We start from the raw sequence: 72,089 nt of genomic DNA, 5'->3' as shown, positions 1-72,089 counted from the left end.
AAGTGCCTACCTGTAGTTTTTGCACCCTACCTCTGCCGGCACCTAGGGAAACCTAGTAAACCTATACATTTTTGAAAAGTAGACACCAAGGGGAATTCAGGATGGGGTGACTCGACTGCCTACCACCAGGTTTTGTTACCCAGAATCTCTTGCAAAGCTAAGATTTTGACAAAATAAACACATTTTCCTCACATTTCTGTGGTGGAAAGTTCTGGAATCTGCCTGGATCAACAAATTTCCACGCACCCAGCGTTCCCCCAGGTCTCCCGATAAAAACAGTACCTCACTTGTGTGGGTCGGCCTTGTGCCTATGACAGGAAACGGCACAAAATGCAACGTGGTCGCACCTCAATTTCCCAGTGAAATTTTACGTTCTTTGGACAAAGAGACTACCTTTTGTTTTTGAGCCGTAGCTCTGCCAGCACCTAGGGAAACCTAGCAAACCTATACATTTTTGAAAACTAGACACCCAGGGCAATTCAGGATGGGGTGACTCGTCTGCCTACGCCCAGGTTTTGTTACCCAGAATTCCTTGCAAACATAAAAATTTGACAAAAAAAACACATTTTCCTCACATTTCTGTGGTTGAAAGTTCTGGAATCTGCGTGGATCAACAAATTTCCACACACCCAGCGTGCCCCCAGGTCTCCCAAAAAAAATGGTACCTCACTTGCGTGGGTAGGCATAGTGGCTGTGACATGAAACAGCGCAAAACGCAGCATGGTAGCACCTCAATTTCCCAGTGAAATTTAGCACGATTTGGACAAAAAGACTACCTTTTGGTTTTGCGCCGTAGCTCTGCCAGCACCTAGGGAAACCTAGCAAACCTATACATTTTTGAAAACTAGACACCCAGGGCAATTCAGGATGGGGTGACTCGTCTGCCTACCCCCAGGTTTTAATACCCAGAATCCCTTGCAAACATAAAAACTTGACCAAAAAAACACATTTTCCTCACATTTCTGTGGTGGAAAGTTCTGGAATCTGCGTGGATCAAAAAATTTCCACCCACCCAGCGTGCCCCCAGGTCTCCCGAAAAAAATGGTACCTCACTTGCGTTGGTAGGCATAGTGGCTGCGACATGAAACAGCGCAAAACGCAGCATGGTCGCACCTCAATTTCCCAGTGAAATTTAGCACGATTCGGACAAAAAGACTACCTTTTGTTTTTGCGCCGTAGCTCTGCCAGCACCTAGGGAAACCTAGCAAACCTATACATTTTTGAAAACTAGACACCCAGGGCAATTCAGGATGGGGTGACTCGTCTGCCTACCCCCAGGTTTTGTTACCCAGAATCCCTTGCAAACATAAAAATTTGACCAACAAAACACATTTTCCTCACATTTCTGTGGTGGAAAGTTCTGGAATCTGCGTGGATCAAAAAATTTCCACCCACCCAGCGTGCCCCCAGGTCTCCCGAAAAAAATGGTACCTCACTTGCGTGGGTAGGCATAGTGGCTGCGACATGAAACAGCGAAAAACGCAGCACGGTCGCACCTCAATTTCCCAGTGAAATTTAGCACGATTCGGACAAAAAGACTACCTTTTGTTTTTGCGCCGTAGCTCTGCCAGCACCCAGGGAAACCTAGCAAACCTATACATTTTTGAAAACTAGACACCCAGGGAAATTCAGGATGGGGTGACTCGTCTGCCTACCCCCAGGTTTTGTTACCCAGAATCCCTTGCAAACATAAAAATTTGACCACAAAAACACATTTTCCTCACATTTCTGTGGTGGAAAGTTCTGGAATCTGCGTGGATCAAAACATTTCCACCAACCCAGCGTGCCCCCAGGTCTCCCAAAAAAAATGGTACCTCACTTGCGTGGGTAGGCATAGTGGCTGCGACATGAAACAGCGAAAAACGCAGCATGGTCGCACCTCAATTTCCCAGTGAAATTTAGAACGATTCGGACAAAAAGACTACCTTTTGTTTTTGCGCCGTAGCTCTGCCAGCACCTAGGGAAACCTAGCAAACCTATACATTTTTGAAAACTAGACACCCAGGGCAATTCAGGATGGGGTGACTCGTCTGCCTACCCCCAGGTTTTGTCACCCAGAATCCCTTGCAAACATAAAAATGTGTCCAAAAAACACATTTTCCTCACATTTCTGTGGTGGAAAGTTCTGGAATCTGCGTGGATCAACAAATTTCCACTCACCCAGCGTTCCCCCAGGTCTCCCAAAAAAAATGGTACCTCACTTGCGTGGGTAGGCATAGTGGCTGCGACATGAAACAGCGCAAAACGCAGCATGGTCGCACCTCAATTTCCCAGTGAAATTTAGCACGATTTGGACAAAAAGACTACCTTTTGTTTTTGCACCGTAGCTCTGCCAGCACCTAGGGAAACCTAGCAAACCTATACATTTTTGAAAACTAGACACCCAGGGCAATTCAGGATGGGGTGACTCGTCAGCCTACCCCCAGGTTTTGTTACCCAGAATCCCTTGCAAACATAAAAATTTGACCAAAAAAACACATTTTCCTCACATTTCTGTGGTGGAAAGTTCTGGAATCTGCGTGGATCAAAAAATTTCCACCCACCCAGCGTGCCCCCAGGTCTCCCAAAAAAAATGGTACCTCACTTGCGTGGGTAGGCATAGTGGCTGCGACATGAAACAGCAAAAAACGCAGCATGGTCGCACCTCAATTTCCCAGTGAAATTTAGCACGATTCGGACAAAAAGATTACCTTTTGTTTTTGCGCCGTAGCTCTGCCAGCACCTAGGGAAACCTAGCAAACCTATACATTTTTTAAAACTAGACACCCAGGGCAATTCAGGATGGGGTGACTCGTCTGCCTACCCCCAGGTTTTGTTACCCAGAATCCCTTGCAAACATAAAAATTTGACCAAAAAAACACATTTTCCTCACATTTCTGTGGTGGAAAGTTCTGGAATCTGCATGGATCAAAAAATTTCCACCCACCCAGCGTGCCCCCAGGTCTCCCAAAAAAAATGGTACCTCACTTGCGTGGGTAGGCATAGTGGCTGCGACATGAAACAGCGAAAAACGCAGCATGGTCGCACCTCAATTTCCCAGTGAAATTTAGCACGATTCGGACAAAAAGACTACCTTTTGTTTTTGCGCCGTAGCTCTGCCAGCACCTAGGGAAACCTAGCAAACCTATACATTTTTGAAAAATAGACACCCAGGGCAATTCAGGATGGGGTGACTCGTCTGCCTACCCCCAGGTTTTGTTACCCAGAATCCCTTGCAAACATAAATATTTGACCAAAAAAACACATTTTCCTCACATTTCTGTGGTGGAAAGTTCTGGAATCTGCGTGGATCAACAAATTTCCACTCACCCAGCGTGCCCCCAGGTCTCCCGAAAAAAATGGTACCTCACTTGCGTGGATAGACATAGTGGCTGCAACAGGAAACGGTTCAAATCGTACGGTGGTGAATTTACATTACCTCATTGCAAAACTACCTTGATTTTGGGGGGGGGCATCTGAGTTTGTGGCCCGGGGCTCGGTGGTATTCTTTGCAAAGTAGCAAACCCAAACAGTTCTGAAAACTAGACACCCGGGGGAGTCCAGGGAGGTATGGCATGCGTGGGTCCCCTAATGTTTTCCTACCCAGAACTCTTTGCAAACCTTAAAAATAAGTAAAAATAGCACTTTTCCAAACATTTTGCCGTGGGATCGCCGTGCCGGCAAAAAAGTCCTACCACCCTGCGTTCCCCTTGTTCTCCCGAGTAAAAGGATACCTCACTTGTGTGGGTGCCCCAAAGCAGAACACGCCAAAAATGAATTTTGAAAAAAGTAGTTTTTAGTCATATTTAAGTTTTACAAATTAAGCACCCCAGCCTGAGTCACATGCCTTTGGCCCACCCACACAAGTGAGGTATCATTTTACTCGGGAGAACAAGGGAAACGCTGGGTGGTAGGACATTTGTTCCGGCAGCGAGATCCCACCCAAAAAAGTATGGAAAAGTGGGTTTTTGGACCAAAATTTCAGGTTTGCAGGGGTTTCTGGGTAGGAAAACATTGGGGGACCCACGCATGCCATACCTCCCTGGACTTCCCCGGGTGTCTAGTTTTCAGAACTGTTTGGGTTTGGTAGTTTCCAAAGATGCCCGCCAAGCCCCGGGCCAAAAGCTCAGGTGACCCCCTCAAAAAATAAGATTATTTGGCTAAAGGTAATGTTTTGGTCGCCACAGTATGAATTGGGCCTTTTCCTAAAGCAGCCACTATGCCTACCCATGCAAGTGAGGTACCATTTTTATCGGGAGACCTTGGGAAACGCTGGGTGGGTGGTAATTTGTGTGAGCCTAGTGATGCCACGCTTTCCCACACTAAAACGTGTGAAAAAACTGATTTTTCCAAGCACAAAATGAGGTTTGCAAGGGATTCTGGGTAAAGGAACGTTGGAGGATCCACGCAAGCCATACCTCCTTGGAAGCCCCCGGGTGTCTCCTTTTCAGAAATGTGTGGGTTTGGTAGGTTTCCCTAGATGGCTGTCTCGCACGGGGCCAAAAACCCAGGTAACCCCTCTAGCAAAAGCTGGTGAACTTAACATTTTCACCATTGTTCCTCAAAGACACACACATACAGGTTGGATTTGGCACGAGGGCGAGTGATGGTTCAGTACATAAAATTTTATTAACAAGATATTTCAAAAAAATGAAATGGTCTGTCAATAAATAAATGCATAAAAACCGAACCAGTGACTCGCAACTCGTGAGCTGTAAAGCCACGACAAGGCACCAACCATTTTACAGGCCATTCACGCACCTTTCATACCTGATACAAACCAGACCATTGACACCATCCGAATGGAAAAGCAACACATAACAACAATCACAATAAGGGGCAAGGTACACCCTACTGCAGAAAGAGAAAAAAAACAATTATTACTGCACACCCATCTAATCCGCAAGCACACACACATACTGGTTGGATTTGGCACGAGGGTGAGTGATGATTCAGTACATACAATTGGATACGCAAGTAATTTCATCAAAAATGAAATACACTGCATATAATTGAAAGTATGATAAACTGAACCACTGACTCACAGCTCGTGAGCTGTAAAGCCACGTCAAGGCACCAACCTCTTTACAGGCCATTCATACACCTTTCGTACGCGTGACACATACAAAACATTCACACCGCCAGCCGCGGACCCATCACATTTCAACACTCACACCAGCAAACAGCGCCATTCAAGGGCCCATCACTTTCACACGCCCACATTTCTGACACTGCAACTACACAAAATGATGGACTGTGTGGAGTGTCACTCAACTAGCAGTGTGTGTATTGACCAACAGAAAGTAACTACTCACACACCGCCTGCCGAGCGCCAGTCCACCCACACCACCATCCAAGCACCACTCCACACACGCCGCCAGCCAAGCTCCACTCCACATACACCGCCAGCCAAGCACCACTCCACTCACACCGCCAGCCAAGCACCTAACCATACACTCCGCCAGCCAAGCAAAAATCCACGCACCCTCCCAGCACAACTCCAATCCATGCACTATGCCAGCCAAGCACCAGACCACGCACACCACCAGCCAAGCGCCATCCACTCACACCACCAGCCAAGCACCTAACCATGCACTCCGCCAGCCAAGCAAAAATCCACTCACCCCCCCAGCACAACTCCAATCCATGCACTATGCCAGCCAAGCACCAGACCACGCACACCACCAGCCAAGCGCCATCCACTCACACCACCAGCCAAGCACCTAACCATGCACTCCGCCAGCCAAGCAAAAATCCACTCACCCCCCCAGCACAACTCCAATCCATGCACTATGCCAGCCAAGCACCAGACCACGCACACCACCAGCCAAGCGCCATCCACTCACACCACCAGCCAAGCACCTAACCATGCACTCCGCCAGCCAAGCAAAAATCCACTCACCCCCCCAGCACAACTCCAATCCATGCACTATGCCAGCCAAGCACCAGACCACGCACACCACGAGCCAAGCGCCATCCACTCACACCGCCAGCCAAGCACCTAACCATGCACTCCGCCAGCCAAGCAAAAATCCACTCACCCCCCCAGCACAACTCCAATCCATGCACTATGCCAGCCAAGCACCAGACCACGCACACCACCAGCCAAGCGCCATCCACTCACACCACTAGCCAAGCACCTAACCATGCACTCCGCCAGCCAAGCAAAAATCCACTCACCCCCCAGCACAACTCCAATCCATGCACTATGCCAGCCAAGCACCAGACCACGCACACCACCAGCCAAGCGCCATCCACTCACACCACCAGCCAAGCACCTAACCATGCACTCCGCCAGCCAAGCAAAAATCCACTCACCCCCCCAGCACAACTCCAATCCATGCACTATGCCAGCCAAGCACCAGACCACGCACACCACCAGCCAAGCGCCAGTCCACGCACACCAACAATCCAAGCACAATCCTGCACACACCACCATCGAAATTAGAATTTTTTTAAGAAATACCACAAATCAAATGTAGAAACCTACAAATCTGCTAACACAAATTCAAAAACTAAATGCTTTGCACTAATGCAAACCTAAAAGCAAACTAAAAAATATTACAGAAAACAGACCAGACAGTACACTTACAAGCTCAATGAAACTCCCAAAACTTCTTTTGTGTGTGGTACGATTTAAAACAAGCTGGCACACACAATCCAGGATTTGAAGGACAGTCAGGACAGTGCATACGAGACTCCCTCCGCACTTCTCTTCGCCAACAGACTCTACATCTTTTAGTGGGATTGTCTTTTGCAGTTGTGGGAGGAATGTATTCTGGAAAGTGGCGATCTTTCAGTCTAGCCACTTCCTCCACCACTCCAAATCTTGGCACACTTGCCTGTTCCACTAGTACAAGGCTGCCTATTATAGTCTCCTGAAACTTAACAAAAGGCATCTTTGACTCAGGACAAGATTTCTGGAAAACAACAAAAGCATTAAAGGATGCCAAGTGGAAAAGATGGATAGCCAACTTCTTGTACCAAACGTAAGCCTTTCGAAGAGCAGCATAAGGTTCCAACCTCTGATCTACTCTGTCAACACCACCCATGTGCCTATTATAGTCTAAAATGCACACAGGTTTACGCACTTCAGCAGTCTCACCCCGAACTGGCAGAGCTTCAGTGCTTTCGTCATGGATAGTAGTCAGCATGTAAACATCTCTCCTGTCTGAAAACTTCACAGCTAGAAGCTTCCCACATCGCAATGCAGTAGACTGTCCCCGCACAAGCCTTTTGCAAACAAGTTCTATTGGGAAACCTTTCCGGTTACTGCGCATCGTGCCACATGCAACAGTGCCCACTTTGGCCAACTCCTTGAACAAACGCACACTAGTGTACAAGTTATCTACATATAAATGGTGGCCTTTGTTAAATAATCGTCTACCTAGTTCCCACACAATTTTCTCAGTCACTCCAAAAGTGGACGGACAAGCAGAAGTGTTAATGCTGGAATCCTTACCGGTGTACACCCTGAAATTATAAACATATCCAGTCTCACTGTCACACAGCATAGACAGTTTGATGCCATAGCGTGCCCTCTTACTAGGAATGTATTGCCTAAAAACCAAGCGGCCCTTGAACAATACCAAAGACTCGTCCACAGCTATTTCTCTTCCAGGTGCAAACATCTCAGGAAAACGATCAACAAAGTGATCAAGGACAGGCCGAATCTTAAAAAGACGGTCACAATCAGGGTGATCGCGTGGCAACGCTAAATCATTATCAACAAAATGCATCATGCGAAGAAGAAGCATATATCGATCACGAGTCATAACTGCTGGAAATATAGATGTTGCCATCAAGGGACTAGTGGACCAATAAGAAGACATTGATGGCTTCCTTAGCAAGCCCATCAAAAAAGTTAATCCCAAAAACTTCTTCATCTCTTCAACATATGTGGGAGACCAATGGGTAGCTCTGGAATGGGGCTTAAGGCTGGCACTGTGGTCCCTCAAATACTGCTCTGCATACAAATTAGTTTGCTCCACAATCTCCTGCAAAAACTCATCGTCAAAAAACAACTGAAAAAATTGAATTGGCAAAAAATTGTCAGTATTCACTCTACACCCTGGAACACCAGTGAAGTCTGGCAATTCCGGCTGCACCATGCCAGGGGCAACCCAGACGTCATCACTAACATGAGGAGAAGAAGCCACCCTAGCCTGCAGGCCAGATGCCTCTTGCTGCACTACAAGAATGAACAAAGAAATTGCCAATACTGTGCAATTATTTATATTTATTAAACCAGGTGTTGAGCAGAAAAGTTTACTCAACCCAAAGACCACCAATTCAGTCTTGAATCTTTATGAAAATAGATTTATTTTTTTATTATTTATTTTGACTTGTTTCTTTTTTTCTCATACACGAAAATTATAACCAATCAAATTGAACAAGAAATTAATTCCAAAAAGAGTGTTTGCAGAACGCTCAACATGTGAACAACAAACTTTTTTAGGTACTTTTCTAAATGGTAACAAAAGCCAAAGACAACAGGGTGAGAACCCAAAACACAGTTCACCAATACAACATCAATGGCACATTTCGACAACAATTAGACAATAGACAATAGACAACATATAAAGGTAATAGGGCTAACTAAAGCCACTCTTTAGATTCTAGCTCTGCAAGGTACGGCCTATTGCAGACTTTCTGCTCAAATTTTAAGACAAGGCCTATACATCTAAATGAAAACGTGCCAAATTAGACATATCTTTTTGTATATACGACCACACACTGTGTTTATATTTACGATATTTTGAAATAAAGGTTGGTCGCAAAAACAGAATGTATCAAAATCAATGAGGAGAGAGGGTCAATTAATGAAGAAAGGGGGTCGACGCGTTTCGAATCTCTACTTAAGTTGAGAGATTCTCTTCAGGACCGACAGACATGATCTGAAAAACATAAATAAACATACACTCAGTCAAAACCACACATGAGGGACCTTCAACTCGCATACCGATCAGCGCAATTTGTATCATACCTGTATGTGCTTGATGCAACTATTCAAGTCCTAAAATCAGAAAGGTAGAAAGAAAAGAGCCATTCTTGGTAATTGCAATACTTATTAAAGGAGGGATTCAGGCAATGAGGGCACAACGTTTGTGAAGTCTAAGCAACTTACATTGTTGATGTTTTGCGACGGTCCAAAAATATGTTTGACGGACCAATGGGGAGTTTCACCCGTTTTGGCTGCTTGCTTGACTGGCAACTCCTAAAAGTAACAAACGAGTTCGTGAATGACAAGGCGTGTGGAACGCCAGACCAATGCTTAACGTTTCAACACTAAAGACGGTCCAATATGCTTGTGATTTAAAAACGGATGGTTTGTCAACAAGTGTGCCTGGGAATGCTCGTGCGGGTGGGAGAGTTTTCCATGTTTATAAAACAACTTAGACAACGAGCGGAGCCCGTGCGGTGAGTCATGTCGGCGAACGGTGAAGGTTCAACTAAATTGGCGAAGGGCTCAGCCCGTGCAAAGGGAACCCCTGTAACGACGCGACTGCATTTACCTTGTAATTGTTGCGCTGTCCGGTTTTGGTTGTTCCTCACTCACACGGAAGACGCCATCTAGTTTGGCTTGTTCAGTTCCGTGTTGATCCGGAAGTTGTTATGAAGCCCGCAAAGTCTTGATGGGAAATGTAGTCCCTGTTGCATTTTTTCCATTTGGTGCGACAGTGTATCGCGGCTGTATATTTAATAATTGAAATTGGCCACAGATTGATGTGCGCTGCAGGCGCCTGAAGATTGGATAATAATTTAACTATCATTGTGCACGCAATGGCGTATCATGAAAGTTGTGGTTCTGGGACGAACTCGACGAGAGATTTATTTGGAAAAAATTGCATATTCTCTGTTCTTTTCCAAAGGGATGCGGCATGTGCCCCTCCTTACAGATGGTACAATTCAGACATCTCGTTCAGGCCTGTAATAGTAGTGTTGAATTTAAGTATAAGCATTGCTTCTCTCTGTCTTAGTTTGGCCTCTAAATCACCACCTCGTGGATCTGGTTCTACTTTGGATATAATTGTCCATTTGAAATCCCCATCCCCATGGGATTCATCAATCCAGTGTTGGACTAATGGAGCTGTTAGTACTTTCATTTTTATGCGAGATTTATGTTGTGACATTCTTTGTCTCGCCTCTTGATTCGTTTTTCCAATATATACCTTGTTGCAAGTGCAGATGATGGCATATACTATATTCCGCGTTTTACAATTAGTAAACTGGTCGTGTTTCCATGACACGCCATCATGTTGGAACAGGTCGCCTTCGATGGTTGAATTGCAGCATAAACATGTGCCACATTTGTGATGGCCTGTGATTGGAGGTAGGCTGACATAGTCACGTAGAGTCATTGTCTTGGGTTTAGGTACAGCTGCTCTCACGATCTGATTAGCTATACTTGTATCTTTTTTGAAAGCGAAGAGTGGCAATTCTTTTAACTGTTTGTCAATTTCTTTGACTAAATGCCAATTTTGATGGATTGTCTTTTTCAAAAAATTAGATGCAGGACAAAAAGTTGACACACAAACCGTCCGGTTTAATTGCTTCTTCTCTTTCTTTTGCAAAAGTTCTTCACGTGGTGTCCACCACGCTCGTTTTATTGCGTGTTTCAGCAATTTGGCTGGATAGCCACGATCTAATAATCTCTCTTTCAAGGCGTTAGCATGTAGCTGATATTCATCTTTGAATGTACAATTTCTCCGGATGCGGAGAAATTGGCCTATTGGTAGATTTTGTTTTAGGTTTCTTGGATGATTGCTGGTATAGTCCAAAGCCTTATTTCGGTCTGATTTCTTGCGATATAAAGTTGTTACTAGTTGACCATTTGAGCAATAGATTTCGACATCTAGAAAGGAAAGTCGTGTTCTAGATGACTCCAGGCTAAATTTAATGTCCCTTGTTCTTTCATTGAGCCATGTGTGGAACTGTTCTAGTTGTTCTTTGTTCCCAGTCCATGTGAAAAACACGTCGTCAATAAATCGGACCCAACCACCAATCCACTCACGGAAGGGGTTGTTGTTGTAAATGAAGGTGTCTTCATACTGACTCATATATAGTATAGCCAGCTCGGGGGCAAAAGGGCCCCCCATAGCTACTCCTTGGGTTTGGAAATAGAAGTCGTCTTTGAATTTAAAGTAATTTTTTGTAAGGGCCATTTTTGCTAACTCCAAAAGGAATTCTGTTGGAATTTTCGATGGCATGTCTCGTTTATTCAAGAATAACTCTAAAACTTCAAGAGCTTGGTCTTGGGGGATTTGGGTATACAATGAAACAATGTCCATACTAACCAGAATGAAAGTACTAACAGCTCCATTAGTCCAACACTGGATTGATGAATCCCATGGGGATGGGGATTTCAAATGGACAATTATATCCAAAGTAGAACCAGATCCACGAGGTGGTGATTTAGAGGCCAAACTAAGACAGAGAGAAGCAATGCTTATACTTAAATTCAACACTACTATTACAGGCCTGAACGAGATGTCTGAATTGGACCATCTGTAAGGAGGGGCACATGCCGCATCCCTTTGGAAAAGAACAGAGAATATGCAATTTTTTCCAAATAAATCTCTCGTCGAGTTCGTCCCAGAACCACAACTTTCATGATACGTCATTGCGTGCACAATGATAGTTAAATTATTATCCAATCTTCAGGCGCCTGCAGCGCACATCAATCTGTGGCCAATTTCAATTATTAAATATACAGCCGCGATACACTGTCGCACCAAATGGAAAAAATGCAGCAGGGACTACATTTCCCATCAAGACTTTGCAGGCTTCATAACAACTTCCGGATCAACACGGAACTGAACAAGCCAAACTAGATGGCGTCTTCCGTGTGAGTGAGGAACAACCAAAACAGGACAGCGCAACAATTACAAGGTAAATGCAGTCGCGTTGTTACAGGGGTTCCCTTTGCACGGGCTGAGCCCTTCGCCAATTTAGTTGAACCTTCACCGTTCGCCGACATGACTCACCGCACGGGCTCCGCTCGTTGTCTAAGTTGTTTTATAAACATGGAAAACTCTCCCACCCGCACGAGCATTCCCAGGCACACTTGTTGACAAACCATCCGTTTTTAAATCACAAGCATATTGGACCGTCTTTAGTGTTGAAACGTTAAGCATTGGTCTGGCGTTCCACACGCCTTGTCATTCACGAACTCGTTTGTTACTTTTAGGAGTTGCCAGTCAAGCAAGCAGCCAAAACGGGTGAAACTCCCCATTGGTCCGTCAAACATATTTTTGGACCGTCGCAAAACATCAACAATGTAAGTTGCTTAGACTTCACAAACGTTGTGCCCTCATTGCCTGAATCCCTCCTTTAATAAGTATTGCAATTACCAAGAATGGCTCTTTTCTTTCTACCTTTCTGGTTTTAGGACTTGAATAGTTGCATCAAGCACATACAGGTATGATACAAATTGCGCTGATCGGTATGCGAGTTGAAGGTCCCTCATGTGTGGTTTTGACTGAGTGTATGTTTATTTATGTTTTTCAGATTATGTCTGTCGGTCCTGAAGAGAATCTCTCAACTTAAGTAGAGATTCGAAACGCGTCGACCCCCTTTCTTCATTAATTGACCCTCTCTCCTCATTGATTTTGATACATTCTGTTTTTGCGACCAACCTTTATTTCAAAATATCGTAAATATAAACACAGTGTGTGGTCGTATATACAAAAAGATATGTCTAATTTGGCACGTTTTCATTTAGATGTATAGGCCTTGTCTTAAAATTTGAGCAGAAAGTCTGCAATAGGCCGTACCTTGCAGAGCTAGAATCTAAAGAGTGGCTTTAGTTAGCCCTATTACCTTTATATGTTGTCTATTGTCTATTGTCTAATTGTTGTCAAAATGTGCCATTGATGTTGTATTGGTGAACTGTGTTTTGGGTTCTCACCCTGTTGTCTTTGGCTTTTGTTACCATTTAGAAAAGTACCTAAAAAAGTTTGTTGTTCACATGTTGAGCGTTCTGCGAACACTCTTTTTGGAATTAATTTCTTGTTCAATTTGATTGGTTATAATTTTCGTGTATGAGAAAAAAAGAAACAAGTCAAAATAAATAATAAAAAAATAAATCTATTTTCATAAAGATTCAAGACTGAATTGGTGGTCTTTGGGTTGAGTAAACTTTTCTGCTCAACACCTGGTTTAATAAATATAAATAATTGCACAGTATTGGCAATTTCTTTGTTCATTCAGTATCTGGCACAGCCTTACTGTGCTTTTGCCAAAACCCTCTTTGATACATATAACATCTTGCTGCACTACATCAACGGGAACACTAGCATCCCCAGATGCCTCTTGCATCACTACACCAACAGGAATACTAGCATCCCCAGATACATTTTGCATCTCTTCACCAACAGGAGAACTCACATCCCCAGCTGCCTCTTGCATCTCAACATCAACAGAAGAACTCGCATCCCCAGATGCCACTTGCTGCTCAACAACAACAGAAAGACTAGCAGCACCAGATGCCTCATGCTGCTCTACAACAGGAAGACTAGCAGCACCAGATAACCTTTGGCGCACCACAGCAATGTGAAACCTTTTGGGCGCAGCCTTTACCACACTTGCCTGTTCCCGACGAGAAAAAAAGGGAAACCTTGAGGACCTAGGCTGCCGCTCACATGGCTCTTGCCTCTCTACCGGCACATCAATGTCCCTCTCTACCACAGGCACTTCATCAGCACTAGAAGAAGAATCATCATCCGATGATACCATGCGAAGAGAAAACTCACTGCCTGAATCTTCTGCACCTACCTCATGCTCCGAATCGGAGTCAGTGTCTGGACCATGGTCAGAGGAAGACTCAAAAAGCAAACTAATAACCTGCTTAGCAGTAATCCTGCGAGCAGCCATTATCCTTACAAATCAAGAAGACTACACACACAAGTGAACAACAACCTACACTGTGCAAAGGAAGAAGTAAACAAGGTAGAGTCTTCACACAAAAATCAATACACTCAAAAACAATTCAAATCTAACCAAATATAAGAAGACTCACCAGCACCTACTCTGCTGAAACACAGTTAAAAGAAAGGAAATCCCACTGGAAAGAAAAAAAAAGTATAGATTAGACAAAGTACACATCAAGCAGCAATACAAAAAAAAAAGTTAACAATCAAGAAACACAAAGCCACACAAACAGCAATAACTTCACTTTTCATAACAACACATTTATCTAGGAAAAATAGTACAAAAAACATTTACTTACCAAGCACATGCAACTACACAAGCTGCAAAACCAGCATTACCCGAACCACAACCTACACCAATACAAACAGCAAAAGCCTGGATCAAAAACAAAGAAGAAATAAATAATTTAATACTACATTTTACAAACAACATAACAAATGAATAAACAATACACAAATTTACCCCCAAAATCACATCCACACAGATGGGCCATCAAAAAGGGCAAAACGGACAAAAGTACGGGTTGATTTGCCCACCGGGGGGGAGGCCAGAAAATCTAAATTTAAAATCCGACCCACCTGAAAGCGACCCTTGCCCAATGGGTCACTTCCTACAATCTAAAATAAAATCCCTGGTGCTAGTGGGGGCATTTCCACCGCACAATCGCAATGCTGTGCGCGACCGTGAGCCAGAAATGCCCTGCAAAGAGACATCAGAAGAGAGGAAAATCACTTACCTCTCCCCTGATGCCTCTTTGCAAACCCCCCCAAATATCTCAAAACCAACCTAACACCTCCAGGCGCAGGAAGCAAATGGCTTCCCGACCGCCTGGGAATCCCTGAAGATGTTGGCGCGTGCTGTGCGCGCTGACGTCATCAGGGATTCTCATGGGGAGGGGGACAACAGAATTACTGTGGTTAACTGCGATGCTGGACAGAGGCACTTGCATCCTTGATTTTCACAAGCGCAATCCTAAAACAGTTCCTATGACCAGGAGCTTCTTTCTCCCCATCTGCTGCTCTCAACAGTCTCTGACCATTTATACACATAAGAGGCATGTGAACTCACACAGAAGATCCCCGTTTGGCAACGCCCACCAACTAGCGGAGTGCACCATCTTTCCTAAATTTACCCACTATGATGGACAGCTCACTCAAGGGACCTGTGCACACATTGGTGCGATGGCATAGTAACACACACGGACACTGGAGACAAAGCAAGCGCTCGAGTTGCAGCACAAATTCAGGAAAACATTCATCAGCCCAAAAACATTTGTGACCTTCCCACTATGATTCACAGCTCACACAAGGGACCCCTGCGCACATCTGTGCAATTGCTTAGTAACGCACACATGGACACTGGAGACAAAGATGGGGCTCAAGTTGCAGCACAAACTCAGGAAAGCAATCATCAGCCCAAAAACATTTGTGAACTTCCCACTATGATGGACAGCTCACTCAAGGGACCCCTGCGCACATCGGTGCAATGGCATAATAACACACACAAAGGTCACTAGAGACAAAGCAGGTGATCGAGTTGCAGCACCAATTCAGTAAAACATTCATCAGCCCAAAAACATTTGTGACCTTTCCACTATGATGGACAGCTCACACAAGGGACCCCTGCGCACATCTGTGCGATTGCATAGTAACGCACACATGGACACTGGAGACAAAGATGGCGCTCGAGTTGCAGCACAAACTCAGGAAAGCAATCATCAGCCCAAAATCATTTGTGACCTTCCCACTATGATGAACAAATGGTCTCTGTTTCCAGATACCTAAGAGCCTTGCTAGTTTATTCAGATAACAACCAACACACACTGGGGTCGATTGTGAAAATATGGTATTGTGTACAAAAAAGGGGAGAAATGCTCCTCTTTTAGGTGTCCCCTCACTCACCAGGGTTGCCCCACGGTGACATGCTTCATCATTGGGGCCATCCCAGTCCTCTACGGGCTGGGGCGTGCTGCGACTTGCGAAAGTTACGTAGGAGCACTTTATTAGACTATGTGTGGTGCATGTGTATTTGAGGAGTGGACTATGTGATGTGTGTTAAAAATACCTGCCCAGTAGGTTTACAATAAACTTTATTCTTGCCTCTAGGTGGTAATATTAAAAACGGGGTGGAAAGATAGGCTGCCCTAAACGTAATGTGTCCAGATGTACCTATCAACTCCTATCGTCGACATGTTTCGTGCATACCCCAAGCACTATGATGGACAGCTCACACAAGGGACCCCTGCGCACATCTGTGCAATTGCATAGTAACGCACACATGGACACTGGAGACAAAGATGGCGCTCGAGTTGCGGCACAAACTCAGGAAAACAATCATCAACACAAAAACATTTGTGAGCTTCCCACTATGATGGACAGCTCACTCAAGGGACCCCTGCGCACATCGGTGCAATGGCATAATAACACACACAAAGGTCACTGGAGACAAAGCAGGTGATCGAGTTACAGCACAAATTCAGGAAATCATTCATCAGCCCAAAAACATTTGTGACCTTTCCACTATGAAGGACAGCTCACACAAGGGACCCCTGCGCACATTTGTGCAGTTGCATAGTAATGCACACATGGTCAATGGAGACAAAGATGGCGCTATAGTTGCAGCACAAATTCAGGAAACAATCAACAGCCCAAAAACATTTGTGAGCTTCCCACTATGATGGACAGCTCACTCAAGGGACCCCTTCGCACATGGCATAGTAACACACACATGGTCACTGGAGACAAAGCATGTGTTTGAAAAGCAGCACACAAAAAAAAACATTCATCAGCCCAAAAACACTAGTGAGCTTTGCCTAGGCAGCACAGGTGTGTTTTTCAGCCACTTCAGGTACACAAAAAATAAAAGAGATGAAGGACAGAGGCACTTGCATCCTTCAATAAAATCAGCACTACATTCACATTTTAGAAATGACCCCATCTGGTTTTTTTTTCCAACAAATCAACATTTTGTCATACCAGAGGCATGAAAACAAGTACAAAGTAATGTTACCCCACAAAGGGGAGCGACCCTTCCCCAAGGGGCCGCTCCCCGAACAACGAAATTGTCCACAAATGCAAAAAAAAAAAAAAAAACCCTACCATTCCAGCTGCACGATCGCACGATCGTGCAGCAGAATGCTCCAAACTTGCAACGAGTGAAAGGAAAAGCCTTTCCTTTCACTCGATCTCCTTTTCAAAAAATTCCCCCCTGCCCCAGCCGCAAAACGAACCTCTTTGTACTCCGACGCGCAGGAAGCAAATGGCTTCCCTGCGCGTCGGTAAACAACTAGAACCCCCAGTGACGTCAGCGCGCCTCGCGCGCTGACGTCATTGATGACGCGGGCGGGGAGGGCGAGGGGAGGCAGGGGAAGGTCTTCCCCTGCCATCCCCGCAGAAACGAACGAAATCGGGCTGACTCGGGGAGAGCGCTGGCGCTTCCCCCGAGGGTGGGGCTCATGACGAGCTGGGCTCGTCATGAGCGTGCGAGCGCCCTACTCCATGACGAGCCGAGCTCGTCATCAGCCCCGAAGGGGTTAAGGCTGTAGTTGATAGCCGTAATTATTGGCTCGTCTATACATGTTCATAATTGAACCTCTACATTCTGTTGCAGGGATTCTGCTCCTACACAGAACTGTGCACAGAGACTTAGGACCTTAGTGAATTATGAAGTGATGAAACTCACCTTAGTACCCAACATCCCCTACCAGACTAGCATCAGTGTCTCATTTGCTCTTAGTCCTATAGCAAATAAACCAATGATTAGACAACCCAGAACAAGCGACTTAGGTTACGTCAGGCAATGTGGAAAACAAGAACACTCTTTCGTTAAACTCTCATACCAGTCCAAAACAGGGAGTAAAAAGAGACACAAGCAAGTTTGAAATATTTATTTCTAACGTTGTGTTCTCATGTGCAGCACCTTAGCTAATACAAGCAGACATATTATTAGAAACAAGATTGTCAGCATAGTTACTATTCCATAAAATACAAAGGGAGAAAGCATGTTATAATGCTAAACGGAAACAGGTGAAATATATACCTAAATTTCACCATCCCTTGCTAGTAGGTTATTTTATAACTAAAGAAGGTCTCTTGGGATTACATAGGTGGCCCCATACCTCTGGTATTTAGCAGAAGTGGATCACATCAAATTCTGCACAAGTACTTAGCATACGAATGTTCCCCAAGTGTGTGTGATCATGCCTACGCAGTGCATTATTAAACGTGCCAATATCAGATGTGGCCACAGCTGCATATGTGTTATGTCTAGAACGTGCGCTGATCAGTCCGAACAACAACCACAGTGTTGATAACCTTGAAGGCCTCGGCACTCACTGTTCAGGCTAAGCTTACCAAACAAGGCTACTAATGTAGAAAAACATATTATTCTCGTGTGAAGCAAAACACTCTGCTAAATTCTAAACAATTAACCTCTTAAGTGCTGCCGTCGGCAGTTGGACGTCGCAAGCACTACCTTCGTAGTGCTGCGCACGTCCAACGGCCGACGCGGCCCCGTCCGTTTTGCAAAAGTGCCGTACTGCCGCGAAATCGGTTAAAGCCGTGTGCAAAAGGAAGCAGAAGGGAAAAATTGTGTTTAAACTTCTAATAAGCTCATGTCAACTTAACACTGTGTGAATGCAAGGCTCAGCCCCACGACACTTCCTGTAAGGACTCTATAACATGACAAAGTCGATCTGCATTTAAATCTAGTCCCAAACACCCCTTTCAGTTATAACTCGTGGTCCTAGCAGCATACAAGTTATGTCACTTGGAATGTTGGGGGAAACGATTTGTTGACTAAAGAGAACTAAGTGCAAAAATGTTTGGGAAAAAAAACTTTATTAGTGGTATATTGTGTGTGCTGTAAAATCACACCTACATCCTCTTGAATGTGTTTCTGCTCCAGTGAAGACGTAATCCATTCTTAACAATCATTTTGTGACATCAATTACTCTGATAGATTAAAGAGAGGCTTGATTCGAACTTCCCAAAACCTAGCTGTTTTTTTCGTTTATGTAATTTGACAGAGATAAGGGGCATTTATGTTGAATTGCACTGCTGTGAATTTAGATGTTTGAAACCAAGCAGTTTGTTTTACGTCTATTCATGATGAAGATTACACGTACGAAATGTTAGATTTAATCCCAGATCATGGAATTTTTTTGTCCAATTTAGGGACAGAATTTAGCACGTGCTTTTACTAATGAAGCTTTTTTGACAACACTTGCACATAAAAACGAGGAGGTAATGAACAGATTAAGGGCAATAACGCTACTAGCACCCATTTCAAATCCAAATAGAGAGCGCAGTACAAGAAGGAACTGAAGAATATGACAAAATGGCTCCGTTCTCCCCATCACTTCTCCTGCCCCAAATCCACAGGAGAAGTTGCAAAAAATAAACAAACAAATAAAGAGGAGGAGCTCGGACAGTCGTATCTGCAAACACAGCTGTTGTTGCTAGAAGCAGAATTCTAAGCCTCGTTTATCAGAAATTAATGTGATTGTGGTCTTTAATAAACACGCATACAACACTACAACATATATTATATAACAATCATTCCATTTTTCTTTTCAAATGTTAAACACATCTAATTCGTTTCCCTGAACACAGTATTAATTAAGCCATTGTTGCCAATTAACAATAGTGCTTTACATTCTATAATTAATTGATTAATAGATATTCATGTGCTATAGTCAAAATGGACACTAACTGGAAGACTTCCCAGCATAACTCTTCATAAGCACAAAGCACTCTGGTTTAAATATTGAGAGCTGGACAGTCAGTCAGAATACTCATATTCTTTAGTGAGCTACAATGGCTCCATTCACTCATAGCATTTCTGCGACTAAATTGTCAGTTCAACCTACACCTCTGATCAATGCTAAGGCCACAGATATTGAAAGCACAGCACGATATTGCAATATCACAGTTCGAAGTGCTAAAGAAATGACATGGGTTGATAGTACTCAAGCAAATTATGTACTTTGAAATCAACATTGATCAAATGATACCAACAACATAATATCTTAATTTTAAATGGTTTTCCGTTAAGAGTGAAACTATACTCAGACTACAGCAGAAGCGAGATAACATTTAATACCAATCTTTTCTGGCACAGCATAAATAAAATAGTGAAACATACCTGGAGTTTGTTTCCAAAATACCCATGCACCTCAGTCTAGGTATTAGGAGTGTTTTCCCAGCTGTAATTTATTCCCAGATGATTGACATAAATGGTCATTAGGAAATCTTTTATTTTTAAACATTTAAGCATTTAAAGGATTTGCCGGTAAATGGGTTTTGCACAGATAAACTTAATGGGATTCAGGAAATGAATGCTCAGAGAAGGCGGCGGATGTGCAGAAAACAAAGAAAGGGTCGCGTGTGGCCCGTTGATTTTTCAGCAATTGACAGAATGGTGTACTTTTCTGCCCCTTGGCAGGCAGCCATTTCATTAACTGCTAGTTAAATGCCCGCTAAGAGTATACTCTTATCTGCTCAGGCGAATGTTTGGAGGTGCCGTTTCCAACATGATGAATTCTTCAATTAATTTCTAACGTATTTATCATTTATTTTATTTGTCTTTCTTGATGAAAAGTGCTGTGCGCTGGAACACGGCCACTCGTCTGGAGTAGAGGGCAAGAAACCAATATACTGAATTCTTAGCTGACAAGGCTTTAGGCACTGTCAGCTTTAGAGCTCTGACCTTTAGGAGATTTACTTTTGAATGAAAAATGTGCAAAACAAAAATGTCTTAAAATTATAAGTCTTGTGGTCAATGTCAGGACTAGTAGCTAGTTTTTCACTTGAAAGTTATACACTGTCAGTTCATTTTCTTAGCAGTTACCTTTTACCGGTTTGGGGTAGCCCAACATTCATTGATTTAATTTAATTAGGGTTAAGGTTGATCTATATTATAATTATAAATTACTGACCAGTGGTCGCCATTAGGTAGTTATAGTTAGGACCATCTTTCCACAGAAAAATCATTTCTTGACTTACCTATATCTTTTGTGTTGTTCGATAAATCTTCACAAAATTCCCCCCAAAATGTGTTATAGTGAGTCGTGTTATGCATGGAAAGTTTTGGGGTGATACGTCAAGTGGGCACTGAGAAAAAGGGGTAGTAAAAAAATAGTGTGTTTCCCATATTAATTCATGTAGGAGCTTTAGACATGACTATCGACTAAACCGCTGGAGGAATTACATCAAATGTGTCTGGAAGGTAGATTTTGGTTCACAGATCACACTTTCAGTTATCCAGTGTAAATCCATTTTATAGTTGTCGAGAAATTTAATAAAAATCAAATAAGGGTATCTGCGATCACGGCTAATTTGAGATGATTTTGCAAGAAATCATGGATGCGCACGCCAATAGGAATGCAAGGAGAGGCCACAACCTGAGCAGAAAGTTGCAGGCACCATTTTATCTCACCAAAGCAGTCCCCAGGGCTCAAACTAAATGGTAGAAAGTGGCATAAGGGGTCAAGTAGCGTGTGCCCTGACCCAATGAGAGTATTGTAAGGGTGTTTGAGGAAATACGTATGAGTAAAAGATGTTGTTTATACACCCACCTTCAATTTTACTTAAGTACTCACACACCCACTCAGCCACCGACTCAGAGATGGACATGCCCACTGACAGAACCAGTGAGAGACTCATGCACCGATTCACAGACTCACTCAGAGACCCACTACGCACTTATAGACCCACACAGAGACTCACACTCCCAATCGCAGACTCATTTACCCACTCACAGACTTACTCAGAAAGTTATGCACCCACTCACAGACCCACTCACAGACTGATGCAGCCAGTCATGGACCCACTCATGGACTCACACACCCACTTACTGACAAACTCAGAGGCTCATGCACCAAATCACAGACCAACTCAGAGACTCATGTGCCCACTTACAGAAACACTCAGAGACTCACAGACCCACTCAGAGGCTCATGCACCCACTTACAGACACACTCAGAGACTCACACACCCACTCACAGACCTACTCAGAGACTAACGCACCCAGTCACAGACCTACTCAGGACTCATGTACTCACTCACAGACTCACTCAGACACTCATTCACCCACTCACAGGTTCACTCAGAAACTCATGCACCCACCCACAGACCCATTTAGACACTCATTCACCCAGTCAGTGCCCCAATAAGACACTCATGCACCCATTCACAGACCTACTCAGGCACCCAATCACAAATCAACACAGGCACTCACACACACACTTACACATGCACTAAGAAACTTACTCATATACCACTCATACACTCACACAGTCACCCATAGATGCTCTGATGCACTCAGTCAATCACCCATGTATGCACAGATGCACTCATTCATATACCACTCATACGCTCACTTAGTTACCCATACATGCACGCATGCACTCATTCAATTACCTTTACACCACTCATGTGCCCATTCACTCACCCATACTCCACTCACACACTCCTCACCCATACACACACTCATGCAGTTAGTCAAACACCCATATACACACTGATGCATTCATTCAGTCACCCATACAACACTCACTCACTCACCCATATACGCACTCATGCACTCAATCACCCATGCACTCACTGGTACTTTCATTCACCCATACACCACTCATACACTCACTCAGTCACCATACATTCAATCAGTCAATCACCCATGCACTCAGGCACTCATACAGACCCTCTTGCACCTAGTCAATCACCCACACACCACTCATGCACTCATTTAATCACCCATACACCAGTCATACAGGCAGTCACTTGCCCATATATGAACTTATCCATGAACTTACTTTCCAATACACACACTTAGGCCCTTACTTTCTTACACATATACCACTCATGCAGCCACTCACACCCTCACTGACTCACTTATATAACCACTCACACACTCATTCACTCACTTCTACACCAGCCTTTCTCACATATACACAAACATACAGTTTATCTATTTTTTAACCATGAAAGGTGGTTCTAAAGAGAACCTTTTTTCTTCCTTTTTTTGGAAATGTTTTTGTTTGGTATCCTTTTGTTTTTGTGTGTGTGTTTTTTTATAAAATGGCAACTAGATCAAAAAATATTATCTTCATGAAAAAACTATTACAAGTGGTATTAAAAAAGCACTTATGATTTCTGGCTGCTTCCAAAAGGACAGCAACAATCTGTTCGCCAGCAGTTAACATCGTGTTCCATACCAGACAAAAGCTTGCTACTCTCTTTAACTTGGGGATAGTTCAGGCAGATGTTGTTCAACTGCATCAGGAATTTCTCTTCTGGTGTAGGTGGCGGAGCAGATGATGTTGAATTCTCACTGCAAGTTTACTGCCTCTGAGCAGTCTGCAGTTGTTGGTTGTGTTAGGTTTTCTATTGGTATAACATGTTCGTTGTCCCACGTGAGTATTTTTTTGCAGTGCTCCTAGAAAGGTTTTTCTCATGCAGGGTGCCCTTAACAAATTTGGTGCCAGGTTTTTTTGCACCTGATTCAAATGTAAAAAAAACTGCATACCACTGACTGGGGCTTTGGGGCAGGTTCTTCTTCACCAGACTCTCCTTCTTCAGAGCATGGCTCTCCTTCTTCATTCCCTCCAAATGCCATTTTATAATTACAGAAAGTAACAAAAAACACTCAAAAGGGATTTGTTGCAGTTTCAGTATAAGGCAGATTGGAAAAACAATGCAATACCTCCACTGAAATAATGAAATTAAGAAACGTGAGTGGGTTTTTCCTTTCAAAATTAGTGAAAACTGTCATATCTAATCAAATCTCTTTGTTACACAGTCACATAATTTTCACGAATGCTGAGATTACTGTGAAATACAACGTCGTCACTAAAACGGCAAAAATAATTCAAAAGTGTGTGTTCCTAAATATTCAAAATATTATATACATAAATACAAGATTCAATATTATGTTACTAAACTACTGATGTTAACCATTATTTAAAATATATTTATATCTGTGTATTAGACTTTTTAGAATACGTAGCAAATTCACGATTTATTAGATCAAAGAAAACTATGTCTCATAATACCCGACGATGTTGTGAAGGACTGCGTCATCACGAAAACAAGAAATAGAATTTAAATGTGTTTTTCCCAAGAATTACCTACATAAATACAAGTTTCCACATTATGTTATGAAACTAGTGATGCCAAGCATTAATTTAAATATCAGTATATATTCTGTTTCACACTTTTTAGAAAACATGCCAAACCCACGATTAACTGCATCGCCGCAATACACGTAATGTGACAGTTCACAACGAATTTGTGAATAACGAAAAAAATTAAATAAATAACAATCATCAAACCGCAAAAAAACTCCTCATTAAAGAAGTTTGCATCATTCCACCTTTGAAAACAAAATGTTACAATAAAGCGAACATATAGTTAGGGAACAGAAGTGTACACTCTTGTTGGATAAATGAACCGGTGACGTTTTGTTTTGGCCCAATCATTCTCAAAGATACTGACAATCAATCAATCAATCAATCAATCAGGTCATTTATATAGCGCACTACTCACCCGTAGGGTCTCAAGGCGCACAGACACATAGACACTATCACACTCACTCAAACATCTATTTGACCACTTTCACATCCACCCACAGACACATACATTGACTCTCACACTCACTCACTCACAGGGCCGGACTGGCTACCGGGCAGTTGTGTGTGCTGCTGAGCTAAGGGCTAATTTATCCGTGGTGGGGGCTTATTTCGTTGATGGGGACCTGCGTGCGATTTGAAATAAAAAAAGCAAAAAGAATTTTGTTTTGCACACGCAGGTCCCCATCAACGAAATTAGCCCCCAGCACGGCAGCACACACAACTACCCGGTAGCCAGTCCGGCCCTGCTCACTCACACATCCATACACTCACTTACACAACCACTAGCAGACCCATACACCACTTACATACTCACACATCCAGTGGGACACTTACGCAGCCACTCACAGGCCCTTAGTACTACTCACAGACCCACATAGGCTCTCTCTCACACACACACAGGCACTCCAACACCTACTTACAGACCCACAAAACCACTCACATGCCCACTCAGACTCACAGCACCACTCACAAATCCACTCACAGATTAACACAGGCATTCACATACCCACTGACAAATCCACATATGCACCCACACACCCACTCACATACCCACTCACATACAATACCCCCACTCTCACATTAACAAAAACACTCACTCGCGGACCCATACAGCCGCTCAAACACCCACTCATTTATCTATACAACCAATCACACACACACTCGCAAAGGTTACAGGTTACAGTTAGGAACTAGAATTAAAAAAAACATTGAAATTCTCCTAAAAAAACAAAGGTTACCGTGATGTTATAGTTAGGAATTGTTTTTTTTTAAACCTTAGAAATTCCATTGAACAAAATAAAGGTTACTGGGATGTTATAGTTTGGCTCAGATTTCACTCGTACAAAACCATTGAAAATTCAGCAGTTACAGTTACCTGAGCTAAATATAACTGACGCTCCCACAATGCACTGCATATGAGCTCATATATTACATCATTGATGACATGGTCTGTGACATTACCAATGACATCATTGATGACATCTCAAATAACATCACTGATTATATCAACACAACCACTCTCACACCCACTCACACCCCATAAAACCTCTCATGCACCCATTCCCACATCCACACAACCACTCATACGCATTCACAGATGCATACAAATACTGAAACACACACTCATTTACTCATACAGCCATTCACATAACCACTCACTCGCCCATACAGCCACTCACACAGCTGCTCACAGACCCATACAGCCACTCACACACTCACACAACCATTCACACACCCACTCTCAAACTCATACAGCCACTCACACACTCACTCACACACCAATACAACCACTCACATACCCATTCACACACCCACAAGCCACTTACACAACCACTCACTCACTCATTCAGCTACTAACAGAGTTACTCACTCAGCCATTCAGCCACTCACACATCTATTCACTCATCCACAAAACCACTTACATACCCATGCACATATCAGTACAATCAGTCATGTGCCCACTCACTCATCTATACAGCCTCTCACAAATGCATACTGTGCAAAACAGCCACTCACTTACCCACACATCCACCTTTACACCCAGTCACTAAACCATAGTGCCATTCACACAGCCATATAGTCATTCAGACACCCACTCACACAGCCATACAACCACCCAGACACCCACTTCCACACTGATACAGACAGTCACAGTGCCACTCAGATTTCATATATTAGGAACAGCATCACCTATTACTAGTAGAAAAAGAATAGTAATTTACCTTATGCTATAGCTAGGTATATATATCTTTAACTCTCAGAAACTTTTATGAAAAGCACTCACTGGATAATATCATCAGTGATGTCATTTGAAATGTCATCAATGATGTCATGAGTGATGTCACTGACCATGTCATGAGTGATGAAATATGTGCGATCATAAGCAGTGCATTGTGGGGGTGAAAATTAAAGTTAGCTTAGGTAACTATAACTGCTGAATTTCATTGGTTTTGTATGAGTGACATCTGTGCCTAACTATAACGTCCTAGTAACCTAGTTTTTTTTTTAGGGGATTTCTAAATGTTTTAAATTATATTTCTTAACTATAAAGACTCTGTAACCTTTCTTTCTTCAATGAATATAAATATATATATAACTATAAAGATAAATTAGTTGGCAAATACTTCTTTTTAGATATCACCTCATAGAGCATGATTATGAATAGCATGATGCAGATGTCCTGGAATTACTGGGGCCATATTCACTAGTTCTGTCCAGTAACTCCACCCCACATTGTACAACCATAAGTTGACATAGTCACAATGGGAAATAATATGCATATTTGAAGTGTGTTGCTCCGCAATCTTGATTTGCTCTCACTTTGATCACACCTCATGGTTTTACGTGCCCTTCCTAACCGGATCTGTGTATGCAACATCAGATCAATATTTGTCGCTGCCAACGTTGTAATTGATGGGGTTCTCACTCATGCATAATTTCCTGTACCAGTCATATACTGTTCTGGTGTATGTAAGGCATGACCTTTACTCCTCCTCTTGCCTCCTTTTTTGTTCCTTCCCTTGACTGTTGTTCAAAAGCCTATAAATAAAATATTTGAAGATTTTATTTTACAAACATGCAAAGTTGAAATTGTCAATCCCTTGCCCTCATGTTTTTCCATGACCTTCCGATTGTGAGATGTGGTATCTCCCATACAGCTACTCCCCCAATTGACTCATCATTGGGCCCCTGGAGTAGCAACTCCAAATACGTTTATGCCACTTTAGCAAAAATTGGAGCCATAGCCCAGCTAGGGCTCCTCAGTTGTAGATTGTACACCTTTGAGAGTCTATAAGGATATAAGAGGGAGTTGGGGCGCAAGGGCATGCTGTGCCTTCTCAGCATGTATAGAAGATCTCAATATGTGTATTTAAAGGGTTGCATACTTTCTGCCAGAGCTCTCAAATGTCCATGTAGCAGAATCAACATCTAGATTAGTTCATTTACTTACACGTTGAGGTAGAAAACTTGAAATTTGACCTTTTTGATCATGCCTTCAGTTATGATCACTCTAGTAATTGTTTCCTTCGGTTAATTAGTGTAGAGATTCTCTGCCTGTTAAGAGTTGTATAGGTTCTGCTCAGATCACTTTCTAGGCTATATGTTCTACTCTTTTTACACACATTTGGTGTAAAGACACGCTATTCTATTGCTATTCCAGCTAAATTTGTGTTATGTAATTGCCAGCAAGCAAGGAAGAAATCTAAAAGGTTTTCTAGATAATCAGTTACCAATGCAACCACACTGGTTCAAAAAACAAATCCATGTACAATGGAGCAAACACAACTGTACATCTTACATGCACTTGCATCACTCTATCGTGCAACCAATGAAGAACAATCTGTTAAAAAATGACAACACGCTACTTTCCAAAAGTCACTGTCCACGTTCTACACAGAAGTGCCAGGCTAAATGCAAGTGAATGAACAAAGGCAAACGTGTTCAGCTCAGCACCGAAACCCATCAGACATGTTTGCTGCTACACACAACATGCAACAATACCTTTACTGCTGTTACCGAAATTGAGTGGTCACTCATAGGGAGGCCCATTTATTGCAAACCAAGCTAAAACAGTCCAATGTCCCTACAATAGCAGTTACATGCTATATCAGAAGCAATTAACATGACTAAATAAATATTGATTTAGTATTGTGCGCATTGCAGTTGAAAGCGTGGGCCACAGAGAAACTCTAGCCTTCGAAGAAAGCAAGGCATCCGCTGCTTGTTTTTTTTCTTCCATTTTTTCATTAATTCCCTTCACGCCTGGCGCTTCTCTCTTCTTTTACACAGCATGGCAGCAGTCAGAAACAGCTGGAAGGCAGGAGGAAAGCATTCTGTAAAGATCCAAAATAAACACATCACTCGGGAAATATCTGAGAAGTTGTATTGCCAGTGAATCCAGCCACCTCACAGGAAATGGATGTTTTGGTAGAAGTATTTGGCAGCAATTGGTTAGATAGAAACCCCCCTGTAAAAGAAGAAAGGAGAATTAAGCTAAGAGTCTGGTATTAAAACTGATTTGGGCTGAAACAGAAATGTCCCACAAAATCGGCAGTACATGACCCATGATAATAATGTATGCGGTATAACTGATAATAACAAACAAACATTGGCATAGCCAATAGATCTCACCTTTCGGACCTTATAAGTGCTTAGACATGCAACAGTTGATGTTGTTGCACCGAGGATATTGTGCTGCATACCTAAATACTTACAAGGTCCCAAAGGCGAGACCTATGGCTATGCCAATGCTTGTTTAATTTTGCTAAGATAATCTTACCACATGTTTTGACCAAGGCATCTAGCAACAAAATGGGCCTGTAATTTGAGGGAGATTTTCTTTCGCCTTTTAAAACCAGGTTTTTGAAATTTGTATCAACAACTTTAAATCGGAATAAATACCCAAATTAAATCATTATAGATCGAAAAAAGAACAAAACAAAATTCAACCCCCCATTGTAACACAGTAGAAAAGGAACACCGCCCATCAATCTCACACGGTCTTGTCATGTTGTAGGTAGGCCTTTAGGCAACATAAATGGAGACCACACGTGTGTGCTGTTAGTGGTCAGTCAAGTGCCTGCCACGCCCAGGGTCCCGGGCCTTTTATTAACTATTGAACGTGCCCTCCGTCCGTACGTCGGGCGGAACCATTTACCACACGCTTTTGGGGGGGGAACAAATACAGTTATACTGTTCGGGGGCTAGGATGGTTGCGCCCACCTAGTACAAACACTACATTCCTCCTTTACCCTAAAGAAAAAGAAACATAAAATAACGTAACTTCAAGTGTCAACCTTATCGGTTTACAGTCTCTGAGGCTTTCAAAAACAAAAAGGAACAGTCTTACTTAGAAGGTGGTTGCGGTGCAGCTCGGCTCTCTCAGCGTCCGCAACAAGCCACGAAGTCCTGATATTTCTGGGATGGCTTCGGGCATGGGCGCAGATTGTACCTGCTCTGGCTGCGCTCACCCGAATGGGTGGGAATCAGTTCTTCAGAGTCTTTGGCTACAACAGTTCCAGGGTGATTTTGGGGAACCTGCGGTTCCTGTTCATTTCTGATGGGTGTGGCTGGGCCTGCTTGCGGAGTCTCTTCTTCGCTGGGGGTGTCCTCACTTTCCATTTCTCGTGGGCTTTGGGTCAGCCTTGGATATTGCTCAGCTGAGTCCGGGAAACTGTCGTCTTCCCTATCCATAAGTCTTTTGAAGAAAGACACGTTTCTGGTGACTGTTTCTCTCCCTTTTTCTGCAGGGATCATGGTGCCATTGACGTTGGTGACAGTCCAGGGGTGTAACTCGAACGGGAGGCGGAACTTTCCTCCCGGGTGTCGATCTTTCACTAGCACCCGGTCGCCCACCTGAATGGGGCTATCTGCTGCTCTCCTCCATCTTGACGCCTCCTTGTTAGACTTGGTTCGCTGTTCCATGGACCGGTTGTTCGGAGTTGGGGCTGAGGCCCACAGGGGATGGTGTGGGAGGGTATCCACCACCGCTCTGTTGAAGCAAAGGCGGCTTGGGGGGATCCCGGTAGTGCAGTGGGGTGTCAGTCTGTATTCTCTCAGAAATTGGAAGAGGGCCAGCTCTAGGTTTTGGCCATCGGCCATGGCAATTTGGATAGTTTTATTTAAAGTTCTCATCAGTCTTTCTACCTCGCCATTGGCTTGAGGCCACCTTGGGGTTATCTTCCGGTGTTTGATGCGGTGCGATTGTAGATAGTCTGCTAGTTCACCGCCAATGAAAGGAGGTCCGTTATCAGTGCGTAGTTCTCCTATGAGGCCATGGGTCGCTAGGATTTTCTCCAGCTTTGGAATCACTTCGGAGGCTGCGGTGGAGGGCAAGATTTCAATTTCGGGGTATCTTGAGAAGTCGTCTACCACAACAAACATGTACTTCCCGCCCGGGAGGCTGCCGAAGTCTGCGCTGGCTCGTGCCCACGGGGCCGTCGGTCCTTCTTCTGTGATTACCGGTGCTGGAGGGTTGGGCAGGCTAGTCGCTATGCACACCGGACATCGTTGGATGACGTCCTCAACCTTCTTGTCGAGTCCTGGGAACCAGAGCTTGGTTCGGATGCGATTCTTCGATTTCACGATGCCCTGGTGAGCGCCATGGGCTAGGAGGACCGCTTGCTGGGTGAGGCTGTCGGGCAGAACAAGGCGGGGTCCTCTCAAAAGGCAACCTTCTGGCGAGATGGATAGTTCGTTCTGCACTTGGTAAAGTGCTTTTAGTGTGGCTTGGGCTTCTAGGGTGCGGAATGACGCCGGGCTCTGTAGTGGTTTCCAGTTTCCTGAATGGATGGCTTGGATGGCAATTTGCAGGCAATCATCGTCCTTGGTGGCTCGTGTTACATCTTCAAGGGAGATTGGCAACGGCCTCGACCGCCCACGATCATTCTAACATACTCTTCAGTGGCGTCGGCTTCCGCGGCCTCCGTTTCAGTGACCGGGCGAGCATGTCGAGACAGATAATCGGCGGGGTTTCTGGAGCCCGGCCGATACTCCACTGCAAATTGGTATTCTTGGAGTTGGAGTACCCATTTCTCAATGCGTGGAGGAGGCCGTGAGGAGGATCCTTGGAACAGTGGGAGAAGTGGTTTGTGGTCTGTGATCACCACGAATGGGTGTCCGTACACGTAAATGTGGAAATGACGGCACCCCCACAGAATGGCGATGGCCTCTCTTTCGATTTGTGAGTATCTTTGTTCTGTCGCGGTGAGGGTCCTGCTTGCGTACGCGACAGGTGCCCACTCTCCACACGGTTGCTGCTGGGTCAGGACAGCGCCGAGGCCGGTTGGACTGGCATCTACCACGAGTTGAGACTTGTATCGAGGGTCAAAGTAGGCCAGGGTCGTGTCGGCGGAGAGTGCCGCTTTGGTCTTCTGGAAGGCCTTCTGCTGTTCTCGTCCCCACTCCCAGGTGGCTGTGGACTTTGTGAGGTCACGGAGCGGGCCGGTGAGGTCGGACAGGTCTTTAATGAAACGTCCACAGTATGTTACCATTCCAAGAAAGCTGCGGACAGCGGTCACAGATGTTGGGGCGGGGGCCTCATGGATGTCTTTGACCTTGTCTGGGTCCGGCCCTACGCCCTGATCGGAGAATCTGTATCCGAAGAAGCTGATGTCTTTTCGAAGGAACTCGCACTTCTCTCTGTGGAGAGTCAGACCTCTTTCTTGCAGCCTGGCGAAGACGGCTTGGAGGCGTTGGAAGTGTTCGTCCAGCGTCGCCGCATGGACCAAAATGTCATCGCTCACGTTTAGTACGCCGTCCAAACCCTGCAGGACGTTTTGAATGATGTTCTGAAACACCTCGGCTGCACTGGAGATCCCGAAATTGAGTCTGGTGTATCTCCACAGGCCTGCATGGGTGGAGAAGGTAGTTATCGGGCGGGAGTCCGGGTGTAGAGGGATCTGGTGGTATCCTGACCTCAGGTCCATCTTCGAAAACCACTTTGAACCTGACAGCTCGCCAATGATGTCGTCTATGGTTGGCGTCAGGTGGCGTTCTCTTTTGATCGCAAGATTAGGGATGCGCATGTCCACGCAGATCCGTACGCCGTCCGGTTGTTTCGGTTTTTTGGCCACTACGATGGGTGACACCCACGGAGTGGGTCCGCTGACTCTTTCGATGATTTCGGCCCTCTCGAGCACACGTAGTTCTGCTTCCACTTTGGGTCGCAGGTGGAACGCTATGCGCCGGTGTCTGAGGGCCACTGGAGCAACTGAGTGATCTATGTGCAGACGGACGGCGGGCCCTCGCAAACAGCCGATCCCGTCGAATAGTGAGGTGTGTTGTAGTACAAGATGGTCGAGGCTGTGGGCTTGGACCGTAAAGGCGAAGTGGATCAGCCTTAGGTCTTGGGCGGTCCGGCAGCCAAGGAGAAACCCGGACCCTTCTCGCGACACATAGATTTTAGTCTGTACATGTTGAGAGTCGTGTGATACCGTTGTTCGGAATACTCCGCAGAGGCGGAGGGGTCGACTGGTGCCGTAGGCGTACACCTGCACTCGCGTAGGGTGGAGCACCGATGGGTTGCTTAAAGTCTGGTATACACTGGCTGCCATTAGGTTGATCGTAGCCCCGGTGTCGATGAGGGCTGCCACTGCTTGATCTTGTACGTTCACTGTGCACTTGGGTTCTGCGGATGGTGTTGCCGCCAAAGCGTTGAGCATCCGTACTACGTGGACGGAACCTGCGTCTGCTTCGTCGTCGTCCATGTCACTGTTGGCGGCGGTCTCTAGCATTGGTTCTATTTGACGTACTCGTCGGGGTGGGCCGTTGGACTTTTTCCTCTGTGAAGATAGACACACACTCGCGAAGTGATTGGCTTTTCCACAGGCGCTGCAGATTTTTCCTTGTGCAGGGCATGTTCCGCTGTGGGGGGTTGTTCCTCCGCACCACATGCAGGGGCGGTCGTGAGGTGACTGGGCTGGGCTTGGCCGAGGTCTTCGGGGTGGCTTCGTGCGCACGTCTGTGGGGTTCGTCTTGATGGCGCACACGGGTTCAACTTTGACTGCGACCGTTGGTTTTGGCTCCATATGTGCTGCTCGAGCTTTCGATAGTTCTTTGGATCGCCCGAGCGCTAGGATGGCACGCATGGGCATGTTGTCTGTCTCTAGGACTCTCTCTCGTAGCTTTGAGGAGGCGCAGCCTTGGATGAACTGAGCGCGGATCTCATCGTCCACATCCGGGAGGGTGCACGTGCTGGCTAGCTTTTTGAGTCTCGCGTAGAAGACATCAACGGACTCCTCTGGGAGTTGGCGGGCTTGGCGGAGCAAGAAACGTTCGTAATCCACGCTGGCGAAAGGTTCAAAGTACTCCGTTATGGCGTCGCGCAGCGTGGTGTAGTTCCGGGGCGGGCCGGCTTCCACCACGTCCTTCGAGATATCGTGAATAGCCTCCCCTCCTAGGTGCAAAAGCATTGCACGCCGTCGCTCGACTGCGATGTCCGCTGCTACAAAGTAGTTTTCCAGGCGTTCCACCCATTTCCTCCACCGGGCAGCTTGGGAAGGAGGCGTGCCCGTGACCGCGAAAGGTTCCAGTGGCGGCACGGCGGCCATGGCCATCGGGAGAGGCGGGAAAGGCCGACTGCAGGGAAGAGCGTGGACGCAAGATGGTCAGGAGTCCAGTAACACGCCAGGGGCGCTTGCGAGTATTCCAGGTGGCAGCGGCGAGGCTCAGCAGCGTTGCACGCGAAATGCGTGAGAAACGGCAGGTGTACCTCACGCGAAATGCGTGGGAGATGGCAGGCGGGCCGCAGCGGTGCATGCGGGATGCGTGATGGACAGCGCAGGAGGTGCGCGGCAGGCCAGGCAGACAGGCGAGGCGTCGGGGCTCGAAGACAGGCGAGCGCTGGAGCTTGGCTGGGACACAGGGGCAGGGAGCACGCACCTGAGGCCACGAGGCCGATCTTGCTGTGTGAAAGCGGAGGGCAGCTCGCGTGCAGGTGAGGAGGCTGCCGGTGTGCACGCCGGATACCGCTGTGAGGCAGGGCGGTAGGGCGGCAGGAAGTAAGGCAGCTGTGGCTGGGCCTCCGCTCGGCGAGGCAGGCAGCAGGGTGTAGGGTGGCCGTGAGCGCTCCGTTGGAGGGCCGCGCCGAGGCAACAGAGCGGGCTGCACAGCAGGGGCTCGCCCGGTGCAGAGGGGCGGCACGCGGTGGGGTGGCGAGACCACCTCGTCGCCAATGTCGTGTTGTGGGTAGGCCTTTAGGCAACATAAATGGAGACCACACGTGTGTGCTGTTAGTGGTCAGTCAAGTGCCTGCCATGCCCAGGGTCCCGGGCCTTTTATTAACTATTGAACGTGCCCTCCTTCCGTACGTCGGGCGGAACCATTTACCACGCGCTTTTGGGGGGGGGAACAAATACAGTTATACTGTTCGGGGGCTAGGATGGTTGCGCCCACCTAGTACAAACACTACAGGTCTATCTTGCATCCCTTTCTGATATATTCACCTGAGAACGCGACCATACACAGAGTTACACCCTCTAGGTTTTTAAAACAAAGGCTCAGAATAATGCCATGTTCTAAATGCAGCGTATACACATGGCTCTATCTGTCAACCACAAACGTATCTCAAAGTGGACCAGCAATCTCAGACATGGTTCACCCTGATGGACTAACAGCTAAAGCAGCAAACGAGGGCAAGTACAACTAGCTTGAAGAGGGTTGAAGTGGGCAGGGGCCTTTGAACTCTCCAACTACAGCGAAGAGTTTTTAAAAACTGGATACAAGGGCTTTGCGTAAAGCAACACATTTCCAATTTGGATGGCTGCTGAGGCCCAAGATTTAAAAACAGGTCTGAAGAGAAATTCATTAAATATTCCAATGTTTCATCTCACGGCACAGTATGCAAGAGAATAATTCCTTTAAAGCAGTAATGCATGCGCCTGCACGAAAACTGTGTACTGTTTCCTCGCAGGTCTCTCAGAAATGGACGGGCTGGTTATCGCTAATCCTATCCAGGCTCGAAAACAGGTCCCTGCCAGCCAATTAGAGCGCGAGTCCTGAATACAGTAGCGCAAAAAGCTTCCTTCCCTCCTGCAGAATGTGGCAACAAGTCTCTGAGATAGAGATGTCTCACAAAAATTATTAAGCGGAAGGGGGGTCCCAAACTTCATAGGCTGCGTCACATCCTGTTTAAAGACCAATCTGGCTTTAGTTTCATCGGTGTGGCAGACAATGTGCTTAGAGAACAGTGAGCTGAAAGAATGGTTAATTGTGAGCAATGTCAAAAAACATGAGTGAGGCTCTAACTCTACTGGGCCGTTTAATGCTTAGATTGGGTTGAGGAAAGGCAGGTCTCTGTGCTTGGGCATGCCTTTATTAGCTCTCTGTTTCTCACTACCTTCCCTCTGGATAGTCATGAGCTTGGCAAAAAAAATCCTAAAAATCTGCACCAGGGGCCTCATTTATGAAGGCCTTGCGCCACTGGTGCGTCACTTTTTCCCATTTTAAAAGTGACGCACCGGCGGCGCAAGACCTTCATAAATAAGGCAGGTACCCACCCACTCTGCCTCCATCAGATTAGTGTCTCTTCCTGTCCTGACCCGGCATTTAACCCGATATAAAGGCATGATGGATGCAAGAGTCTAGGAAAAACCAAAATTCACTGCGGCCCAAACCATGGTTCCCTATATCGGGAGATATTGATACCAATTAATAACAAGCCAGGCCTTCAATATCCTCTCCCCCAGCTAGTAAAACTCTACCCACATACCAAGGTAAAGTGCCAGCTGACATTTGGGCAATCAGACAAACATTCCAGCAGCAGTTGACTTTGCCAGGCAGTAGGCCATGCCCCGCCCAAGATCTGAGCGTGTCCCTGGTTCAGGAATGGAAACAGTTTGCGTTACAGCCCCAGTAGGGTGAAATATGGGTTTCCAAAAGGGCTTGCCCGAGGTTTTGCATGAATTTGCCTCATTGGGCCTTTTATCCAGAAGTAGACATCCTCCTCTTCTGAAGCTGATCTTTTCAGTCCCTGTACCACGCACATCAATCGCTTTGTCTGCTTCAGAGAGCTTCAAGTACTAAACCCCCTTTACTTATAAAGATTGTAACGAGTGCCTACATGCCATGCTGTATGCTGGACTTCGCCTTCCTATAAAGGGCTGGTGTGAAATGCATTACTGCAGCCACGTGGAGAAGTGTGGCTCACTGGTTAGAGCAGGCAGACCCTGGAGCAGAGGTCAGACCCGGGACCAGGGTTCAATTCCCGACGCGGCAGGGTCTTGAGCTCAAATGTCCACGGACTCGATAATTCTCGCTCCGGTGCCTGCCCTAATCATGGGTTATCACTCTGCAACTCTGGGCATTAAGCTTGCTTAATCTCCACAACGCCCCCCCCCTCCCCCCCCCCCTGGGCATTAAGCTTGCTTAATCTCCACAACGCCCCCCCTCCCCCCCCCCCCCCGATGCCTGGCTTTCCCCTTGGGGATGCCCTGTAGGGCTTATCTCACAGGGAAAAGCCAGGACGGGTTCCCAAGGCAAGCGCTGAGATGCCTCCCCGGTGATTCGAGCGCTATATAAGAACATACAAAGAAAAAAAAAAAAAAATGTGCGTACTGAAAGTTAAAACAGTTGGGCCCAAAACCTAATGTTAATGATCTACTTTAATCACACTTTAGGTACATGATTTTCCCAAGCATTTCCAGGCACCACAGACATTATTATTTTATTATCTGGAGAGTCAATATGGTCCTATGAAAAAAGGTTGAACATGGCTGCCGTTATTAACCACTTTATTTGATGGCAATCCCAGTCATGTCATATCTTCACTGCAAGTCATATCCATTCGTAATAAACGTATGTTAACTGAGGAATAAGGTACTATGATCGATAGGGGTTCCGACTCTGCAAATGAAAATCCCAGCTAACAAACGTGCGCTCTCCAGCAATGCTTCCCTTTTAATGCATTATTAATATTTAAAGTGGTACATACTTGTGTTGTGTCAAAAATATTCTGAGATCACAGGACAGATACGACCATAAAATAATTAAAAAGACGACTTTGGAGCTTGGATATTTCGAATTTAGGAAATCATTGCATATTTTCTCAAAAATGAGGAGGTGGTGTGTTTACTTCTCAACATTGTGTTACTTCTAGTTCCCTAATTATTCATGTTAAAAAAGAAAAATTAGAAAGTGAGAAGGATAATTCGAACTCGAGGAGAGACCACGAACTGGTAGTGAAAATGGAAGATGCTCCGTAGCGAAACAAGACAAAAACACTGGCAAAAGTAAAAGGGAGACATAGCTTATGGGACTGAGAGAGTGGCCCTTGGTAAAGAGGAGCTAGATAATGGCGGGCACATTTGTTGCAGAGAGGGTGGGGCAGTGATACAGGAGCCGATAAGAGGAATGTCAAAGGCAGGAAATATGAACCAAAGACAGGGAATAAATGGAGCACAAACCACTGCGAGGATAGTGCCGAAAAAATAATTTGGGGGGGGGAGAAGGGCAGCTGGGGGACTTTGGTGGGGGTGGCTAAGTACTGAGGAAGAACTCAGACTCCCGGGAGGGTGAGACTGAGTGCTCATGGAGGGTGAGCATTCGCGCTCTTAAAGCCAATAGATAGTTCATTATGTTTTAAGGGTAAGGGATATTTTTAGGGCAGGTGAGCCTGCTGAAGTCTAAAGGGATTATATTTACAACAAGGGGTGGTGAGGGACAGAGTCTCTGAATTAAGCAGAATACTCTCACCCAGTCAAGAGATATGGGCTAGATCCAACACCGTTTTTTAGCTCATTGCACCATCCCAGTTTCAGAACCTGGCTGTATGCAAATTAGTCTGTCCCTGGCCCAGTGCATCATGGGAACAGGGCAGACCAGACTACAAAAGCCAATTCTTACACTGGGAAGGAAACAAGCTTCCGGGGACCGGTTTCTGGCATTACAGCCGTCTTCGGCCCGGCTTGCTTGAATCCTGATGGTGCAATGAGCAAGGGACTCATGTCTGAGTATACACTTCCACGCTTAGGGTGGACAAAAATATTTACAACAAGGGGTGGTGAGGGACAGAGTCTCTGAATTAAGCAGAATACTCTCACCCAGTCAAGAGATCTGGGCTAGATCCAACACCGTTTTTTAGCTCATTGCACCATCCCAGTTTCAGAACCTGGCTGTATGCAAATTAGTCTGTCCTTGGCCCAGTGCATCACAGGAACAGGGCAGACCAGACTACAAAAGCCAATTCTTACACTGGGAAGGAAACAAGCTTCCGGGGACCGGTTTCTGGCATTACAGCCGTCTTCGGCCCGGCTTGCTTGAATCCTGATGGTGCAATGAGCAAGGGACTCATGTCTGAGTATACCCTTCCACGCTTAGGGTGGACAAAAATATTTACAACAAGGGGTGGTGAGGGACAGAGTCTCTGAATTAAGCAGAATACTCTCACCCAGTCAAGAGATCTGGGCTAGATCCAACACCGTTTTTTAGCTCATTGCACCATCCCAGTTTCAGAACCTGGCTGTATGCAAATTAGTGTGTCCCTGGCCCAGTGCATCATGGGAACAGGGCAGACCAGACTACAAAAGCCAATTCTTACACTGGGAAGGAAACAAGCTTCCGGGGACCGGTTTCTGGCATTACAGCCGTCTTCGGCCCGGCTTGCTTGAATCCTGATGGTGCAATGAGCAAGGGACTCATGTCTGAGTATACCCTTCCACGCTTAGGGTGGACAAAAATATTTACAACAAGGGCTGGTGAGGGACAGAGTCTCTGAATTAAGCAGAATACTCTCACCCAGTCAAGAGATCTGGGCTAGATCCAACACCGTTTTTTAGCTCATTGCACCATCCCAGTTTCAGAACCTGGCTGTATGCAAATTAGTCTGTCCCTGGCCCAGTGCATCATGGGAACAGGGCAGACCAGACTACAAAAGCCAATTCTTACACTGGGAAGGAAACAAGCTTCCGGGGACCGGTTTCTGGCATTACAGCCATCTTCGGCCCGGCTTGCTTGAATCCTGATGGTGCAATGAGCAAGGGACTCATGTCTGAGTATACCCTTCCACGCTTAGGGTGGACAAAAATATTTACAACAAGGGGTGGTGAGGGACAGAGTCTCTGAATTAAGCAGAATACTCTCACCCAGTCAAGAGATCTGGGCTAGATCCAACACCGTTTTTTAGCTCATTGCACCATCCCAGTTTCAGAACCTGGCTGTATGCAAATTAGTCTGTCCCTGGCCCAGTGCATCATGGGAACAGGGCAGACCAGACTACAAAAGCCAATTCTTACACTGGGAAGGAAACAAGCTTCCGGGGACCGGTTTCTGGCATTACAGCCGTCTTCGGCCCGGCTTGCTTGAATCCTGATGGTGCAATGAGCAAGGGACTCATGTCTGAGTATACCCTTCCACGCTTAGGGTGGACAAAAATATTTACAACAAGGGCTGGTGAGGGACAGAGTCTCTGAATTAAGCAGAATACTCTCACCCAGTCAAGAGATCTGGGCTAGATCCAACACCGTTTTTTAGCTCATTGCACCATCCCAGTTACAGAACCTGGCTGTATGCAAATTAGTCTGTCCCTGGCCCAGTGCATCATGGGAACAGGGCAGACCAGACTACAAAAGCCAAATCTTACACTGGGAAGGAAACAAGCTTCCGGGGACCGGTTTCTGGCATTACAGCCGTCTTCGGCCCGGCTTGCTTGAATCCTGATGGTGCAATGAGCAAGGGACTCATGTCTGAGTATACCCTTCCACGCTTAGGGTGGACAAAAATATTTACAACAAGGGGTGGTGAGGGACAGAGTCTCTGAATTAAGCAGAATACTCTCACCCAGTCAAGAGATCTGGGCTAGATCCAACACCGTTTTTTAGCTCATTGCACCATCCCAGTTTCAGAACCTGGCTGTATGCAAATTAGTCTGTCCCTGGCCCAGTGCATCATGGGAACAGGGCAGACCAGACTACAAAAGCCATTTCTTACACTGGGAAGGAAACAAGCTTCCGGGGACCGGTTTCTGGCATTACAGCCGTCTTCGGCCCGGCTTGCTTGAATCCTGATGGTGCAATGAGCAAGGGACTCATGTCTGAGTATACCCTTCCACGCTTAGGGTGGACAAAAATATTTACAACAAGGGGTGGTGAGGGACAGAGTCTCTGAATTAAGCAGAATACTCTCACCCAGTCAAGAGATCTGGGCTAGATCCAACACCGTTTTTTAGCTCATTGCACCATCCCAGTTTCAGAACCTGGCTGTATGCAAATTAGTCTGTCCCTGGCCCAGTGCATCATGGGAACAGGGCAGACCAGACTACAAAAGCCAATTCTTACACTGGGAAGGAAACAAGCTTCCGGGGACCGGTTTCTGGCATTACAGCCGTCTTCGGCCCGGCTTGCTTGAATCCTGATGGTGCAATGAGCAAGGGACTCATGTCTGAGTATACCCTTCCACGCTTAGGGTGGACAAAAATATTTACAACAAGGGGTGGTGAGGGACAGAGTCTCTGAATTAAGCAGAATACTCTCACCCAGTCAAGGTCTGCCCTGTTCCCATGAAACGGTGTTGGATCTAGCCCTGATCTCTTGACTGGGTGAGAGTATTCTGCTCATAAGCGTGGAAGGGTATACTCAGATGTGAGTCCCTTGCTCATTGCACCATCAGGATTCAAGCAAGCCGGGCCGAAGACGGCTGAAATGCCAGAAACCGGTCCCCGGAAGCTTGTTTCCTTCCCAGTGTAAGAATTGGCTTTTGTAGTCTGGTCTGCCCTGTTCCCATGATGCACTGGGCCAGGGACAGACTAATTTGCATACAGCCAGGTTCTGAAACTGGGATGGTGCAATGAGCTAAAAAACGGTGTTGGATCTAGCCCTGATCTCTTGACTGGGTGAGAGTATTCTGCTTAATTCAGAGACTCTGTCCATCACCACCCCTTGTTGTAAATATTTTTGTCCACCATAAGCGTGGAAGGGTATACTCAGATGTGAGTCCCTTGCTCATTGCACCATCAGGATTCAAGCAAGCCGGGCCGAAGACGGCTGAAATGCCAGAAACCGGTCCCCGGAAGCTTGTTTCCTTCCCAGTGTAAGAATTGGCTTTTGTAGTCTGGTCTGCCCTGTTCCCATGATGCACTGGGCCAGGGACAGACTAATTTGCATACAGCCAGGTTCTGAAACTGGGATGGTGCAATGAGCTAAAAAACGGTGTTGGATCTAGCCCTGATCTCTTGACTGGGTGAGAGTATTCTGCTTAATTCAGAGACTCTGTCCATCACCACCCCTTGTTGTAAATATTTTTGTCCACCATAAGCGTGGAAGGGTATACTCAGATGTGAGTCCCTTGCTCATTGCACCATCAGGATTCAAGCAAGCCGGGCCGAAGACGGCTGAAATGCCAGAAACCGGTCCCCGGAAGCTTGTTTCCTTCCCAGTGTAAGAATTGGCTTTTGTAGTCTGGTCTGCCCTGTTCCCATGATGCACTGGGCCAGGGACAGACTAATTTGCATACAGCCAGGTTCTGAAACTGGGACGGTGCAATGAGCTAAAAAACGGTATTGGATCTAGCCCTGATCTCTTGACTGGGTGAGAGTATTCTGCTTAATTCAGAGACTCTGTCCATCACCACCCCTTGTTGTAAATATTTTTGTCCACCATAAGCGTGGAAGGGTATACTCAGATGCGAGTCCCTTGCTCATTGCACCATCAGGATTCAAGCAAGCCGGGCCGAAGACGGCTGAAATGCCAGAAACCGGTCCCCGGAAGCTTGTTTCCTTCCCAGTGTAAGAATTGGCTTTTGTAGTCTGGTCTGCCCTGTTCCCATGATGCACTGGGCCAGAGACAGACTAATTTGCATACAGCCAGGTTCTGAAACTGGGATGGTGCAATGAGCTAAAAAACGGTGTTGGATCTAGCCCTGATCTCTTGACTGGGTGAGAGTATTCTGCTTAATTCAGAGACTCTGTCCATCACCACCCCTTGTTGTAAATATTGAAGTCTAAAGGGAGGCACTTTTTTGCCTAACCACAGCTGAAAGAGAATGTTATACACTAGCAAGCACTTTAAGGTGTTGTGGGCTCTCAGGCATACGATGAAAGTGTCCTACTACCCAGAGTTGAGTAGTAAAAGGCGGCAATGTTTGGAGGAGTGGTGTCACTGAACCCGCTGCACTTTTGGGTGCTACGCACCTGATGAGGTATTCCGAGATTGTGGTCGAGTGTTAAGCGCCTGTTTTTCTGCAGCAACAGGTTGTGGGTGTGCCCACACAACAGCTGCACGCTGCCCTCACCGGGCACTGCTGACGCGGGATGAGCGGGGCCTCTCCAGGAGGGTAACACTTCTCAAATGAGAGAGCTGATATAGCTGGCATTAGTCTATGAGGGGCGGTGATTAGCAGGCATCGACAGAAAATGTTGTGTGTTTTGTTGAGATGTTCTGTGGCCTATGCAACAAAATGAACAGGTACAAGAAATGAAAGTAAGGGAGCAGTGGGACAGACCCCCCCAAAGCAAGCCCTGCTGGGGGCGAGTGGTATCACAGGTGGAAAGTGGAGAGTAGAAGATCACACAAGCAGGCAGAGGCATCTGGGGAAAAATAGCAAATGTCCACCAACTAACCGTGACTTAATGGGCTACACATCCATAAGTGGGGTTTGAGGTGGGCGTACACAATAGCCCTTTAGCAGAAATGTTTGGGGTGTGTTCCATTACCATAACAAGAGGCAGTGGGAATACATGCATGACAAAAGAGAACACAATTTGACGGGGGGCTCCCACGGGGGGGCACAGAGCGAATACACTTGTGCCATTGAAATTGTAGGGTAGGGGTGTAGACATTAGTGCCTGCGTGACCCCACTGCCATAATAACATTCCAAAAAACCATCACCACCTCAAATTGGAGACATCCCGTTACACATAAAAACACACACCGTTTTTCTGCGGCACTGCCCCCCCCTCCAAAGGGTCCCTCGCATCAGTGCACCTGGAAAGTCCCCTGGGCAGACCGGAGGATTATTGCAGTCAACAGAAGGTAGCAGGGGAGCAAACATCTGTCAAACACTGTAGAAAAGCAGAGAATGGGGCCTGTGAGCACTTACACCACTGATAGGAGAGTAACTCAAGGCAAAAATCAAGGGCCAAGCAAAAATCTATTTTCAAGCTTCTGCCCTCGCCCCACACATACATTCACTCAAAGGAATGCAACACCGCCCCAAGGAAACATCACACCCTCCAGCTAGGTAGCACCCACACATGCTCACATAAAGAGGTCCCTCGACAGCACGCCCAATTCACCCAAAAGTAGGGAAGAGCAGTTCCCACCCATCCATTGAGCAAGACGGGTGGGGGGTAGATGCAGAAGAGTGGGGGGGTGGCCGTGACCCCTCGCACCCGCCCTCATGGGCAGAAAGGAATTACCTCACCCACATGACCGACTACACGCACAGCATTAGGCAGAGCAGAAACAGCAGCTGCGTGGCCCCACCAGCAAGAGTGGGGGTTGAGTAGGACCCCAGCACCAGTGCAAACTATACAAGGGGGAAAAAGCGCCCCTAATTCCAGACTATGCCTTATGCACCAAAGATTGGCATCCCCTATAGAAAGCAAGCACAAGCGTGCGCGCGCACGCCTTGCGCTGCAGCAGGGGGGGAGAGAGGAGAGGGCCTGCTCGATTCCCTTGCAGGAGCGAGCAGCAAGGCGCAATAATTGATGACATATGGCGCCAGCTGCTCGCTCCCACAAGGGAATCGCCAAACGTGCACACGTTGCCCTAGAAGGCAATGCAAGGCGTGCATGTCGGCTGAGGAAAGGCGTCTTCCTAGCACGTCACGATTTTATACTGGAGCAATAAGGAATATACTTACATGAGAAGTGTCTGTTGCCTTAGAAGAAACAGGAGCGGCCGGTATGCGTGGCTTGGCTGCCCCCTGCACACTACAGAACTAGTGTCCAAAACAGTGAAGTGACAGCTCCCGAATGCAGCCCTGAGGAAACTGCTTTAACATAACATAGCAGTGAAACATGTCGGCACTGGCAGTAGGTTGTGGTAGGCATGATTAACTACCAGCCTTTTTATACAGCACACAATCTCCGCCCTATGAATAAAATTGGGTAAGGGACGGATTTTTGTGTGTGTTTTTATGCACTTCGTTACGTTATTTTCACTTTGTTTGTATGTGTTGGTCACTAGCAGATATTTCTGCGCCTTCACTAGTTTGTCACTGTATATGTTGTTTGTTTTGGACACTTCTTTCCTTTCAACTTATTTTCCTTTAAGACGCAGGTGACAACCGATGATGAGACAGGGGCCTGTCTGGAAATTATATACCAGTTACCCCGATGGTGGTGTTTCCGTGAGGTGTCACTTGCGTCTTTCACATTTTTTGCTCTATTAGGAGCAGTGTCCAACGCTGGGTGTGGATTTAGTGGTGACCCCCGATATTCGGGTACACCGAACGTGTGGGTTCTGGTGTGCTGCCCGGGAGAACAGGTTTTTATACGTTGGCGGAGAACAGTGCATTGTTTCTCTTATAAAATTGATAAGAGAGTTGTGGGGAGTAGGACTTTTGGTACACCCCCCCTTGAGTCACTGATTTGGACGTACGCCGGTGGAGTGGGTCTTTGTTGTTTTGTGCATGTTTTTGGGACAAAAACGTAGCAATTGCTACAGGTCTTTTTCCTAAGCAGCGCATTCGCGCTGTGTAGGCGAGACCTAAAAAGGGGTTTGCACAGATTTACAGATTATAGACCGGTGTATATGCTCGCTCTGTTGATATCAGACAGCCCGCACTAATGTATATAATTCAATTATTAAAAAAGAGAAGGTAGGGGCATATTGCTCATTATCAAGCCATAACTGTCTTTATTATACCTTTCCTCTGTAGAAATGCGTCTGTACTCATTTTGTTGACTTGGATGAAGGGAGAGGCTGGAGTCTATAATAAATCAAAGTTTTTTTAACTTCATTCAAAGAGGTAGTTTGGCTGCCCTGGGGGCCACGAGGATATGGGGTTGTAGTTTTTCCATTATGCACAGGTGATTATTTCTATTTTTGAAGACTTGAGTTTAAGACGATATTCTAATATCCATTGTTTCACACTGTTGGAAATTTACCCTTCCTTAGGTTCACCACAGACCTTTGCCTTCTGTTGCTGAACCAGTTTCCATTTGGTCATAGAACTCTGTGCAGTTTACCCTTGCTAACCATTGGTAGGGTGTGTGTGCTCTCCTCTCTAAACATGTTAAAATTAGCATAAACCAGATTGGGTTATATACTTTACTTATAAGTCTCCAATATATCATACTACATCTACCCAGGATCTGTAAATTAAATGCTACTAGGGGGCTGTATCACTCATTGTGCCACCGACGAATAAGCATGCCTCCTGGCCTGTCCCTGGAGCCTGGGTATCTAGTTTTGAACTGCCAATTTGACCTGGTAAAATATACCTTTTATCAGACCTAAACCTTCCTTTATAATGCGTATAAGTCACCCCTAAGGTAGGCCCTAAGTACCCATAGGGCAAGGTGCGTGGTATTTAAAAATAATGACATATATAACTAAAGGTTACATGTCATGGTATTAAAAACCTCCAAAGTAGTTTATTACTGTGGCAAGGCTGGCTCTCCCATAGAAATGCAGAGGGTAACATTATAACATTTTATAAGGGCCAAGGCCACTGGAATTATGTGATTCTATGGATGTGGTAGTTTTCACATAATTCTGGATTTTCCAGATTTGCCACATAATCCATCATCTGTTTCACAATCTGCTGTTTTTAACAAAAAAAGAATTTTTTCAAGCTCAAACAGATCAAAGGTAACAACAAATATGCCGACTCAGGTTTCTGCGCACGGGAAGGCTTTTTGCAAAAGCAGATGAATCATCTTACAGTTGCTTATTGCTGTATATGGGTGTTAACTTAGTACTACTTAATGTAACCTCTTTTCTCAGGTGCCATTACTAGGTGTAACAATGTAAAAATAATGAAGTAAAACTAAGAGAAAATATTACTCATTATGCTGCAATTTCCCTTTTCTTGCTGTATAATTTCGCCAACCCTGCCACATAATGTGGTCCTCCCCTGCCGCATAATTCTAGCGGCCCAGATAATGCCTAATTTCAGTTTGGGAGAAACTAGAAATATGATTCAAGGAATCATTTGAAGAGTGATTCAAAATCCCACTCAATGATAAAGTCAGATTTTAAATTACTATTCAGAAAATTACACTTTTGGAAATTTGTCATTTTCTTATCTAAGCCAAATGTGCATTCCTACTAGTTAGTGTCCAGTGTCATCTGAACCCCATCTGGCTCACCTGGAGTGTTTTATATATCGCTTTTAGACAGTGGGCAAATGGCCTTGGGTGTGGGGAGGGGTGTTTCTCTCCTGAGAAGGATGGTCTGGATGCTGTACCCAGCCCCTTTCTGACTTCAAAGGGGGGGGGGTCCACCCTGTCAGTGGCAGATGCAGCTCACACCTATGCCTACCTGTCCCTGTCTCTTTAGTCAGGTTGGCACCAAACCCAGTGGGGGTAGCAAAACTGACCATAGCAGGTTTAGGGGGTGGGCAAAGACTTGCTCTCCACCAACAGACTGGCACTGGACATGAAAGTGGACCACACAGACCACCTCTGAGAACATTCCTGGACCTGTGACAATCAGAAGAAGGGCTGCACTGCTTCCTAAATATTGTAGGAAGGCTGGACCTGTCTATCACAAACCCAGAACACCAGAAGTGGCTGACCTCCTGTTTGAGCTACAGGGACACAACAAGCTTGCAGAGGTCTTTTCCTGCAACTTCTCAGTTGAGTAGTTCCAACTGGACCTGCACTGATCTGCTTCTGGCCTCTGTTGAAGGGAGTACAACCCTCAAGAGATGCATCCCAGGTCCTGGACCCTTGGCTCACCCCCTTGGTAGCTTAACAGAGCATTCAGGCTTATCCCAGAGGCAATGTGTAAAGCGTTTGCGCAACACACACACACACTGCAGCGACACACTAGGAACACCACAAAAGAAACGCCACACAAGGTTATGTCAAAAACAGCCTTCGTATTACTCACAAAACACATTAGAACATAATCACATATGTACAATGTGCCACCTGGAACTTAGTATCACTCTACATGGGATTATACACATTACAGGGCCAATCGGGCCACTGTCATCACCATTAGAAAACACAGCTAGCAGAGCAGCCAGTAACTATTGGTAAAACACTGTACTCTGCACAAACACATTAGGCATACATCATAGTCAGCAATGAGTTATTCCCAAACACATCATGCCCCTCTTAGGCAAAAACATTATTGCTGCATGTTACACTGGCATAACCCCTCATCAGCAGTACCCACTTATAGCTGGGCACACATGAAGCAATCACCCCGTACAGGATGGCATCAATACCAACAGAAAGGCATGTAACAAAGCCTATTAGTTGGCATATGTCATACATTCCTCCTGCCCACCTTCTACAAGACCATAGGCATACCATCATTTTCTGCCATCCTTGTACATATCCGGAAGGTCCATATATCATAGACCCATCATGTTCCCCTGAGACATAGGCAAATTACCGTAGTAACACTCACGGCATGCGCACGTCGTGGAGAGGACCTCCCAGAACCTAATCACCTCTAGGAACACCCCTTCATCCTGTGAGGCGGTAATTCCCCACTTCCAGGAGCCTCCGCTCCCTCCCTTTAGGAGTTGTAGGAAGGTTGTGGCACGTCCCGATCCGGGGGCCCCTGAACAGAATCAACCTCAGCACCAAGTAACTTCGTAGCTGCAAGAGGCCATGCGGCGCAACTGTGCAACATTGGTAATGCGGGGGTAATGTGGGTGCAACCTTAGCACCTGCTCGAGGCTTGCCACTGCACCCTCAGGCCAGAAAAACACAGCGCGGCCCAGGACCGTAGGCTCTCTGGTCCCTAAGGCACTCACCCGGTCTCCTCGGGATGGTTTCATAGGCCCGTGAGGCTCATTGCGCACCCCCTCCCCCAGCTACGGCAGCTCATTCTGGTGGCCGAACCTCTCCTGCTGGGGAAACATGGCTGGCCAGACTCTACGGAGCAATAGCTCCGTTGGCCTGACTCCTCTCGTGGCAGCTTCCCAGCAAGCACCAGGTTTAGACCTTGTCTGAATTCCGCTTTCCAGCCGCCTCCACTTGGGAAACACGCGGGGCTCTCCTCTCTTCCCGGGAGCCCTGCCCAAAACCAGGCAACCACGCCTTGCTTCCGGCGGCTTTGGTAACACACTCACAATGTGCTGGGGAATCAGGGCCCCCCTCCTTAGTCTCAGGAGGGGCAAAATTGAAGTGCTCGCAACATGCTTCCCATGGGCAGGACCCCCTCATCCCAGGGGTCCTTGAAGGCAGTGTTTCCCTTCTCCTGCCTGACTTCTTCCCTCTTTTGACTCTTAGAGCAAAGTCTCAGTTGCTCCTGCCGCCCCTCTCCTCGATTTCAGCAACCAAAATCAGAAGCGCTCACCCTGCATCAGAAAGCAAGAGCTCACCTCTAGGGCTCAGAGGGCAAGGAAGAAAAAGCGCTCACCACACACTTTCTGCAGATAGCCACCTAAGGTCTGGGCAGTGTCTCTCTCGTGCTGAGCACGCTCCTCACTGCAATGGCAATCAGCTTCCCAGCAAGCAGGTGGAACATCCAGTGTTTGCACATGCTAAGTCCAATGCCACCAGGTGGAGAGCTGGGCACAGGCAGGCCAGCATGTAGGGACTCCCAGGAAGCCTCAGCTGGGTCCCACGGTGGTTCCTCCTTGCCTAGCAGTCCTTCAGCATCACAGCTCCAAGAAAGCACAAAAAGCACTACCACTTACATGGGGTCACAACCCCAATATTATTATGGAAAAGGTCTTTGTTCTCCCCTTTGCGCCCGGTCCAAACCAGTTCTGGGGGCACCTACAAATGTGCACAACGCCCTAATTTGTCAGTGTAGGTCCAGACCCCAGACACACCACAGGGCTGCGGAGCCAGCATTGCGTGAGGCAAGCCCTTTTCTATTCAGGCCCAGGTACTACTCCTCCCACCACTCCAAATGGGCCTATTCATCCTAGCGCTGACTCCCCCAGCTCCTCTGGAGCCATTGCGCCTCCCCAGCCCCTGTCACTCCAGAGTCAGGCCTGCAATACACATCATGCAGGCACAAAGACACATAGCACACAGAAATGCCCACTTCTAAAAGTGGCATTTCTAAAATAGTGTTAATAAATCTGCACTCCCCACTGCGCAGCATTTATTACCACTATTCCAACCATACCAAACTTAACCACTCTACTCTTCTCAGATCAGGAATTAACACTGAAACATGTATTAGGTAATCCCCAATGCATTCCTATGAAAGGGCAGCCTCACAGTAGTGAGAAACCAAAATGGCTGTTTGTCACTTTCAGAACATGCTGTAAAATTAAGGCACATATCCTTCCTTTTACCTACATTGCACCCTGTCCATAGGGCTAGCTAGGGCCTACCTTAGGGTTGACTGATATGTAATAAAAAGGGAGTCACAGACGAGGCAATCCCTTTATGTGCCATGTCACAGCGGCAGTAAACTGCGCTCACAGGCCCTGCAATGTCACAGGCCTGAGACAGGTTTGAAAGGCTACTTTGGTTGGGTGGCACAATCAGCGCTGCAAGCCCACCAGTAGCATTTAACTTACTGGCCCCGGGTATATGAGATACCACATTACTGGGGAAAGATAGGTAAATTTAATTAGCCAAACAGGTGTAGACCAATCGTACCGCGTTTTACCATAGAGCACACAGGTACTTTACACTGGACAGCAGTGATAGTGTGCAGAGTTCTCAAACCACCAACACCAGGTCAAATAAAATACCAGGCGGAAGGCAAAAAGTTCAGGGATGACCCTGCAAAAAAGGCCAAGTCCAACACAATCCCCTTCCAGCCAATAGCCAGGGTAGACCAATCAATACCTTGATGGGCTTTCCTGCTTGGGGCGATAGAACACCGACGCGGGCCCGCAACTTCAGGGGCATACTTTCGTTCTATGCCAATCTGAACCCATGTGGTTCCCTCTGTCTGAGCTCCCAGGACCAACTAAGCTACCCCACTAGGACTACCTAGCTGTCCGCAACCAGGACCAGGCCCTAGGCCATCCAGATGTCTCTGGTCCTTAACATCTCACCGAGTGGGTGGCAGTAGCCCCTGGTACATTGCATCCATCCTCTCATCAGTGCAGTTCTAAACTGCCACTGATCCTTCAACCTAGGGTCCGCACCCTCAGGCTGACTAGTGGTCACGGAAGAGGCTCTCCTCCCCCTACCTCCCTTTCTTGGGTTCTGCACTCTCCTCCTAGGAGAGGCACCCTCAGAACACAACACTCCCACCAGTTCAGGAGCCCTCTCCTGAAACTGGTCTCCCAACCATGTATCTAAACCCTCAGGTTGAACCGGGCTCAGAGGGGAGGACTCCTTCCCTTTGCACCCCCTTCCAGAGCTCTGCCCTCTCCTACCTGGAGTGTTACCCCCAGAAGACAAACTGGCCAGGACACTGCTTACAGATGTCCTTCCCTCCAGGTCAGGCAGAACCTGAACTTGGCCTCCTAACCTAGTGACCAAACCATCAGGTTGAACCGGGGTCAGAGGCAAGGACTCTCTCCCTCTGCACCCCCTACCAGAACTCTGCACCCTCCCACCTGGAGTGGTACCCCAGAAGACAAAACGGTCGCGACACTTGTTATAGATGTCCTTCCCTCCAGGTCAGGCAGAACCTGAACCTGGCCTCCCAAGCCAGGGACTAAGCCCTGCGGCTGAGCACCTGCCTGGCACACCAGGACTTCCTGGGGAGCATGCATGCCCCCCTAAGGGTAACACATAACTCATGTGTTGCGTGACAGTCTGCCTGGCGTGATCTCCCAACTCCTGTCCATCAGATAGTGCGTCAAGAGCCGCCAAAACTGAAGTGGTGACACCATGGTCACCCCTAGGAGGCTCAGCCCTTATGGCTGGCCCCTGACCCACTGGTACTCCCACTGGAGACTGCATCCCCCTCTCACCCCTCCATCTGGACTTCTGCACACTCCACTTAGGAGTGGCACCGCCAGACACCAGAACTGATGGAGCTCTGCTTACAGACACTCCAAGTTCTCCCGTCACTAGGAGATCCCCCTCAATTGATGGCCTACCAATACAGCCTAGGCTCCCCACCTTGTGTTCCCTTAGGGAACCCTCTAGGCCCTGAGACTGGGTTTCGGGCACCTTGGGACACAGCACATTCTCAATCCTTCTCCATGGAGACAGGACGTGAGCCCCTATACCCCTCCCACTGCACCGGGACCTATCTGGGCTGCTAAGAAGCTTTCCCACAACCCTGGGCTGGGAAATACCTGAGCCACTCCTCTTAGGGTCACTCCCCAATACCTCCTCAGACCCTCTGGCATTAACCCAGAGGTCTGCCTCCCATGCAAGCTCCCTTGGATCAGAGAACTCACCCTCCAGCTGGTGTTGGCGTAACCCTGGAAAACAACAACTGAACATGTGCTCTCTGACAATCAGATTGAACAGCCATTCAAAGGTGTTTGCCATACTACCCATCACCCAACCTTCCAGTGCATCACAACATTCATCCAAAAACTCCCCCAAGACTGGTGAGGAGCCTCCTACTGCCCCTGAACCTCAATCTGTACCCTTCAGGTGTGACACCATCTTCTTGGGAATAAGGTACCATTCTCAGGGATCTGGGAGTGGACGCTTCCACACTGCACTTACTTTTGCTGCCACCACTGGACCCCACCCTCACTGTTAAATCCAGACCACCAAAACTGCACTCAGTGGACATATCCTCAAGCGCTAGATTTTCCCTGATGAAGGCCCTCTCTGCCTTCCCCATCCTCTCATGCGCTATGACCCTTTCGGTCTCTAGCCTATTCTCTTCAAGGACCAACTCCTTGAGACTCAACTCCTGGGCCAACAAGGCCTTTTTCTCCTCCACACCCAGCTGCGCTATCTCCTTGGCATGCTCTAACTTGAGCTTCTCCAAAGCCAGCTGATGCTCCCTTTCTTACCTCCTATCTAACCACTCCTCTGGGGACAGGGAATAGGATGGGGCACTGCTGCCGGTAGTGGACCCAGCAAGGGATTCCCTCTCTACGGGGTCCTCACTATCTTCTGGCATCCCTGCCCAGTAATTTTGTTCCTCCCCTTCAGACTCTTCAGGCCCTTCCTCAAAACCACCACTTAGGTATGCAGAGTGGTAGTCTGCAGGGTTCCCCAAGATCTCTGGGACAACTTCCCTGTGGGCCGCTTGAAAGAGGAACAGCTTTCTGTGGAAGTTGCCTTCTATTGGTATCCCCCTTTCACCTCAGAAACTCTTCAACTCTTCCTCGGTGTACTCCCAAAGGTCATCCTCATTATAGATTAACCCCATCCTGGCAAGATACCCAACCCACAGTGCAAAACAAAAGACCTAGGTATAAACACAATTAAAAAATGACAATTTTAATAGAATAGAAAAATCAGGAGAACAAATACCTAAACTTGATTATCTAAATGCAGAGTTTGTAGTGTAACCAGGTCTCTGTGGGTCTGCACAAATGCAACTCCTATCCCTCCCCTGACAACCAATATTAGAAATGGGATTTCTGGTTGGCTAGGACAAGCGCCGAAATCAGGCAGAAACCACCACTCTAGTCAGCGCAAGGGAGTTACACACCTAAGATAACCCCTGCTCACCCCCTTGGTAGCTTGGAAGAGCAGTCAGGCTTATCCCAGAGGCAATGTGTAAAGCGTTTGCACAACACACACACAGCTGGAACACACTAGGCACACCACAAAGGAAACTCCACACAAGGTTATATCAAAAATAGCCTTTGTATAACTCACAAAACACATTAGAAAATATGCACATATGTACACTGTGCTAACTGGCACTTAGTATCACTCTACAGGGGATTATATACATAACAAGGCCAATCGGGCCACTGTCATCACCATTAGAAAGCACAGTTAGCAAAGCAGCCAGTGACTACTGGTAAAACACTGTACTCAGCATAAACACATTAGACATACATCATAGTCACCAATGAGGTATTGCCAAACACTTCATGCCCCTCTTAGGCATAAACATTATGGCTGCAGGTTACACTGGTGGAGTACACACATTAGCCATACCCCCTCATCAGCGATATACTAAAGTACCCACTTATGGCTGGGAACACATGAAGCGTTCACCCGGTACAGGATAACATCAATACCAACAGAAAGGTATGTTATAAAGCTTATTAGTGGGCCTCTGAACGGAATCACCCTCAACACCAAGTAACTTTGTAGCTGTCCGCGGCCATCCGGCGCAGCTGTGCAACATCAGCAATGTGGGGTTAATGTGGGTGCAACCTTAGTATCCACATGAGTCTTGCCACTAGCCCCTCGGGACAGAAAACAACAGTGCAGCCCGGGACCGTAGGCTCTTTGGTCGCCAAGGCACTCACCTAGTCTCCTTGGGATGGTTTCGCAGACCTGTGAGGCTCGTTGCGCACCCCCCTGCTATGGCAGCTCACTCTGGCGGCTGAACCTCTCTTGCTGGGGAAGCGGGCTGTCCGGACTCTACAGAGCGAAGTCTCAGTCAGCCTGACTCCCCTCGTGACAGTGGGCCACGCCCCCAACCAGACTCAGACCTTGCCTGACACACTTTCCGGCCGTCTCCACCTAGGAATCACACAGAGCTCTTCCCCGAAACCAGGCAACCGCTGCCTTGCTTCCAGCGGCTTTGGTAATGTGCTCACAAGGTCCAGACGAATCTGGGCCCCCCTCTTTGGTCTCAAGAGGGGCAAAATTAAAGCGCTCTTAATGCGCTTCCCATGGGCAGGACTCCCTCTCCTCACGGATCCACGAAGGCAGCGTTTCCCTACTCCTGCCGGTGCAGCCCACAGTGAGGCTTTCACTGCCTGACTTCCTGTCTCAGCTGACTCTCAGAGCGAAGTCTCCGATGCTCCTTCTGACCCCTCTCCTCGCTCTCATGAACAGAAATCATAAGCGCTCACCCTGCACAAGATGGCAAGAGCACACCTCTAGGGCTCAAAGGGCAAGGAAGAAAAAGCACTCACCACACACTTTCTGCAGATCACCACCTAAGGTCTGGGCAGTGTCCCTCTTGCACCGAGCGTGCTATGGTAATCAGCTCCCAGCAAGCAGGGGGAAAATCAAGTGCTTGCCACATGTTAAGTCCAATGTCACCAGGGGCAGAGCTGGGCACAGGCAGGCCAGCACGTAGGAACCCCCAGGTAGCATCAGCTGGGTCCCACGGTGGTTCTTCCATGCCCAGAAGTCCTTCAGCTTCACAGCTCCAAGTAAGCACAAAAAGCACAACCACTTACATGGGGGTCACAGCCTCAATATTTATATGGAACACAGCTCTGCGCCCGGTCCAAACCAGTTCTGGGGGCACCTACAAATGTGCCCTACACCCTCCTTTGTCAGTGTAGGTCTTGGCCCAAGACACACCACTGGGGGTGGAGCCAGCATTATGTGAAGTCGGCTCTGTCTCATTCAGGCCCAGGTGCTACTCCTCCCACCACTCCAAATTAACCCTGGGCGTAGTTTGCGTAGTGATGCTTGTCCGCACTGTGCAATCAGTGCACACCGCATCTTGCACAGTGCAAGCGATCAATTTCTGCAGCTCCAGTAGATTTTTGTACTTGAGCGGCAGCTTTCTCAACGCGGACTGGTAGTTTCTCATTGTGAGCGGTCGCAAGCATATGCGACCACTCGCAATAAGAAACCTGACCTCCCGTGTTGAGAAGCTCGCTGGGAGGTTTATTTTCCCCGCTCGCGATCGGCAATTTGATGTTGGTGATCCCGAACGATTAAAAAAGTCTTTCGGGATGGTATTTTGTTTGCTCGTGGTCGCCAACTCAATGTTGAGGACTGCGGAGAAGCAAAAAATGCCCGCTACACTACGCTACGCATTTTTGCACTGTGCTATTCGCGTAGCGCGTAGTTGCTGAAACTACACAAGCGTAGCGTAGTCCTATGCCCAGGCCTACTCCAAATGCAGATGGGCCTATTCAGCCTAGCGCTGACTCCCCCAGCCTATCTGGAGCCACTGCACCTCCCCAGCCCCTGTCACTCCAGAGCCAGACATGCAATACACATCAGGCAGGCACAATGACACAGCACACAGAAATGCCACTTGTAAAAGTAGCATTTCTAAAATGTATTACCACTATTCCAAACATACCAATCTTGACCAGCCCTAGAATATCAAGGAATGAGAGTGATTAACGTAAGATCCAAAGAAGACACCCCACCACATTATACGCATCACGGCCCATGCTCACATTCGACACTTGACTGTACAATTTTGACGCTCCCATTAATGCCGCTCCTAGCACATTTTTATATAGAATTCACCACAAAAAGTGATCATTCAATTCAACATATTGTTTTCAATTTAACTCTACCAAGATTGGAAAAAGTTACTGACCTGGAAGGTAATTGGAATACTATAAATTCAAAACATTTAACTTGGACAAGCGGACCGCCTGATCCGCATTTTGTTTCACTTAAGGAAGTACTTGCTGAGTCGGCTCTAAGGAACAGTAGCGGTATAAAAGCTTGGCCGTACTTCCTCGCTAGCCTTCTAACCGAAACAGTAAAATCAAGACATAAGGCAGTCACCTCTGATCCATATATTTTGCTAACAAGTGAGACTGAAAAACAAAGAAGGGACTTTAAAAGAACAGTAAGGAAATTATACAAAAATGCCAGTACGGATGTCACCTGGGAAACATTTAGGGAGCATAGAAAACTCTTCAAAAAGAAGCTAGGGAACAACAAAAAAGCAAATGAGGACACAATTATTGGCTAAGGTTAGTACATAATGCGAGACAACACAATGCAAATACATTTTGGAGAACAATAAATCAGCTGAATCGTCCTAAGAACATTCTAGCATCAAATGTTAAGGAGCAGGACTGTGCTGACTATATAGCTCAGACATTTAAGACACAGTACCACACCCATGAGCAGGAACTGACCTACCAGGCCCCTTTAAACCCCAGGCAATAATGAGGCGCTATAGCCCCATGCACCATGGGCAATGCCATGAGCGTCAACTCATACGGTTCATTTGCTGCCAGACCAACCTACTCTTCATACACAGCGGTTGCCATAAAAAACCTAATAAATAAAAGCAAAAGGGATGGTGCTCCTGGACCCAACGGTGTCCCCCAAGCAGTTTTCAAACATGACCCTGATTTTTGGAGCTTCCAGCTAGCGACTCTTTTGCCCACGTTGAACTGTTAAACCAAATTCCAGACAGTTGGCAAGGCTCAATCCTGACACCAATTTTTAAAGGGGGTGAAAGATCTAATCCATCGAATTATAGACTGATTGCATTGCTTGACATTGAAGCTAAATACTTAGCCTCCCTGATCCTGGAGGATCTGGTTGCCTGGCCTGAAGACCTAAATTTGATCCCCATAAACCAGACGGGATTTAGAAAAGGGATCATGCTAATAGCGGAGAAGTGCAAAATAAAAAACAGACCTTACACCTCTGCTTCATTGGTTTAAAAGCTGCTTTCGACAGCGTGGATTCGAAATTATTATGGATGAAATTAAGGTCATGGAATATGCCAGAAAGAATATTAAAATGTTTATTGTTATTTTACACGGAGACTTGGGTTAGAGTAAAACTCGGCGACGGATCAATAGTCTCAAGAAAATGGAACGCAGACAGGGGCCTGAAGCAGGACTGCGTGCTTGCTCCCCACTTATTTAATTTGTTTTTAGCTGATTTATCAGACAAACTTGATGTAATTAACTCTCACTCTCCGCGTCTGGGATCACTATCCTTTTTGCATCTTGCCAATGTTGACGACATAGTTTTAATCAGTTTGACCAAAATTGGGCTCACAAGGCTATTAACGGGCCTCGCAGAATGTCTGACAATAAATAAGCTGGAGATTAATATAGCCAAAACTAAAACAATGCTGGACAGCTCGCCCGTACAACATCTATTTTAAAGGTAAAGTCTTGGAAAACATCGCAAGCTATAAATATTTGGGATTTTACCTTGACAACAAATTAAGCTAGCAAGATCAGAAAAATTACATACCTCAACGGGCAACCGCATTAACCTTTGCTCATAAGACACTGGCAGGGAAGCTAAGGGGCCCCTCATTCAAACCACTGATTACCGTAATAACGGCTAAAACATTACCAATGTTAACCTACACCAGTGTAGCCTTTCAAGGTAAAGACGCAACCTTACTCAACAATTTAACAACCAGCATTTTCAAAAGGGTTTTTCAGCTCCCTCAAATGGCGTCTCCAGCACAAGTGTGATTAGAATTTAGTTTACTGAATAAGACAGTTGGCAGGAAATATTCAACAATTAAAGTGTGGTACCACATAAAGCAAAATATGGTGGACTCTAAACTAAATGAGGCTCTGTGGTGAGAGCAAGAGAATGATCCCAATACACCACATAAGCGCTATTTACGAAATGCTCTTAAATCTACTTGCACTTTGGACCTGTGGAATAAAAACCTGCCTTATGTTACATTTAAGTCCACACTTAATAAAGTTTTAAAACTACACTCGATTCTGCTCGACAAAAATATTTTGTGCCAGAGGTCCCACGCCTGGACTGTCCTTAACAACTATAAGATTCTTAAACCAGCAGCATACTGAGATTTAACATATTCAGTCCACCTAAAAAAATAGCTAATGGCACTGCATTTTGGTAAATATCCTTCACTGGCAGATGCCCCAAAGTGGAAAAATATGGAAGTAAAAAGTTGTTGTTTTTGTGGTAGCCCTACAGAAAACCTCATCCATTTAATATGCATTCGTAAGAAACTTCAGCCTGCAAGAGAGACCTTACCAAGAAAAGCTTTTTGGATAGAGGAACACCTACATGTCGGGAGGCTATAATTAAAGGGCTTGATACATCTGACCCCCAGATGAACTGTAAATTGATTAAGTTCCTGCGCATACACGATCAGGCAACAAAGTCAACACAACAATGAGAGGGTCTGCTCACAGAAAGTTTAATGCTAGTATTACCAGATCATTTGTGTTATAGCGAAATCACAAGGAGGGAGCAAGTGGTCTGGTCCATCGGCCTGCAGAGACAACTACTTTTATTCATATTGACTTATTGCTGGTACTGAAGGGACTAACATTTGACATCTGTTAACTCTCGGTAAATAATTGTAATCCATGTAGAAAAAGTAGTGTACCGGCATTATTTCATAGAATTTTAGAATGTAATTATAATTTAACAGTGATTTTAATGTGCGAGACTCTTTTTGGTGCAACTGACAGTTGAATGATTTTAAATCTCGTTAATTCTTGGCTGTTATTAACAGGGAAGAAAATTGTAATGGTTTTAATTAACTAAACAGTACATTTTTTTACTTACAATCTTGACCACTCTACTCCTCTTAGATCAGGAATTACCACTGAAACGTTTATCAGGATATCCCAAATGCATTCCTTTGAGAGGGCAGCCTCACTTTAGTGAGAAACCAAAATGGATGTTTGTCTCTACCAGGACATGCCATACAATGAAGGCACATGTCCTACCTTTTACCTACATTGAACCCTGCCCAAAGGGCTAGCTAGGGCCTACCTTAGGGGTGACTGATATGTAGTAATAAGGCAGTCACAGATGTGCCAACCACTTTATGTGCCAGGTCACGGCGGCAGTAAACTGCGCGCACAGGCCGTGCATTGGCAGAGGCCTGAGACAGGTTTCAAAGGCTACTTTGGTGGGTGGTGCAATCAGCACTGCAATCCCACCAGTAGCATTTAATTTACTCGCCCGGGTATATGAGATACCACATTACTGGTGACTGATAGGTAAATTAAATTAGTCAAACAGGCGTAGACCAATCTTACCACGTTTTACCATGGAGAGCACATGCACTTTACACCGCACATCAGTGATAAAGTGTCCAGAGTCCTAAAATCAACAACACCGGGTCAGAAAAAACACCAGGACAAAGGCAAAAAGTTCAGGGATGACCCTGGAAAAAGGGCCAAGTCCAAAACATCCTAATTGAGTTGGAGGAACTGCCGACCTATGGTCTAGAGGCTCCTTCACCGCAACTTTGTGCGACATCATACTCAGGGCTTCGATGCAGAAAAAATGAGTGCAGATGACCCCCACATGCAACCACCGGCTCAAATTAATCACTGACTAGATGTTTGAACACAGATTTAGAGGTAAAGAATGATTGGTCAGCACATATCATTCTTTTCTTCATTTTAACTGGCCCACTTTAAGTTATTCTCAAGTAAAATACTAGGATAATAAACGTTTTCAGAGTCCTTAGTGGTCCATTTTATGTACAGTGTCTTGAATTGCATTTCATTTTGTCAAAACTGACACAATTTGTGATTTTGTCAATTTTTTTGTAAGATATAAGCTATTAATGTATGCAACATAACTTTTAATGAGCTGCTACAATCCAATTGCAGTCCAAGAAATTACATAAAATTGTTTGTTAAAGCGGAATCAGGTTACATTTTTGCCCGGCTCGGGTGTTGCCCATGCTCTTCCGCTCAGTTACATTTCCAATTTACTAATATAGGGAGTGAAAAGGAAGGATCAAGGATACACTCTGTTTTGGGGATAAACATATCAGAGCATCCCCCTGGGCAAACCTGACAAAGTTCAACAGACCTCTGTAGATGTGGTTCAAAATGTGAAGAAAGACTGGCTCTATTTGGATTATCTACAGTGTGGCAGCAATTTCACACTAGAGGTGCAGTCAAAAGTCAGGCAAAGATCATTAGAGGCTAAGTGGACAGTGCCCTGATGGACCTTTTCATATTTGATTAATTTATCAAAAAATAAAAATGAAAGGCACTGTTCCATGTTCACTTTTCCAGGTCAAATTCTATATTGTGTTTTTTCTTTTGTCCAAAACTTGAATAGTTTCATTAGAGGTTTACCCACTACCTCTACTAATGAGTGCAGTAAATAAATTGTTGGGGGCCATGTAGCAGCTATGGTCACTTCTAGCTCCTGCCTTAAATATTGATGGATAATCAGTCAACATACAGTGTCTGGGACTGATGTACTTACTGCTTTAGGGGAAGGCGAAAGATGCTTCTCATATTAGTGAAGAAGGAACAACCAGAGTGAACCAGGAGGGCCAGAGATTTTGCACATCACCTGCCAGACAAGCCTCAATGATGGAAAGAGGAATGGTACATGGCTCAGGGCTGGACTAGCCTATAGTGCACTCTGGCATTGCCAGAGGGGCCAACTTGTAAGGGCCAGTATTTGAGCCGACTTGTTTTACCCTGTGTGTTGTGATGGGATGAAATACTCTGGCCCTCTCACTTTCCCTTTCAAGCCAGGCCATCTAGCAGTATCAAGCCCGTCCAACACTGGGGCTGGGGGAGTCATCTCAAGAGAGCCATCAAAAGGCGGAGATGAGATGGGAAGAATCAGGATAGTCTGATTCCTCAAGAAGGTCTCAGTATTAAGTCTGCTGGGTCAGCGTCTGAAAATGGCACACAATGCGATAGAGTAGTCTTTGGATTTCCTTCACTCAGAGGTTGCAGCTGCATGGATGATTCAAAATGATTTTGGATAAAAATGGTAGTCAAAACTAGAGACCCAAGCCTGATAACATACGTAGTTGAGAGAAAAAAAAACATTCTCATATACTTGTGTTCTGTTGTTTCTTAGATTCCTCTTTTTTTTACCACCACAGACTGTGTAATTAAATGTTAAATAGACAACAAATTATCAGCAAATAAACATTTAATTTAAATTTTTGAAAATAAAATTTCAGAACAATAGTGTTCTTAGTGTGCGAAAGTGGATTATTGGTTGGCGTGAATGGTAGTCCTCTTCAAATAATAATGGCACTATTTCTTACTAAGTCAATATTAATTTAATGCTGGGCTCAACACTTAGCTGTAGCACTGAGTACAAATGCTTATGTTAGGAGAAATGTGTAAAGCATTTACCAAAACAGTTAAAAAGTACAAAACACGATACAATAAAAATCCCACCCTAATTTATAAAGCTAGAGAAAATGCTAATGAGCCAATCAACACCAAAAATGACAAAAATCTGATGTATTAAACAGGTCATATTATTTTTCAACATTTTAGATGCTTCTAGTGCCAAAAAGCACAAAGCACCAGCCGTGATGGGGCACGTGTCGGGTATAGGGACCAGGTTCATACCAGTCGAAAGTTTGCCTTCTGACTTAGGGATTGATTTATATTGAGGCCGGTGGTCCATTTCTTTGCAGGGGCGATGGAGTAATCTACTCTGCCGCCCTGACAGAGGTTTGACCCAGACAGAGGATACTGAGGGTGCCACTTTTAAGCCCAGTGCCAGGTGTGGGTGGAGGAAACCGCTGACCACTCCATAACCAATGGGGCAAAAGTTCCAGGGGTGCCTCTAGTTACTTTTACAGCACTTCTTGTGTGTTTTACTGTAAACTATAACACAGTGCTCCTCTTTACCTAAAATCAATTGTCAGAATCTTCCTTCCCCTCTGTAGTGCTCTGGGTGCAACCATGAGGTGTATCTAAGAAAATGAAAGAACTCACCCTGCACAGCTGTTCTGGAGCAGGTCCCCTCCCCACTTGGATTTGTGCCACTCTGGATTTTGGGACAATTGCAGAGGTAGGCCTCGTGTGAGTAATATCTGCCTGTCTCAGCGGATGCCCCAGTGCAGCTTCTGCAGTTGGTAGGCACCCCCTCCTATGTCATCCTGCCAGGAGGGTCTCACGCCTCCTTTCAGCCAAGGCTCTCTTGCTCCCTTTGCTGGGAGCCATTCTCACCTCCTTGCAGGGGGCCATCCGGCTGAGTGGTAACATTTGAGGATGAACTCTGAAAAGGCTTTAACAAGAAAATAACAACCTTCTAAAAGTGGCATTTTCAAAATAGTAATTTAAAATCTGTCTCGGACATTAGATTGTATAAATTACTATGAATTTGAGTCCTGAACAACAACTTTACTATCAATCTAGGCGTAAGCCGCAATTCCCATGGTCACCACGTTCTGCAATGACAAATGGGGGAGGGAGGAAGGAGGGAAAGGTCAACCGTGTCTGTTTTTTGGTTATTTGTATTTGAATGTTTTTGTTTCTTATTTGTAAATCTCAACTGAGTAACATTGCCGTGACCGCTTTTATAACTAGGATGGGTCTACAGGATGGATCTGGCTTAAAAACTCAGCAAAACACACAAACACTCTGTAATAGGAAGGGAAAATAATCCACAGGATTCCACGTAACAGGAACACCCCTGCCGCCTTGGAGGTCATATGTACCCATAAGTCACTTTCTTCAAGCCAGCAAGATATTAGGATACTACACAATGACATTAGTAAGACATGGTGCATGAACCACATCCTCAAAAGGTCATATGACTAAATAGCAAAGGCTTGAACCACCCTGTTGAGATAAAGAAAATACTAGGCTATACTCACAAATTAAAAAGAGACATAATTCTCTTACAAGAGTCAACACTTAGTCGGGAATTAGCTCTTTCTCCTATACACAGTGGATACGCAGATGTGGCTTGCTCTCCCTTGGTAGGGAAAAAGAACAGGGTGATAACCTTGATCTCTCATACTTCCAAAATCAATATGCTATCATCCAAGGGAGATACTGAAGAGAGATGTATAATATCTAAAATGTCCTAAAACTGGGCTCACTTCTGTGTAGGCAATGTATATGCTCTGAATGTAGATGATAAAGAGTTCTGGACCAAAAACACACAAGCCTCTACAGCTATGCCCAAAGACTCTTGCTCATACTTGGAGATCTAAACCTACCTTTAGACCCCATCATTGATAGGGATTCAGGGGCTGACTTACAAGACCCTTGCGCCACCGGTATGTCTCGTTTTCCCATTTTAAATGTGCTGCAACAGTGGTGCAATGGACTTGTAAATAAGCCCCTCAATGTGCAAATACTGACCTCCAAAATCGCACAAACTCCTAAAACAACTTTGTGACAAATGTAACCTAAAAGATTTGTGGAGGCTGCAACACCCTTCAGAAAGGTATTACACATTTTTCTCTCCTCCTCATTCAACTTATTTACATATTGACTACATCATGATTTCAGGAGATCATTTGCATAATATCAAACAAACGATTATAGAGCCAAGAATGGTTTCAGTCCACTCCTATGTAACACTTAGCACTACGAAGCTTCAAACTAGGAATAAAAATCCCTCTTGAGGGTGAACGATAACATCCTATTGTCCCTCAAACACGTTGAGCACACAAGCTGTGCTATAAGAAACATTCTTAACGACAACCCTGAATCTGACTGCTCCCCTCAAACTAGATAGGAGGCCCTAAATGCAACAAAAAGAGGCTCTCTGATAAAGATAAGATAACAAGCATGTACAATGCAACGGTCTCGCCTTTGCAAAGGTTAGAGCTATTGGCATTGTAAATGATTTTTTTTTTATTTATGTGTTCGTTTTGAAAACAGATAACTAAATGGCATTATATTTAACAATGCCAATAGCTTAATCTCTCGCAAATGCGAGACCTATTGCATTTCACCCACACACACACAGAGCCACACACACACACACACACACACACTCATACACACACACATGTATATATATTGTAAAGTTATTGCGCTTCAATCCTGGCCACACAGAAAAATGGAGCGCACTCTGGAGCTAAATTAAATTCAAATTTATTTCCACGATGCATAGAATTACAGTTGACAGACACATTTCAGCACAATCGCCTTTTACACTGTCAATGCGATTGCATGCAATCAGCCCATTTAACGATTTAAGGAATGCAAGAAGTCAATTTGTTCAATGATTCTATTAAAACAGCAGAGGGATTAAAAAAATGACTTCAATCATAGAGTTTTGTTACCCCCCATCTTTTAACATTAAAACATAACAATTCATTTGATTTAAAAACGTTCTCTATACTAAATATAATTATCAATGTCCACGTAGGAGCAAAAATAATAATCAATCAATGTCAAAATGTACAGAAAAGGAATGCCCAATGATTTTAACTCATTCATGATTGAAAATCATCAATGTTTAATACAAGTGGCAATTCATATTCCATGCCCCCTCACTAATTAGGCCCTGAATGGGCACATTATTTTTTATATATCCTACTCTTGTATGTATGTGTGCTTTATGAAATTTAAAGTAGGGTGTTCTGGCTATTATATATTGACTGATAATCAAAAGAGAACGGACACTGGTATCTGCAAAAAACCATTAGTTTTTATCGAAAACCCTCATAGACATCCTGGAGTTGTTATAGCGGTATATCTTTTCATCCGCCCCATCAGGAGTCTTGGCATCGTCATAGGGTCAACGATTAACGTGCAGTATGCCTGCCTCACCCGAGGCTACTTCTGGTGAATGCAGAAGTGTCCAGAAATGAAAAAAGGAAATCTAAAATATAATGACTCAGCCAGAGGAACTTGGCTTTTAATATAAAAAATTGACTGGTCACTACTATTAAAAACGAAATTGAGATATTGAGGTAGTTGAGTTACTAAACTACCATATCATTATTGAAAAAAGTCGACATGTTTCAGCTCGTCGAGCCCACAGAGGGTCAGTGGAGCTTTCGTCAGGACATAAACAGAAAAACATACAAACAAAAATAGATATGTATAGCACATACACCCTTTATGTGTATGGTGAAGATCACACAATGGAATTTCCAAGCTGTGAAAAAAATCAATGAGATCATTATCACAAAAGCATGTTCACTGGGTTTAGGCAGACATCTTTTAATAATTGCATTATTATATGCAGGGACGTGGGTCAACCGGATTACGGCATAACCCTCGTGGGATGAGTATGTAGGGGAAGTATCATGGGTTTCAGAGTAGATGGTGAATACTCATAAGCTTTTTATTTTTCTGTGACAAAGCTGTGCTTATATGGCTAAGGTGGATGTCAGAATACGTTCAATAGGAGTAATTACGAGCTCAGGTAACAATTCAGGCTGAATTTAAAAAGTGACACGGAAGCGGTGCGCTAAAATACCTCATAGCTAAAGAGTCTATGCGTTGTGTAAATAACGGTTCGTGTATTAGTGAATCGCGGGTGTTGGGAAACCAAGGGTTTTACAAGTAGCGGTTCGCGTATTGGTGAATCGCGGGTGTTGGGAAACCAAGGGTTTTACAAATGGGGTTTACTACATATGTGGTTATGTGCTACCAACTTCATGCACACCCCATACAAAAACCCATAAGGTACCTGGTGTTTGCTGACGAGTTTCTAAAGCCATTGGTACAAAAGACGCCAACATATCTCAAGGATACGAGGGACTTGCTGAACCAGATTAGAGATGTAAATTTTGACCAAAAAACCATGCTACTGGTAGGGCTGGATGTAGAATCCCTCTACACCAGCCTACCCCAAGAAGACACCCTCAATATGTTGGAGGACTTGCTCTTCAAGCTAGATTGGACATACAAAACTCCGCGCCATTTCATACTCGAATGTTGCAGACTTGCTCTGCAAGAAAATTACTTCGAGTATAATGGCCAATTATATTTACAACGCCATGGCACCTCCATGGGGAGTGCATTTGCGCCTTCGGTGGCCGGACTCTACGTAAGCCGCCTTGAGGAAGAAAGCATTCTTCACGATACCAACCCATACGTTTCCAGTATCAAATACTGGAAACGATATATTGATGATGTCCTCCTGATCTGGGATACCAAAATTGACCTAACAACATTTCTGGAATGGCTTAACAGCAGAGATCGCTGGCTAAAATTTACCTCCACAGCACATAGGCAGACAATTGATTTCCTAGACCTCACCATATTTGTGGAAAATGGGAGACTAGAGACAAAAACATTTACCAAACCTACAGCCAAAAACTGTTTGCTGTCCTATTACAGTTACCATCCTCGCCCGTTGCGAGATAATCTCCCATATAGCCAATTCCTGAGGCATAAGCGGAATTGTAGCAAAAAAGAGGACTACAAAAAACAAGCAGAAGAATTGAGTAAAAAACTCAAAAAAAGGAACTACACACCATCAATAATATCTAAATGCAAGAAAAGAGCCTCTAATCAACCTAGAGACTGCCTGCTACAGAATACACAAAAAGAACCGGTCAAAGATCTCGTCACCTGCGTGACTACGTTTTGCCCAGCGACCTATGAGATGCAAAAACTCATAAAGAAAAATTGGCAGATATTAGCCTCTGGAACATTGAACTGGCCTAAGCCCCGCTTTGCTAACAGAAGAACCAAGAACTTAAAGGACTTCCTTGTACACACGAAACCTAGAAAACCACCTATTAAGTCAACTATTAGAGATGTACATATGGTACCAGTCACCGGACACTATCCCTGTGGCACCTGTGGAGTGTGCAAATTCACGTCGAGTACAAAGACCTTACAGCTGAATGACAATCTCAAATGGACTCAAAGGAGCCATACTAACTGTAACTCCTCACACGTGATATATCTGATCACATGCCCATGCCAAAAGCAGTATGTGGGCATGACGTGCCGGAAGGTCAAACTCCGCATAGGGGAACACCGGAGCAATGTCAGGTTAAAAAAGAATACGACCAAATTATGCACCCACTTCATAGAAGCCGGCCATACATGTGACGAGCTCAAGTGGACAGTACTAGAAATGCTTCAAACTAAGGATCAGAACGCGGAACAAGTTCTTTTCAATAAAGAACAGAGATGGGTGGACCGCTTAAAGACTAATGAAATAGGAATGAATGACCACATTCCGTGGACTCAACTATTCTGATCTTATCCATGAAAAATGAAGAGTACCCGTTTCTACAAAAATAGTACATTCTATACAATTGTGCCCTAACTCCCAGATGCAATTAGAAGGATCAACAAGCCATGCAAAATAGACACACAGGAAATAGTGTAAACTAACTCGATCGACATTGAATCATGCCGATAATTGTGCCTGGAACCGGGCTTTGTTCAACACATTAGCCCACAATAGCGATTTTGTAAACAAATGGTCCTACTTTTGTGTTAGTGGCTAGTATAAAAGACCAACAACTTCTGACCCGCCCACAGCCGGGGGCAGAGTCAGCACAAGGCTCACAGATTGATGCCGCATGGGTAAGAATGGCGTTCTCTGAGTGTTTCCAAAGAAAAGAGGTAAGATAACGGCTCAAACTAACTTGTATGAATATATATTATTCCGAATGTAGAGAAAATCCAGAAGCGACTCTGATACCCTGTTGGATACCTAACTTCAGAAAACACCAGGTACCTTATGGGTTTTTGTATGGGGTGTGCATGAAGTTGGTAGCACATAACCACATATGTAGTAAACCCCATTTGTAAAACCCTTGGTTTCCCAACACCCGCGATTCACCAATACACGAACCGCTATTTGTAAAACCCTTGGTTTCCCAACACCCGCGATTCACTAATACACGAACCGTTATTTACACAACGCATAGACTCTTTAGCTATGAGGTATTTTAGCGCACCGCTTCCGTGTCACTTTTTAAATTCAGCCTGAATTGTTACCTGAGCTCGTAATTACTCCTATTGAACGTATTCTGACATCCACCTTAGCCATATAAGCACAGCTTTGTCACAGAAAAATAAAAAGCTTATGAGTATTCACCATCTACTCTGAAACCCATGATACTTCCCCTACATACTCATCCCACGAGGGTTATGCCGTAATCCGGTTGACCCACGTCCCTGCATATAATAATGCAATTATTAAAAGATGTCTGCCTAAACCCAGTGAACATGCTTTTGTGATAATGATCTCATTGATTTTTTTCACAGCTTGGAAATTCCATTGTGTGATCTTCACCATACACATAAAGGGTGTATGTGCTATACATATCTATTTTTGTTTGTATGTTTTTCTGTTTATGTCCTGACGAAAGCTCCACTGACCCTCTGTGGGCTCGACGAGCTGAAACATGTCGACTTTTTTCAATAATGATATGGTAGTTTAGTAACTCAACTACCTCAATATCTCAATTTCGTTTTTAATAGTAGTGACCAGTCAATTTTTTATATTAAAAGCCAAGTTCCTCTGGCTGAGTCATTATATTTTAGATTTCCTTTTTTCATTTCTGGACACTTCTGCATTCACCAGAAGTAGCCTCGGGTGAGGCAGGCATACTGCACGTTAATCGTTGACCCTATGACGATGCCAAGACTCCTGATGGGGCGGATGAAAAGATATACCGCTATAACAACTCCAGGATGTCTATGAGGGTTTTCGATAAAAACTAATGGTTTTTTGCAGATACCAGTGTCCGTTCTCTTTTGATTATCAGTTACTAGTTAAGGGGAAACGAATGGACTCTTTATCCTCTTCCCTCCTTTTTGTTTGATATCAGTCTTTAAGCAGCGCACAGCTGCAGGGATTCCCAAGAGACCTAGTTATATTTCATACTAGACTCTGGATCTTTAAACTTGAGGAACCATGGAGAACAATATGGGTTTAAGCTTTACAGGCAGTGACATCGACGAAATTCTAGCAGGCCATTCTTTACTACAGAACCAAGAACTCATCGAAGCAATCGCACAAACAGATGAGTGGGACACTCTGACTACTAAGAAACGGGAACAAATCCGGACTGCAATACACGGGATAATCATGACCGAATATTTAAGATCCAAATCCGCCCCAAAGGGCTTATGGGTCACCAATGCACCGAGAATCTTTTTGCATGATTTGGTCTTCCGACGCGATTGGTCTTCTATCTCGTGGAAATGCACACTGGACTACCTTGTACTAATAGTTAAAACAGCCAAAAGACTATCGGACGCACTCTTAAAAGAGATACAAGAGTGCGAGAATGAACTTAAAAAAAGCATAAATCCGCAGGTATACAAGAAACGCCTGGACGAAATCACCAAAGAAATGGATGATATGCAAGAATATCTTACACAGAACAAACTTCAGAAATTATCTAAAGAACTGAAAAAGTTCAGTCAGGAGAAAATGCACCCGTATTCTAAGGAAGATTTTACCTTTACCAACGGCGGTTCAGATGGAGACTCATCTGGTGGGAATTCCTCAGAAGGGTCAGAAGCTAGCTTCGATGGTTCAGCCCCAAGAAGAGGCCGGAACAATTTTCGGTTTTCACGTCCCCGACGAGGCAATAGATGGCAAAGACCACCATTTTTTCATGGCAATCCCATGCCCTACTACCCTCCATACATGCCTCCTTTTGCTGGATGGATGAATCCTTACCATCCAGACGCTAACCAGCAACACCAAATGGAGAGTCAACAAATGCCTAATAATGTTACTCAACATCAAACACAGCCTTTTTTAGGGAGAGGCCAAAACACAACGAGAGGCAAGAAGAAAAATCTCAGGTGGCAAGACCAACAGCCCAACGTACAAACGAGAAGCATGGCCTCTGTACAACCGGGACCGAGCAAGTAGATTCACTCATAGTGAATTTGACGACAATCACTTTAACCGAAGACCAAAAAAATTTCCTTAACAAAGGACTTGGGTTTGTGCCAACACCTACAACTGACCGCTTTAAACTAAAATGTGAAGCAGCAGAGTTCTGCAGAACCCTAAAACTCAAGGCTTTCTTTGGTAATTCCGACAATCCAGTGATGGAGGGAGATACTAACCTAAGGAGAAAATCTAAATTCTGTCCTCCACCTGCCGCATTGCCCATCGAAGTTCAAACATTCGAACAAGCCATAATGAAAGGTATTGACAAAATGGACAAAAATAAAAAGGTCTACCACAATATGAGCAATAAAGAAAAACAGGCTTTGCTCGAACTAAGAGACAATGAGAAGATCATAATTAAACCCGCCGATAAGGGTGGCGGGGTGGTAATCCTTACAAAAGAAGGATATAATGAACAATGCCTAACTCTACTGTCCAACGAAACCTTCTATAAACAACTAGATGCGGATCCCACTGAAAGATTGACCAATACGATCGCAATTATGGTACACGAAGCGGAGTTGAATCGATGGATTTCAAAGAAAGAGGCCGAATTTTTAACACCCAAGGCACCAAAAATACCTTTCTTCTATTCATTACCAAAAACCCATAAAAACAAAACACCTCCCCCAGGACGCCCGATAGTTTCGGGAATCGGTTCCTTGCTCGAGCCCCTGTCGAAATTTGCTGACGAGTTTCTAAAGCCATTGGTACAAAAGACGCCAACATATCTCAAGGATACGAGGGACTTGCTGAACCAGATTGGAGATGTAAATTTTGACCAAAAAACCATGCTACTGGTAGGGCTGGATGTAGAATCCCTCTACACCAGCCTACCCCAAGAAGACACCCTCAATATGTTGGAGGACTTGCTCTTCAAGCTAGATTGGACATACAAAACTCCGCGCCATTTCATACTCGAATGTGGCAGACTTGCTCTGCAAGAAAATTACTTCGAGTATAATGGCCAATTATATTTACAACGCCATGGCACCTCCATGGGGAGTGCATTTGCGCCTTCGGTGGCCGGACTCTACGTAAGCCGCCTTGAGGAAGAAAGCATTCTTCACGATACCAACCCATACGTTTCCAGTATCAAATACTGGAAACGATATATTGATGATGTCCTCCTGATCTGGGATACCAAAATTGACCTAACAACATTTCTGGAATGGCTTAACAGCAGAGATCGCTGGCTAAAATTTACCTCCACAGCACATAGGCAGACAATTGATTTCCTAGACCTCACCATATTTGTGGAAAATGGGAGACTAGAGACAAAAACATTTACCAAACCTACAGCCAAAAACTGTTTGCTGTCCTATTACAGTTACCATCCTCGCCCGTTGCGAGATAATCTCCCATATAGCCAATTCCTGAGGCATAAGCGGAATTGTAGCAAAAAAGAGGACTACAAAAAACAAGCAGAAGAATTGAGTAAAAAACTCAAAAAAAGGAACTACACACCATCAATAATATCTAAATGCAAGAAAAGAGCCTCTAATCAACCTAGAGACTGCCTGCTACAGAATACACAAAAAGAACCGGTCAAAGATCTCGTCACCTGCGTGACTACGTTTTGCCCAGCGACCTATGAGATGCAAAAACTCATAAAGAAAAATTGGCAGATATATTATATATGACTGATAATCAAAAGAGAACGGACACTGGTATCTGCAAAAAACCATTAGTTTTTATCGAAAACCCTCATAGACATCCTGGAGTTGTTATAGCGGTATATCTTTTCATCCGCCCCATCAGGAGTCTTGGCATCGTCATAGGGTCAACGATTAACGTGCAGTATGCCTGCCTCACCCGAGGCTACTTCTGGTGAATGCAGAAGTGTCCAGAAATGAAAAAAGGAAATCTAAAATATAATGACTCAGCCAGAGGAACTTGGCTTTTGATATAAAAAATTGACTGGTCACTACTATTAAAAACGAAATTGAGATATTGAGGTAGTTGAGTTACTAAACTACCATATCATTATTGAAAAAAGTCGACATGTTTCAGCTCGTCGAGCCCACAGAGGGTCAGTGGAGCATTCGTCAGGACATAAACAGAAAAACATACAAACAAAAATAGATATGTATAGCACATACACCCTTTATGTGTATGGTGAAGATCACACAATGGAATTTCCAAGCTGTGAAAAAAATCAATGAGATCATTATCACAAAAGCATGTTCACTGGGTTTAGGCAGACATCTTTTAATAATTGCATTATTATATGCAGGGACGTGGGTCAACCGGATTACGGCATAACCCTCGTGGGATGAGTATGTAGGGGAAGTATCATGGGTTTCAGAGTAGATGGTGAATACTCATAAGCTTTTTATTTTTCTGTGACAAAGCTGTGCTTATATGGCTAAGGTGGATGTCAGAATACGTTCAATAGGAGTAATTACGAGCTCAGGTAACAATTCAGGCTGAATTTAAAAAGTGACACGGAAGCGGTGCGCTAAAATACCTCATAGCTAAAGAGTCTATGCGTTGTGTAAATAACGGTTCGTGTATTAGTGAATCGCGGGTGTTGGGAAACCAAGGGTTTTACAAGCAGCGGTTCGCGTATTGGTGAATCGCGGGTGTTGGGAAACCAAGGGTTTTACAAATGGGGTTTACTACATATGTGGTTATGTGCTACCAACTTCATGCACACCCCATACAAAAACCCATAAGGTACCTGGTGTTTTCTGAAG

This window comes from Lissotriton helveticus, chromosome 10 (assembly GCF_964261635.1).
Source record: "Lissotriton helveticus chromosome 10, aLisHel1.1, whole genome shotgun sequence".
NCBI lineage: Eukaryota > Metazoa > Chordata > Amphibia > Caudata > Salamandridae > Lissotriton > Lissotriton helveticus.
This window is presented reverse-complemented; position numbering follows the sequence as displayed.